Source organism: Vicia villosa, unplaced genomic scaffold (assembly GCF_029867415.1).
Source record: "Vicia villosa cultivar HV-30 ecotype Madison, WI unplaced genomic scaffold, Vvil1.0 ctg.000888F_1_1, whole genome shotgun sequence".
In the NCBI taxonomy this organism is placed as follows: Eukaryota; Viridiplantae; Streptophyta; class Magnoliopsida; order Fabales; family Fabaceae; genus Vicia; species Vicia villosa.
Window position 1 is genome coordinate 43,933 of NW_026705399.1, and position 72,089 is coordinate 116,021.

A 72,089-nucleotide genomic window follows, 5' to 3' on the forward strand; every position below is an offset into this window, starting at 1 on the left:
GTAATTCTCCCTTTATAACTAATGTTCTTTTAGTAGATGGATTAGCCCATAACTTATTGTCCATAAGTCAATTAAGTGACAATGGTTATGACATAATATTTAATCAAAAGTCTTGTAAAGCTATTAGTCAGAAGGATGGCTCAATCCTATTTACAGGCAAGAGAAAGAACAACATTTATAAGATTGATCTTTCAGATCTTAAGAACCGACAGGTTACTTGCCTTTTATCTGTTAACGAAGAGCAGTGGGTCTGGCACAGAAGATTGGGTCATGCTAGTTTGAGAAAGATCTCTCAGATTAACAAACTCAATCTGGTCAGAGGACTCCCTAATCTGAAATTCAAATCAGATGCTCTTTGTGAAGCATGTCAGAAAGGGAAGTTTTCAAAACCTGCGTTTAAATCTAAGAATGTTGTCTCTTCCTCTAGGCCTTTAGAACTTCTGCACATTGATCTTTTTGGCCCAGTCAAAACAGCATCAATCAGAGGCAAAAAATATGGATTGGTCATTGTAGACGACTATAGCAGACAGACTTTGGTAAAGTTCTTAAAACACAAGGATGAGTCACATTCTGTGTTCTTTGACTTCTGTAATCAGATTCAATCTGAAAAGGAATGTAAAATCATAAAAATCAGAAGTGATCATGGTGGTGAATTTGAGAACAGATTCTTTGAAATTTATTTCAAAGAAAATGGTATTGCCCATGATTTCTCTTGTCCTAGAACTCCACAACAAAATGGAGTTGTAGAACGAAAGAATAGGACTCTACAAGAAATGGCCAGAACCATGATCAATGAGACAAATATGGCTAAGCATTTCTGGGCAGAAGCAATTAACACACCTTGTTATATTCAGAATAGAATCTCCATAAGACCTATTCTAAATAAGACTCCTTATGAATTGTGCAAGAACAGAAAGCCCAACATTTCTTATTTCCATCCATTTGGATGTGTATGCTATATTCTGAATACTAAAGATCATCTGAACAAGTTTGATTCCAAAGCTCAGAAGTGTTTCCTTCTTGGATATTCTGAACGCTTTAAGGGCTACAGAGTATACAATACTGAAACTCTGATAGTTGAGGAATCAATCAATATCAAATTTGATGATAAGCTTGGCATTGAAAAGCCAAAGCAGTTTGAGAATTTTGCAGATATAGATATCTCTAACTCAGATCATGAAGAACCCAAGGGAAAAGATGTTTTAGAAGATCAAGTTGCAGCGTCTTTAGAGAATCTCAGAATATCTGAAGAGCTAACACTCAGAAGATCCTCTAGAATCAACTCTGCCCATCCAGAAGATGTTATCATTGGAAAGAAAGATGATCCCATCAGAACAAGAGCATTCCTAAAGAACAATGCAGAATGTCAATTTGGTTTAGTATCTTTGATTGAGGCAACTTCTGTTGATCAAGCTCTGGAAGATGCTGATTGAATAATTGCTATGCAAGAAGAGTTAAATCAGTTTACAAGGAATTATGTTTGGGATTTGGTTCCAAGACCTAAAGGATTCAATATCATTGGAACAAAATGGGTCTTCAGAAACAAGCTTAGTGAGAAAGGTGAAGTCATCAGAAACAAAGCCTGACTAGTTGCTCAGGGCTATAGTCAGCAAGAAGGTATTGACTATACTGAAACCTTTGCACCAGTGGTCAGGTTAGAATCTATTAGATTATTAATTTCTTTTGCCACTCAGAATAACATCACTCTGTATCAGATGGATGTTAAGAGTGCCTTTTTAAATGGTTATATAGATGAAGAAGTATATGTCCATCAACCTCCTGGTTTTGAAGACTCTAAGTCTCCAGAACATGTTTTTAAACTAAAGAAATCATTATACGGATTGAAGCAAGCTCCCAGAGCTTGGTATGAAAGATTAAGTTCTTTCCTTCTGGATAATGGTTTCACAAGAGGAAAAGTAGACACAACTCTCTTCTGTAAAACCTTTAAAAAGGATATTTTAATTTGTCAAATTTATGTTGATGATATTATTTTTGGAACATCTAATGCTACACTTGGAAAGGAGTTTGCTAAGTCTATGCAGGAAGAATTTGAGATGAGCATGATGGGAGAACTCAAATATTTCCTAGGCATTCAGATTAATCAAACTTCTGAAGGAACTTATGTTCATCAGACTAAGTATGTCAAAGAACTTCTGAAGAAGTTCAATCTGTCTGAAAGCAAAGAAGCAAAGACTTCAATGCATCCAACGTGTGTATTAGGTAAGGATGAGGTAAGCAAGAAGGTAGATCAGAAGATCTACAGAGGTGTGAAAAGCATTTTGAATATTTTTGAGTTGAGCAAGCAATTAGGAGTTACCTACCCTAAGTTCGTAAGGTCTTTCTTATACTTTAAGGCTTTCCTTGAGTGATAGTATTATCCATACCATTTGTGGGTAGGTAGTCATATGCATTGGATTTGAAGGGTCATCGTATGGTCATTGAAGGCAACATTGTAAGGATGTCTTAGCATTCGAAGGGACTATCATCATTTTCGTAGGCAACTCGAGGGACAAGATCATTTCATCGTAGGCAACTCGAGGGACAAGATCATCAACATCGAAGGATCATCGAGGGACTATGATTTTTTTTATCGAAGGGACTATGATGATATTAATCGGAGGCAACCTTGCTAAGACATCCCTACGTTCGACAGACTTGACCATTTAATCGAAGGCAACAAGAGAGGGTTACCCTAAAGGTGAGTGTGTGAAGAGAAATGTGTTAATTCAAATTTTATCTTGAAAATTAAGGTTATTCTATGTTCAGTTTTATCTTGCCATACAAGCCTATTAACATACATCTAAGCAGTTATAAGGTGCAGAAAGTAAAAGCAGAAAGATAAATCCTAACTATTACAAGGCTCCGGGGAGGGGGTTACATAATAAGGAGGTGCGGAAAAATAAAGCCCTAATTGTTATTACAACCCATGAGCAGTTACATAATATTGGAAAATTGCGGGAAAATAAATCCTAATTAAACTATTACAAACTCGAAGCAATTACATGATAATTGTAAAAATATGCGGGAAATTTAAATTATAAATGTACAAAGAAATTATTAATTAAAATTAAATCTTATATCTAAGTATTAAACCTAAAATTAATCTAAATCCTGATTATTAAGTTAATTACAAAAAATTAAAAAAAAATAATTAGTTAAAAAAATCTAAATTCTAACTATTTTTTATGATTCAGGGTAATTAAATTAACCTAATAAAATGTTAGAAGGAAAATTAATTAATTGATGAAAAAACTAAATCCTAATTAAAATATATTTTTTCCCCAAATAAGTTAATGGTGAAACTAATCTTATTTGATTTTTGGAGTTTGTCATGAGTAATTATAAGGAAAAAGGAATAAAAAGAAAACAAATAAAATGAATATTAGGGAAAATGGCAAAAAAATATGGTTTGTGGTCAAGGGGGTTTGAAGTAATGGAGTGAACAGATAAGTGTAAGGAATGGAAGATAGAATTTATACATGTTCCCCTTTGGCCAAAGAAAGTACCTGCAAAAATAGTATAATAATAATAATAATAATAATAATAATAATAATAATAATAATAATAATAATAATAATAATAATAATAATAATAATAATTATAATAAAAAAAGTTAGTAATATTAATAAATATAATAAAAAAAAGTTAGTAATGATAATAATAATAATAAAATTGTTAGTTTTTTTTTAAAGAAATATTATAAAAAGGTTTTGGCCTCATATAATCTGAGCTTTAGTCATTGGTCAAAAAGGGCAAAAATCTCTAAGGGTTTAGAATATCAAATTATGATCGTAAAAACATAAATTTAAATTAAAATGTAGTAACAATGACATAAATTTAAATTAAAATGTAGCAACAATGGCCAAAACAATGATTTTAAAAAAAACAGACCTCAGGTATCATCATTGGCCAAAAATATTATAATTCTAGTTACAGGATTTGGAAAAAGGTTTTTAAAAGGAGGAGGCCTCATATGAAAGCATTGGCCAAGAACCAAGAGAAAAATAACAAAAGATATTGAAGAGACTCTTGAAACAAAAGAGATCGAAGAAAAGTGTGTAAAAAAAATGTTAGTATAGTGTAGAAATTATGGTGAATTGTTTTGTACGTGTAGAAATTAGGAATGGAGAATGGGGTTCAAGGTGTTAAAAAAAGGTTTAGTTGTGAGAGAGTGAATTGAAAAGTTGGTAATTGTTAGTTCTCTAAAAGTGTACATAGTGACTCAATTTATAGTATAAAGTTAGGTTAAAATAAAAAAGGAAAAAATAAATTAACATTAATACTATTGACATAACAAAATTATTTGTTTTAATTTTATCTAAAATTAGAGAGAATCAAATCAAATTTTAATGTCAATTGACTTGGACCAAAAGCTAAGCAAAAAGTACTATTTTTATTAAGTGAAAATTGACTATTTTAGAAAATACCTATTTAATTAGTGCAAAAATTAAATTAAAATAATAAAAAAATGTAATTTTTATTATTTTTGAATAAATAGAAATAACGTTAGAATTAAAATTAGAAAACAAATAAAAAAGGAGGATTGTTAGAAGTGAGATTCGAGCCCGAGACTTCTCACTCCTGTACCTTTTGACCTCAAATCCTTACCAACTGTGCTACGTCACTTATTCAAAATAAAATGACATTTGCAAATGTATCACGGCAAATTATGGGGTACAACAGACTAGAGTGTTAGAAATATCAATATAGGAGGACTAAAAGTGCATTTAAGTCAAAATAATAATATTTTAATAAAAAAAACATTGTTCACCATATTTATACGATGTAATATTTGGTGTCATATTTTAGTGTCAATGTAGCGTTACTGTAACAAAAATTAGTAGCTTATTTATCTATCTTTTAAATGTATCATTTATATGATCTCAGCACTGTACTATACTAACATGCAATTTACAATAAATTCTCATGCCAATTGAAAAATATCGAAAAAATAATTGTAATTAGTTTTTTTTTTTTTTTTTGATGGGGAATTGTAATTAGTTACTACAGATGTTAACATGGAAGTAAGAAACAACACACCTAGCTCGATTCCTAAAGCTGCAAAGAATGCAAATTTCAGGAAAGGGAATGGTGTTACCCTTTCTATTAGGAAGATCCTAAAGTCCCACATTGGCTAGAGATAGAGCTTTCAAAGAATATATATAGAGGGACACTCCTCACCTTACCAACCGGTTTTGTAAGGTTGAGTTAGGTCAAACTCTAATATGGTATCAGAGCCTATCGATCGGACCATGGGCCGCCCACCATTAATATCCACGCACCAAGCCCAAAAAGAGTGCTGGGCGTGAGGGGGTGTATTAGGAAGATCCTAAAGTCCCACATTGGCTAGAGATAGAGCTTTCAAAGAATATATATAGAGGGACACTCCTCACCTTACCAACCGGTTTTGTAAGGTTGAGTTAGGTCAAACTCTAATACTTTCAGCCTCTGTCACTTGTTTTTGAAAATGTGAGTAATCATATCGATATGTCAAATATAAATTCTTATTCTCCCTCCCGTATCATATCCAATCATTTTATTATTAGCATTTTTTTTAGTTGTGACAAATATTTGGGTTGACCTTATCTATTTTTTTTAGGAGGATTTCTTAATCCACCTTATGTTTTTCTTACTTATCACGTAAAATTCTAAAAATGCTCCTCAAAACCGGAAATACATCTCTAGGATGCACCAAAACCTTAGAAACCTGGATTTTTATGGAAGAGACTTTACGTAACAACTTTAAAATAACCAGAATTACACCTACAGATAGGAACCAGAGATGCATCTCCGGAAATATCTCACATTCATATGAATTTTAAAGACTTATTGACGTTTACACGCAGAAACAAATCAGGAATGCACTTACAGGATAGAACCGGAGATGCATCTCCGGTTTGTATTGGAACATAAACACGCGTTGTCTCTTCCCCTCCCATGGTTTCAGAAATATATTCAAAACCACAAAACACACTCAAACTCTCTCAACCCCATTGTGTCAAAATCATCTCATTTTGCAAAAAGTTCATCAAGAATCATCAATCATCAGACAAAGTTCAGTGTTCAACGAGATTGAAGTAAGATAAATCATCCCTTGTAAGTTATTTTTGAGATTTTTAGAGTTAATGTAATTTCACCTACAAATTGTATTTTAGGGTCTAAAAAATTCAATTTTTTATAGTATTTGCAAGCTTAGAAGTCATAATAGACGTTTTAGAAATGTTGTTTTTACGATTAATGACCATTTTTTGAGGTCTTGGTGTCTGAGCTTCTCCATTGACAAAGCTGTAAAGTTGCAAGCCGTACCGGAGATGCATTTCTAATTTTGTTCAACGTTTCATCAAAAACCAAAACTGCATTTCCGGTTTTATCTTGTCTGCATTTTTCAATTTGTACTGAGCTTGATTCTTATTATTGACGTTTGTTTCGTTATTCTACAAGAGTAATGGCTTATGAGAGAGCTTCTAGACTGAGACATGGTAGGCTTGCACATCACGCTTCTGTGCATAGGGAAAGGAGTCAAGCGTCCCAAGCTTCTGCATCTGGACAAGCTGTGTCAGATGCATTTACATCTTAGGATGATCCTATTTTTACACCCACTACATCTACCTCTCGTAGCATGAGAGGTTATCCGCTTCACTCCCCGCCTCCGTCCTCCCGTAGACACACGTCGTCACCTAGTGTGTTTGAGGCAGGAGAGACATCTGGCTCTCATCCGATATCGGATGTGACACAACTGAGGCATAGCTAGAGACACAGACTGAGGCTCCTGAGACACAGCCTGAGGCTCCTGAGACACATCTAAGGTGTTTCGGAGATGCACCTCCAAAATGATGCTTGAGTTGTTAATTTTTAAAAAAAAAATTATTTGCTCTTCTAATTCCTTCCCTTAGAGTACTAATATTTTTTTCTAAAGAACATGGATGACAACCCGAACAGAGTTAGAATCGGCAGGCCAACCTAAACTGTTTTCGCTCGGCGTGAGAAAGTTGTTGAGCAGGCTGAGAGGGTCGCGAACATCGTCGAGTACCGCGCGAGGAAGTGGAGGGACCATCCACTTCTGCTCCCATGAGTCGTCTATCCTGTGCGTCCTCATCTAGGGATAATTAGGAGAAACTAGAGGAGGGACATGTTCCTACACACGAGGAGATCCGTGTTCCTGCACCCGTGCATGTTACCCTGGTTTACCCAGGAGGACCCTCTGACACCTCCTTCTTGATCATGTCGTCTGATATGTTTTCAGTGGAGAGGTATATTTTTGTATTACACCTCCATCTGGATATTAATTTTTATTTTACAGGAACGGACGATACTAAAGTCTGTGAACCACGCTCGTAAAATATTCACTATGCATCATCCTATTATGAATTGGTTCAAGGATGTCATTATTTCCTCTGGACTTTCAGGACTTTGTTGTTCCGGTTACAAAATCATTAGCCACGGAATGCATGGGACACTCTTAGAGAGATGGCATAAGGAGACGTCGTATTTCCACTTTTCAGTTGGAGAGATGGCGATCACTCCGAATGATGTTGCCTGCCTGCTACACCTTTCTATCTGAGGGAGACTCCTTAACCACTCCCGCATCACTCATGATGTTTACATTGAGTGAATGGTTGAGTATTTGGGTGCTCAACTGGAAATATTAGTTGAGCAGTGTTCCTCGACTAATGGGGCACATGCGAAAGTCTCGATCCTGAAGGATCTTTATCACGACCACCTTGTTGTGAAAGTTGATTCCAAGAATGAGGGTGATGACTTATTTGTTCAGTATCACCGTCAGTGTGCTTTGTGGTGTTACCTCATGTACTTGGTTGGCACGTCTCTTTTTATGGACAAAAGTGCTAACTACGTGGATGTAACATACTTCCGATACTTCATGGATTTGGATGTGGTGAGGGAGTGGAACTGGGGGGGCGACTGTTTGGTTTACCTATACCAAAAGTTGAATGAAGCCTCTAACTAGAGGACAAGGCAGCTCACAGGATCTTGCACACCGCTAACGGTACCTTTCATTCTCAATATTAAATTTATTTTACTAATAATAATTTTTTGTTACATGTCTCTTATCTGTTTTTCAGGGATGGATCATTTCTCACTTCCACCGCATTCGTGGATATGCTCTTGATCTTAACTATATGGAGGAGATACCAAGAGTTTTCATGCATCTCCCCCACAGAGGGAATCAGGTTGTGTTGTCGTTTTGGATGTATCTTGATTGGACTATTCATGATGACATCCTATGGACGTCGTTTCGAGGATCACAGAGAGATTATCCCATTCGACTCCATCTCTTTGTACTCTGGGTGGCTGACATATGGGACTGGCACTATGGTCAAGTATTTGCCGGAGCGGATCCATGCTTCAGTTTGGCTATGTTCAGATGATACTCAGATCTCCATCTCATACTGCTCCCGACACCATTGTCCGTCGGAACCTCGATGACATCTTTGAGTATTGGGAGCATCATATGGTGCCACATGACTATCGGTTGATATAGGCATCCAGTAGTTGGCATTATGTAGAGGGATATGTGACATGGTTCTACATAATGTCACACTCTATCATGACACCAGATGCTCCTGGACGTCCACCTAGGTCAGCTCATGAAAAGAATTTGAAGAACCAGCAAGCCCAAGTTGATCATGCCACTAATGTCTTATCGATCTGTCAGTGAATACAGACGATTGGGCATGAAGCTTTGGACTTAGGGATCATTAAGAGGGGCAGATCTGAGGCGGTGGACATCATGGAGAGGGTGGTTAGCGAGGCAGCGAGTGTGTTGGAATACAGGAGACAGGGGGGCCATGGGGGTGAGGATTAGGCATACACAGTAGGCTATGTTTTTTTACCAGAACAATTTATGTATTATATTTTACTATTTTCAGAACAACATTTTGTGCTTATTATCGTTTGATATTTCTTATCATTTTCTGTTCGCATTTTTATTATCGCAGTAGACTTTGATTAATTTTTAAAAAAATCACCTCTTTTGATGAATTTTTAAATAAATAAAAAATCACTGTTAGAGGTGATTTCAGATATGCATCTTCAAAATACCTTTCAAACGCATAAAGTGTATTTTCAGAGATGCATCTCTGAAAACACATCTTTTATGGTGTGTTCGGAGATGCATCTCCGAATGACATTTTGAGGTTTTTAAAATTTTTTTCACCACTACAAGATGGAAAAAGAAATTCTCTTTTGAAAATGTGTTACACTATTACAATGTAACTTAAGCAGTTTGTTATCACGAAATGAAGGAATCGAAGAGAATATACTCCAACTATTAAGAGACACAAGTGATGTTTTTAGGCCTAGAATTTTAACAGCATTAGTTGGTGTAAGTGGTGCTAGAAAAAGTAAAGAATTTCCATAAATATGCTTGCGAATTTATTTTAGAAGTATATTTTCAAACTTTTTTTTTTTAAATGAGTGTGTGGCTCAGTTAAGCATGTACATTGCCAAACAATTTTTTTACGAAAGAAGGGTGTGGCTTACTTACGCATATATTTGGTGTATTTGACATTCCAGATTTATTCTGGAAATACATTTCCAAACATATTTTTTACAAAAGAAGGGTGTGACTTGCTTAAGCATATATTTGGTGTATTTGAGGTGTCCGGAAGTACATTTCCGGATTCTATGGGCAATTTTGATTTTTCACTAGGGTGAGGAAACGATACTTAGTGTGCCTTAAGAAAATGGGCCTTACCAAATAGCACCATACCATTGGGCCTGTTATAAATTTGGGAGACATCAGGGTGCTGCTAACTGTTAAGAATCCACATAAAAACTTAAAGTAACATGTTGAAATTAAGGCACCTAAAATTGAAGACTAAAAAAAGTTTTTTAAAGTATAATTCTAGCAGATTCACTTTAAATCCTATAATCTACTGTCATCAGTTCTGTAATGTTTCCTACTATACATTTAGAAGGAACTCCTAACCCATAATAAATGGTTAGAAACTAGACAAATTTGACCCTTATTTGGTCATAAAATGCCATCCACCTTTTCTTGTATAGCAGGCTATTGAGCTATTTAACAGACCAAAAAAAACTTCCCATCCAAAACTACCGGCTCAGCCGGTGTCTGTACACCGTAAAAGTATCAACATCAACTATATGGACTATCAACAGATTGTTCATTCGATCACGAGAGAATCGCAATTCACGATGCCATCTTTGATTGAAGAGTCCTTGACAGTCTCGTCGCATTCGGTTGCATCACCAGCAGATGAAGAAGAAGATTCTGTGATACCATCAGGCTTGATTGAACTGTGTAGTTCTGTTACAAGCAACTTGTGGATTTTCGCTCTCAAACCGGATGCCTCTTCAGGTTTGAACCATTTCTTGCTAAACTGTAAATTGACAAGTCTCAATCAATAAAATACATCATTTGAACTGATATTGAGCTCTATTGTTTCAGCTTTTTTAAAATAATTTTCATAGTATTACATAATGTTAAAAAATTTACGAAGAATTTTAATAAATCATTTTTGTTATAACTTTTTTTAAAAAATTTGAAATAATGTGTATTATTACCATTGCTAAATTTTTCTTTTTCAGTCGTTCGGGTGCTTCTTCCATGAAACGCTCGATGAAGTACAGTACAAAAAGACCACAGTCATACTCATTCTTCTGTTGGGGAACCTGGAGCAAAAACACAAAATGTGACATTCTGTAGTGGAAGAATGTTGAAGTGTAGGAATCTGTTGCATATACTAAAAGGTCATTCATTTTAAGAACAAATGGTGAAATTGGATACATCATCTTCAAACAAGAAACGTGAGTAGGAATTAATCTATCAACAGTACATGAATCTAGATTTACAATCCAGAAACTTACCCTCATGACTTCAGTTTCAATTCTACGAGAAAGAGACTTCCATATTCTGTCTGCAATTGGAACATCGGAAGACACGCATTCCTTACTCAAATAGTTCCTTTCTTCTATCAAATAGCTACATCACATTATTTGACATCATTAATTTATATGTTTAAATCAAATATAAATGTCTATAAACAGTCACCAGAACATGACAAGATAAATGAACTAACAAAGCAAAGTTGTAAAGAATTAGACTGGGGATCAACCTAGTCAAATGTCTGGGCTACAGACCAAGTGGTCCAGCTCAAAGTCAATCAGTTAAAACAAACTGACATATTAAAATATGGGTTTTACCAGGTCCAAATCATGTCTTTACCGGGCTAATCAGGTTTAATTGAAAAATTGTCAAACACTTCAGATATATTGAATATGTTTAATAGAAATCATATTTTAGTATCTTAGTTTGTCTCCTAGGATAAGTTTCTGTTGGTTTCGATATTACTTGATTATTATCGTGAATTGTTTTTAGATTTCCCTTTATGTTTAGATTAGGAGGACTTGTATCCTTATAAATTACAAGGGTTAGAGTTTAGTCTATTGTATCAAGTTTGTATCAAATTAATTCATATATCTAAATCTCATAACTTCAGCATTATATCGAGAGCCTGGTTAGATCCTCTGTGATGAACAACTGTTGAGTTCATCTACATCATCCCAATACCTCCAACGAAAACATGTCATGCGATCTCTAAGTCTCCCGCACATTGACAGAGAGAGACAATTTCAAAAATCAGTCACGGTCTTTGCCATGTGAGATGACATCCGGTAATCTTTCCGGCGCCATTTTCACTTGCGGGTTACACCACTGCAGTCTGGATCTATTTCCAATCTTGCTTTGTGATTTTGAGACACAGAAAGCCACTCGGTTGCATCAACAACCCTTTTCCAACGTGTGTCTCTCATCCATTGACCCATAACGGCTTCCTCTAACACTACAAATTCTCCCAGGGCCTCTCCAGCTTATTTTAGGGTTTATCTAATGGCTTCTATTCCCACCGATAATCATTCCTTTGGTGAACTTTTGTCACAAATAAATCAAATTAGCAGTGACGTCTTTTGCCGCTGATAATTATTCGGCGTGTAACTTTTGTTGATTTGACTCACTAGCCAACACTTTCAAACAATGACAGACTTTGTGAGGCCCTATTTAAGTATGGTTTAACCGTGATAAATGTTACACCTGTGTGGTAGTTCACTTTGTCCGCCCTCAAAGACGGCTCTGTGTTTTGCATTAGTTAATTAGTCCATACAGTTACAAACAAAAGAGAATTTTAGGGATGTATTTGCAATTTAGATACATTAAGGAACTATAATGACAGGAACCTCACACATTCAGGAACCAAAATGATTGTTTACCCAAAAAGAAAAATAGTAGTTCTCAAGCAGAACTTTGCAGCATCACTTCAAAATGAAAAATTTAAAAATTAAAAAAAAAAAAAAAAACTGATAACTATGACAAACAATTACTTTCAAGTTTCAAAAATAGTTTTAAAGATGTATAGATTACTTTAAATGACAAATAATTTGTAGTAGAGGGAGTAGCAAACAATTCTCTAGTCTCACCTTTTAATGTTTTCAAAAACTATTCGACTAGAGTGAAGCCCCAAAGAGTCCAAATGAAGTATTATTGGTCCAGATTCATCTTCTTTGTCCGGAAAACAAATAATGCTCAAGCTCCAATGAAGACTGGCCATGCGAAACAACACAAGAAATAATTCCATATATCAGTAGAGGTTGTGAGCATTTAATTTATATATAAAAAACAATGATCCTTCTGTCGAATGCAAATATTGGGCAGGAAGTATATAGTAGAAATAAAAGCACACGCAACTAAGTATAAGAGTTTATATCTAAACAACCAATATGCTTAATTTATTCGTCTAGCCAGCTTTTCTGTACCCAATATTCTTCGAAGAGTAAAATTAAAAACAAAAGTATATGCACCAACAAGGATAAAAGAAATATCCAAAGATAAATAAAAACAAAACAATAAAGCATTTCAATCGTTATAGCATCCACAAGAAGCCCCCTTTGTGATGCTTGGGGCTGAAGAGAGTGGGTACTGATTACTGGTGAAAAAGATGAAGGACAGAGAAGCCCCTGCAGGCTTGTAGGAGGAGGTATACCCAATTGAACCAATTCACTCTGGAACAAGAGAAATTCAAGATTAGGCGTGCATGTAAATGTAAAGTTGAGGAAAACTTAAGGATTTGTATGGGAGAGGGGTTCTAGAAGGGAATGGAATGGAAGGGTACGTGATATTTTGAAAACCCTCCAAACCCCTTCTAATGTCTTTTCAGTTTCCAAATGGGAAGGTTTACACCCTACCTTCTAAACAAGGTGAGAGATAATCCTCCTTCCCCCTCCTTCTTCTCTTCCTTTCCTTCCTTCCCATCCTAACTTCCAAACACATTCTAAAAGAACTGATTGGAACTACTATACCAAAAAGATGCACCTAATTTTAAAGAGCTCGTGGCTTAAAAACTCTAAAGTTAAGCATGTATGACTTGGAGAGATAACCCTTCTTCCCCCTCCCTTTTCCCGTCCTCTACTTCCTTCCCAGCCTAACTTCCAAATACAATCTTATTAGAAAAGAGGGTTTACTATTCTATTTTATTCTTCAGCAATAACTTCCTTCCCAGCCTAACTTCCAAATACATTCTTATTAGAAAAGAGGGTTTACTATTCTATTTTATTCTTCAACAATATATATATAGCAGAATTACAACTTTAACTCTCTTTAATTTTAGGAGAATATCATTTTAATAGAAAATAGGATAAAAATTAAAATAATTATAACAGTAACCACACAGTTACTCCAATACCCCCCTCAAGTTGCTGCATAGGTATCTATCATGTCCAACTTGCCTACAAGATGCTCAAATGTAGGCTTAACCAAGCTTTTGGTAAGAATGTCTGCAATTTGTTGGCTAGAGGTGATGAATGGTAGACATATGAGACCGGCATCCAATTTCTCCTTTATGAAATGAAGATCTATCTCAATGTGTTTGGTCTTGTCATCAAGTGGATTATGAGCTATGATAATGGTTGTTTTACAGTGTCAGAGTATAATTCCAGCGGAAATTCAATTTTACTTTAACTTCTTCAAGGACTCTGTGGATTCATAATCCTTCTCAAGTACCTTGAGTCATACCTCTAAATTAGTTTTCCTGATATTGATAAAGCAAAATATTTTTCAACCTTCAAGATCACGGATATTCTGACTGTCAGAAAGTTTGTGATCTTGAAAGTACATTCAATATATTGATATATTGATGTGTATGGATTTTATACCTTATTCATTTTGGGTTGTTAGTGAAAATGTTTGTGATCTTGAAGGCTCAAAAAGCTTTTGCATGTCAATATCAAGAAAGCTAATTGCTTGTGCATGCAATAATGAAACAGTCCTATTATATATCTCATGTCTCTGGAATACGCTTGCAGTTTAAAATATTCAAAGGCCAAGAATTTCTATGAAGAAATCTCTCTCAAACAACCTTTAGCACAACCTTTTCCGGTGCATGCAAGAGATGAATCATGCATGCTTTTACAACATAGATTCTTGATATCCCATACACGAGGAATGTGAAACTAGCACATCACACTGTGGCCTGATTCACATCATGGATGTCCCAGATGTAGAGTCTACAAGCACTGTAAATGTACACCAGCTTTTTTGAGGTTGAAAACTCACATGCAACTGCATCATGCAGTACAGGTAACTGTTGGAAATTTTGTTCAGGAAATATGGCATGGAAAAACGGTGTTATTTTCTTCATAAAAAAATTTGGCCTCTGTGAATATAGTACGCTGCCATCATATATGTGGATATATAATAAAATTATTCCATTATTGCATGCACATGCAATTAGCTAATATTGATAATGCAAAAGCTTTTTCAAACTTCAAGATCACGAACTTACGAACTTTCTGACTGACAACCCAAAATGAATAGGGTATAAAATGCCTTTGGCACTCGTCAATATATTGAATGTACCTTCAAGATCACGGACTTTCAAGATCACTAACAGTCAGAAAGTATGTGATCTTGAAAGTTAAAAATGCTTTTGCATTTACCAATATTTGGAAAACTAATTTAGAGTTATGACTCAAGGTATTTGTGAAGAATAGTGGATCCATGCATCCATACAGTCCTAGAAGAACTTAACAGTAAAATTTGAACTTCCGCAAAATTATAATCTGACAGCAGCTATCAGCATAACTCATAATCCAGTTCATCACGACATGACCAAGCATATTGAAATTGATCGTCACTCATGGTTACTCCAACAATTCTAAAAGAATTGATTAGACCTACTATACCATCAAGATGCACCTACTTTTAGAGAACCTGTGACTTATGAACTCCAAAGTTAAGAAGACATGTGATGGTTTATAGGGACATTCTTCGATTCTAAAGGAATCATGGTCTACAACTAGTGTCTAAGAGGTACCTCACCCATGAAAACATGGTTCAAGGACAAATCTCATTTCGACGCTAATAAACATCAGACATATGGGGTAGAAAAAGGTGACAGGTGCTCATTGTTGTAAAATATGAAACACAATTAAGGAACGGCTTCTGGAGGACTTAGGAACACACATAAGTGAAATGATTTCATATTAGAAAGAGAAAGATTCTAAAGCTATATGAAAAAGATACATCTTTTCAAGAGTCCATAAGTAACGAACGAGATACATCTTTTCAAGACCTCCTTAGAATATTTTGGTTTGTGAGGATAGTAATCACTTTAGAAAGGAATCTGTTTATTATACCTCCAACAATGAACTAAAACACCACAAATAATATACAAAACGAACATAGAAAATGATATATTTTTTTCCAACCTCTAATTCTAGTAAATCATATTTTGCCATCCACATCCCAATTCATTTTCTACTTCTCTAGCTAGTCTAAGTTGGGTCATACTAACATGTATGACCTAAGGGCATTCTTTAAGGATTCCAATTAAAGAAAAAATAATTCTTGGAAATATAGCTTAAGGAGGTGAAACTATAGCTTAAGTATTAACACATGAATAAATGTTACTTCAAATGGTGATCCTTTTCTAAAATGTGATACTATTTTTTCCTTCAGATGATAACCGAATTTAAAATAAAAACACAAAAATAACTTCCCACCATTTACAAAAATTAACATCTACAACAGAAGCTTCAGTGCTACCAAGAAAACTTACTCCTGGTGTATTGGAATCAAAACATATGCCTTCTGAAAAATATTTACACCCTTCCACCACCTTCTGAACTTTGCAAATAATGTATCTCGGTTACTTTCCTAGATATTGCAATGGGAAGTGAATTAGATATAATATAAAATAAAGTACAAAGAGAAGAAAATGTGAGAGGCACAAGAATTAGGTCAGTTTGTTTTTAACTTTAAAACAAATAGATTTTTTCTTTGTATTTTTAAAAATGATTTTTATAAAAATATTTTTTAAAATATTAAAAAAAAAATTATTTTTCATAAATTGAAAGACTATTTTTGACATTCTAACATATATAAACATAGTCAACTCCACTTAATGGGGATAAGGCTTAATTGTTGTAGTATAGCATAAATATACATTAAGATTAAAACATAATCCAAAACACAATTTTTTTCAAAAAGATGTATGTCAAAAATAATTTTTATGAAAAACTATTTTAAATAGCTTCAAATTTAAGAAATTTTTTGAAATTTTGATATCCAAAATTTTTTTTAGTAAAATGCTAAAATACCTAAAATAATATTTTAAGAATAATTATTTAAACAAATTTTTTATTTAGTAGTTTGTTAAAAAAAATTTGTAAATTTTTTTTAAACAAAAATATGTAACACTAAAAATCATTTTTAAAAATTATAAAAAAAAAAAAAAAACAAACGGGGCTTTAACTCCAACAACGCATTTTTAAACTGAATCAAAAACACATCGTAGTTCATAAACTGCACTAAATCAAACTACATTAAAGGTTTACAATATCTACTTCAATAAAAATAGATGGTTTCAACTCAATTTAAAACCAATTTAGAACCCGTTTGCATTTATAAACTGGTTTATAATCAATTTGCCTTTATAAAATAGTTTATAACCAATTTGCATTTATAAACCAGTTTTATATTTAAATTCTTTTACAACCAATTTTTTTAAACTTTTTTTTACTTAAGAAATAAAATAATTTGTATTTTAAAAAAATACATATTTTAGAAGAAAAAAAACTTCTGGAAAAAAAATTATATTTTCAGAAAAATACATAATTTTTCAGAATAAAAATTTGTTTTCAAAGTTTTTTTTTAACTTCCAGGAAAAAATATTTCATTAATTTTCAGAATTCTTTTTTTTTTAATTTCTGGAAAAATACAATTTCTATTTTAAATTTTTTAAGTAATATTTTTCAAAACAATTAGTTAACTGTTTAAACTAGTTTTTAATTTAACTAAATTGTTTATAATATGTGGTTCAGTGGAATTCAATTAGGATATAAGGTTCAGATAACCATATTTTAGCAGATCTTAGACCTAAATACCTATACACTGCACAAGAAAAAACATCTTTTATCGCACTTTTATTTAGATTTGGTATGCACGAATATTTTAACTACTTTTATTTGAACCTCATCATCAAATTTCTAAGTACTAAATCTGTTCACATAACATCTTTTATCACACTTTTTTTAGATTCGTTATGCACTGTTACACGGGCCTTATATTCTGTAAAGCAGAAAGGGCAGTAGTCCTAAATACCTACATACAGCACAAAAAACAACAAATGGAAAATTCCAAAAATATTATACATATATATAAATAAATACTACTCCCTCCGTCCCAAATTATAAAACACATTGGAGAAAAACTTCATCTTAAATTATAAGTCACTTTACAATTCCAATGCAACACTAATATAATTTTTTCCAATATACCCTCTATAATTTATTACTCTTTCTTTTTCATACTCTTTAATTTTTAATTTTGCTTTACAATGTAAATATTGAAGAACATTTTGTAAAGTTATAGTACATCATTTCACTTTTCCATAAAGTAATAATTAAATTTATTAATTCGTGTAAAATGCCCAAAACATCTTATAATTTGGGACGGACGTAGTACTATTATAAGACCAGATATGTTGATTGTTCAATGATTCTAACAAGTAAATTGTCTCTTATAAATAAGAGCAGAAGGAGTAGTTTCTAGTGCAAAAGGAGAAGTTTTAGGGTAAATTTTAATCTCAAAATAAACCTCCAAATTACCAAACAAAATACACATTTAGTAACACAAAGAAAGGCAGAACAATCAACAGCTCGTTAAATAATAATGGTCAAGAGCTTGCTTCCTCAGAAAACAATCTACATCATGCACAATTATGATTAGAGCTATGAACTCGTAGGAATATGATTAAGTACCTTGCAGGAAACAGCTTCTTTAAGTTTCTTGTAGAAATACGTGTTGAAAAAATGGTAGTCTGATATTGTCGGAGATACATGCTTTAAATATCTAGGCAATACAAAATATCATAAATAAAGAGCTCAAGAACTAAGCAGGCAAAACATGTCCAAGTGTGATTAATATTCTGCAGAATCATTAAAATTTTCAGCATCACTGGCCCCCCAAAAGGGACTAAAGAAGTGATAAATGAATAGTTCAGTAGATAATAACAGTAAATGGAAGTGCATGGTTAAATATTGAAGTTCAATTCAGAAAAGGATCAAAGATACACATTTACAAGACCCTTCCAAATTACAAGATGTATTAACTAAGTTTTCACAAACATACTCCTTATTAAATGGAGGGAATTAAAAGACCAGTCATTCGTCCTTTCTATCTTGAATAATTGAATGATGATTTTGAAAAGAGAATGTACATTGTCGACAAATTAAATGTAAAAACAAATTTTCTTAATTCTTGTGTTATTGTATATAGAGCAAGGTTGTTAAAATCTCGATTTAAAACCTAAACTATATATATTTCACGTTTCTAAGTCACCATTTTGTGTTAAATCACAAGTAAAAAACTTTATATGTAAAATCGTATTCCGGAACGATTTTAAGTGATTTAAATCATTCTTAAATCGGTGAAATCGTGTAAAATCATGTAAAATCATTGGATTTTACTTTGTTTTTGTCAAAATTTATAAATCACATTTTATATTTTTCTCTATGGATTTTTAATTTTATTCACATTCATATTTTGGTTATAATATTAAAGAATCTTTAACATTTGGAGATGGATTTAATCAAGTCGAATATGAATGTTCTAATGAAGATGATGTTGCAAAAGGATTGAACTTTTGATTAAGTTGAAGATGAAAGGATTTGATTTTTTGAACTTGAAAAACTTATGAAACTATTGTTTTTTTATAATCTTTTGGATGTTATTTTTTATAATTTAGTGGATAATTTATGTAATTTGATACAATTTTGTGAATATTACACTTTATTATGATGATATAGTATATTTTTGCTTTATAATTAAGTTAAAATTTTAAATAATTAATGCATTTAGAATATTATATAAGCATATATATATATATATATATATATATATATATATATATATATATATATATATATATATATATATATATATATATATATAATTTTAATATGAGATAAACTCTATGATTTTACGTTTCGATTTAACCTAGGTAAAAACTCGATTTTAACAACCTTGGTGGTGGCACCAAAACATGTTATGAGTTTGAGGGTAACAAGAGAAGAAAGCAAAATATTGTGTTTCTCTCTTCATTGCAAAATAAAAATACTCAAAGGAACCTGCAAGGGGAAGGCAGAGAAAGGGCCATTAGACTTACCGAATGTAAAAGTTCATGATAGTTGATGTCAAGTAACCTTCAGGAGCAAGGCATTCCATATCGTTGTAACAAACTTCAACACACTCAGGATCATCTCTGAGCATCGCAAAGCAAAGTTAAAAGGACAAGCAATGCAGACTATGCACAGAAAACTATGGTTGAAAGACAATGTTCTAATATTTAATCTTGTGAAGTACCTTGACGGAAAATAGATCTTAGCATCTTTCAAACTGAAAAGGAACACACAAATCAAATAACACTAAAAACTTCATTGGCAGATCCATAAACCCTAAATAGATGCACAAGTCAAATCATATTCCCTTACTATTCAGGAGCTTTGTTTTCTGTTTTCTCCGGAATATGAGGATCGTCACTGTCGTCGCTGTCGTCATCATCAAGCACAATGGGTTGACCCTGTTTAGAACATGTAATATATAACATATCACTTGTAAGTAAATAAGGATGCTAGAAAGATGTGTCATATCATATTATCATCATAAAACTGCTAATCTGCTTGGGACTTGTATAACTAACAGCTACCAAAGTCTATAAGCTATGCAAACAAACACACCTTCCTGGACCTTGAATCATCTGACTGAACTGCCTGAAATGCACCCTTACTACCAGAGAGGAAAAAGAAAACAAGAACACAACATTATCAACAATGTAATCAATAATCTAAACATTATCCTTCCTACTTAGTTAGAGCTAAAATTAACAGTAAACTCTGTCTGTCACCATCTTCAGCTTAAGAAGAGAAGGGTGAAAAAAAGGAATTTTATAAATGATTTATTATTGCAAATTATGGTGAAGCGAGAATACCTTTGAACACAACCATAGTAGAATAGGAGTGAGAACAGAATTGTAATACATAATACATTAATACTTCACATCTGATTGAGAAAATCGTAGATGCACTGATTCAAAGATAAATAATCACTCATGACTAAATGAGGTAAATATTTCAATGACAAAATCACACAATAATGCTATTCAAAACGAGGGGAATGAAAAACCATAAATTTTATATGAAAATCATACATTGGCAAACACCCATTAATTTTATGAAAAGGAAATAAGCAAGATATTATATGTAAAAGCTAATAGAAAAATTGAAAGGATGAAGAATGCTTCATCATTGATTCAAAAGAGAGAAAATCTGTTACTGATATTTTGGTAAAGTTAGTTACCATAGGTGAATTGAACCTATTTATAGAAAGCTGTGTGAGTATGCACTGAGTATAACAAACTCAGTGCCAGCTCAGCCAAGTGTAACTAACTTACACACATTCAAACAACCTTACTAAACCTGCTGCAACTCACTTTATATTCCTATAAAGCAGAGTTGCTTTATGCTACTGCTAGTATTCTCTAATAAAAGTCAATTAGCAATTAGAAATTAGCAATGGCACATGAAACAAATAAAGTACATAAATAACCAATACCTAAATCAATCAAAAGGAATGAACCAAAAACCATAAAAAGATACATTTTTCTCTTACTCTTTTGAGAAGTGTCTTGATAGGTTCCTTGTAATTGTCCGTACCGATAAGGTAGAATTGCCTCGGCACCTTTTATCATTATCACTAAAAGTACCACGTTTGGAATGTTTGCTCGAGAATTGAAATGGCAGCGGTTTTAAAGATGATCGATGTCTCTTTCTTTTTTTAGGTTCTCTATTGTGCCGTACTTCCTGGCTGCTGCAATGCTGGAAATGCGGCTTCTCGTTGCTAAATGCATCAACAGTTGTACAATTAGTCTGCTTTATAAACTTAAGTCAGATACATTATATCAGGCAAGATAGAAAGTAAAACACAGTATTTTACGAATGATGCAAAGGACCTTACATTATCTTCCATTTTCTTTAAAAAACAGGAAGCAAAAGAGGGTTTTGACTGTTGACGAGATGGCAAATTCTCTTCTCTCGATTTATTAGACACACCTACAAAAGCGTTAAGCTTCTTATTATACAACAAACAAGTAATTAAATCACACATTGCAGCCTTCTTTACAGATATATCACACAAAAACTCAGGTTTCCGATGTTGAGATTCGCAACCTAGAAGTTAAAAAGCTAAATTCCTCTTTTTTCCAAGAACGAACAAAAATTATGTGGTAAGCTGTGTCCAAGATACTTTCACTTTTGTTACCAAAGAGCCGCTAATAGATAAAAATGAGATGAATCAACTATTTCAAAAGCTAATTCATAGGTGAAGACGCATGAGTGGATTTTATCTCATGAGCTAGCTTGGATAAACCTTTTCCAGAAACATTAAAGGAAAAATATAATTTGAAATTATCTTGCAATGTTTGTAAATCTTATAATAGATAAGGGAAGGATAGTCTCTCAACTTGAATGAGGGAGGGTGTACTTTTTCTCATAATACAAAATCTCCGTCCCTTTCCCTCAAAACTCCCAAACAAAGCTAAGTGTTTGCCACATAAACACTCAGTTGATAAGCACTTAGGCTCTATTTGGTTGTGGGGAAGGAAAAGGAGGACTTTGAAGATAAAGGATTGAGGAGAGGAAAGGGAAAGTGGTCCCCCATCTTACATAGATGTTACTCTTTCTTCTTTAGATCAAAACTATCCCATTCGGAGGAGCTCAAAAATTGTATAGAAGAAGGGTTTTGAATCAATTTTCAAATCCTTCTCTTCTCTTTATAATACTCTCAAACCAAAGAAAATATTACTCACAAGTATTATTCTTCCATCCTCTATCAAAACACTCTTCCAAATGAAGTGTAATATTTGCCTTCCTCTTGTCCCCTTTAAATCCCTCTCGGTCTTTTCCATCCTAACTCTCAAAGAAAGTCTTAGTGTTTATTGAATTTTTTATTTAAAAGCACCAAGTGTGACTTTCAGGTGGTGTTTTCAAATAACGGCTTTGGCAGCACTATAACGCCATAGCATAGCGGTGTTCAAACAAATCGCTATTGTTCTACAATACATAGGTTAGTATGAGTGTGAACTGTTATACTGTTGCCAAATAGTGGTTATAACATTGCACTACATATAATACTATCATTATCAAGTCTAACAAAAGAAATCACATACCCCTAGGGTCACTATCATAAGCAAATTTGACTTTTTTTTATTCAATTGACAATTGATGTATCTATCCATATATAATTCAGATACATTAGTTATTGAATGAATAAAAAAAAGTGAAATTTGCGTATAATAGTGATCTGAGGGTGTATACTCTAAAGTCAAGCCATTATAGGTAGCACTACATAATTTCATGCTTTTTAATTTTAATCTTTAAGTACTAAACTCTCACCAACAGAACTTGAGCTCCCAGTAGCTTGTCCTTGCTTCTGCTCCTCTTGAACTTTCTGTTCTAGATAGAAAACCAAATGACAAACAAACATGACATTAGCAACCAAACAAGTCCTGCAAAATCAATCATCACAGAAAAGCACCAACAGAATCTAATTATGAAAACAAGAAACGAAAAAAAGCAATGTAGATTACCAGAAATACAAATTTTCTAAAATCAATCAATGCGAGTAAAAATAAAACTAAAACTTAGAATTCGCATACGAATAAGCAGAACCTGCGGACGAGGGTTCATTTTCCGTTTCTGAAACTCTTCTTCATAAAACTCAATAGCAGCGCGGAGTTTGCTCCCGCCGTCCGGCAATTTCTTACCGGTGGTTTCGAGAAGCTGCTTCTTCCTCTTAATATTTTCCTCGAGCTCATAATCTTGGAGACTATCCAGGTCAACATACGGCGGAGGTTTCTGATCGGGAGCCTTAGGCTTCACCACGAGTTCCGCCGCCGGCGTATCATGGAGCGTGTCCCAGTCAAGCGAGAGAGGGAGTTTCTGCTGCTGTTGTTTCTCCATGCCCTCGGATTGAGAAAACGGTTAGGAGTATGAGAATGATCACGTGCGTGTGCGTGCGTGTGAGTGTAAGAGAGAGTTTGGTTCAGAATTCACAAGCCCTAGAAAGTGAATGTGAGTAAATTGGAGAAACGGAAATCAAAATGGAGGCAGTGCCGCACAATCTGCGCGGTAATTGCGATTTGTGTGCTGCACTGCGTCAAAGAGTCATTCTCTGCCTCCACCTAAGGTTTCATCTCTGCTTACATTTTACAATTTTATGGAGTAAGTTAGGGATGACAATGGTATTCACCCTTTAATTAAAGTTTTTTTCTTTTGATAAATATGACTTACTCTTATTAAAAAAAAATTAAAGGCCTAAATAACTTTTTCTTTTTAGAAGTAGTTGTAACGTTTAAAATAATTTATATAATATTATATATTTTTATAATTATTTTTTTTAATACAAACTTTTTATAAGTGGGTTTTTTAACCTATGCCCTAGAGCACAAGTTAGTATTATTATCCCGATTTTAAAAGAATGTGTTATAGAATATTCACATTTGTTCATGTCTTCAATTCTTACCCGTCCTAGAATTTGGGGTGTTTATTGTCCAATTCATACAACATTAGATTGATTTCTTCCTTTACAATTTGTTTAAATTGTTTTTAATTTTTTCCTTTTATGTTTCAACCAAATCAAATCAAATTGATTTGTTTAGATTTTTTAGATTTGTACCATGATGTTATATTATATTCAATTAATGAATATATATTAATATTTACTCAAGTTGATTTGGTTGAGAAGGGACACATGCGGAACACAATATTCCAACATGTGTGCAACATTTGGCTTTTATTCGGCAAGTCAATGTTGTAGCATTTTTGGAGCAAAATTCTGGTTGGGATTAAATATGATTTGTTGCTATTGTTTAGCAATACATTTGTGTGATTTGTTTGACAACTGTTTGAAGAACAAATCAATTTAAATGGGAATTTAAATTTAAATTTGATTTAAAAACAAATTATATCTTTTGTTGGAGACTTTTTTTGGAGCAAATCAAATCTATTTGTATCAACTATAATTCTGGACGAAATCAAATCAAATATTCAAAGGAGAAAAAACCTAGAATAAGCAATGATATTTAAGAAGACTCAAACCTAATGTTTGAGTGTGTCAAAGTATTAAAGATTCATTGTGTTAGGATTTATCTTTTGAGCATTTGTTTGTGTTATTGTTTGTGCACAACTATAGCGCCTGCATTCATATCTTAAAGCATAGAGTTTGGTTTGTTAGTTGAGTATTAATACTTTGTTCTTATAAACTAATTCTATATACTTGGGAACAAAGTATTTGTAGGAGTTTTAGATTGGTTCATCTTATCAATTATATTGTTATTTTCTAAACACTTGGGAGAGTGTTTGAGTGAAAGATGGAGGATTCTCATATTTATGGGGAGTTTAGAACGAAGCTTCACATGTAGTATTAGGAAAGTGGTCCTAAACTGGGAGTGTTCAGAGTAATCATATTTGGCCTTCTGACTATTGAGAGTGGAATAGTTATCTTGGGAGTCCTAAATAGAAAGATACTAGGGTATAATTAAGAAGAGGGGTGTTGGACAGGGGGCTTATTCATCTAAGACACTTTGTACTAATTATATTGAATAACGGATTTCCTTTCTTGGGTTGGAAGTCCCTCAGACATAAGTGAGGTTGCATCAAACTGGGTTACCAATTCTTTGTATTCTTTTATTGCTTTAATTGTTATTTGTTATCTTCTTGCAAACTGGTTTTTCTGGTATACAATATTCTAAACATTGTGTATGACATATGTCCCTAGAATCTATCATCTATTATAAACCAAGTGTACACGTTGTCTCAGGCATCTGGTCCAACATCTGTCCTCTTGAGAACAGAATTTCAGTTTATATAATGAGTCAATATCAATGGATTCCAACCTCAATAATTTCTTAGAATTCAATCACCACTTAAGCTCGATTAGGCACCAATTCTAACAAACATAAGCTTACGTATTAAATCGCTACCAATTGAATAAATAATAAACTACGCTAAGAATTGAAAATCTAAAGATGCAATATGCTATGAAAAATCAAATCTAAATATGAGTGAGAGAGAGAGTATATTGGGATATATAGTAGTTTGGTGTTAGTCCTTGCTTTGTCAAGAGTCATCCTCTGTCTCCACCTAAAGTTTCATCTCTGCTTACATTTTACAATTTTAAGGAGTAAATTAGGGATGACAATGATATTCACCCTTTAATAAAAGTTTTTTTCTTTTAATAAATATGACTTATTAAAAAAATTTAAAGGCCCAAATAAAAAAAAATAAAGTAGTTGTAAGATAGTTTGGCGTTTAAAATAATTTTTGCAGTGTTCCGTATTTTTGTAAAAAAGATTAAATAAAATTATGAATTAAATAAACTTTCATAACATATTACTTTAGATCATTTTTTCTTTTTTTTCAATATCAAATTTAAAAAAAAAATCAAAAAAATGTTAATTTGAAATTACTTTGAATAAATAAATCTATAATATAAGAAAGTAATATTGTGAAATATTCACATTTGTTCATGTCTTCAATTTTTACCCATCTTAAAATTGGAGGCTTTTATTGTCTAATTCATACAACACATGATTGATTTTTTCATTTACAATTTGTTTAAATTGTTTTTACTTTTTTTTCTTTTATGTTTCAACCAAATCCATCCAAATCTAATCAGATTGATTTGTTCAGATCTTCTAGATTTGAATCATGATGTCATATTCAATTAATGAATATATATATTAATATTTACTCAAATTATCTTTTTATTTCCTTTTTTTGTTTTTTTCATTTTCACTTTCATAATGTAAAGCAAAATTTACTCTTTTCTTTTTATTTTTGGTTTCAATTGCATATAATATTCTTCTTCTCTATTAATATTCACTTCTAACTTCATCTTCTTTATTTCTTAACTCATTTTGTATCTATATTATGTTGGGTGAGAATATGGAGTAATTTTAAAATTCAACTGATTCTTCAAAATGGATTATTAAAGATTTTTCAAACATTCGCGCAGAAAGTTTAAAGCGAAACACGTGAGGATTATACTTTATTGGAACTTAATCACATTAGCACTTAATCAATTCACAAATATCAAATATGGCTTATTGATGATACACAAAAGGTAATCAATTGATTCAGTTGTATATTTCACGAGATGTGTTTATGTTGTTCCTTTTGAATTTGTTGCATTATGCAAAACAACATGGAGTGCTCAAGTTGTTTTGGTGGAGAAGGGACGCATGTGAGACATAATGTTCCAGCATTTGTGCAACATCTGGCCCTTATTCACCAGGTTAATGTTGTTGCATTTTTGGAGCGAAAATCTGGTTAGGATTCAATTCGATTTGTTGCTATTATTTAGAAGTGCATTTTTATGATTTGTTTGACAGCTGTTTGAAGATCAGATCACTTTAAATAGATATTTAAAATTGAATTTGATTTAAAAAAACCATATCTTTTTTTATTTTTTTGTGGAACAAATCAAATCCATTTGTATCAGCTATAATTCTAGACGAAATCAAATTAAACATTCAAAGGAGAAAAAGCCCAGAATAAGAAATGATATTTAAGAAGACTCAAACCTAACGTTTGAGTGAGTGCAAATATTAAAGATTCATTGTGTTAGGATTTATCTTTTGAGTATTTGTTTATGTTATTGTCTGTGCACCACTATAGCGCCTGCATTCATATCTTAAGGTGTAGAGTTTGGTTTGTTAGTTGAGTTGTAACACTTTATTCCTAAATACTAATTCAATAAGCTTGAGAACAAAGTATTTATGTGAGTTTTAGATTGGTTCATCTTATCAATCATATTGTTATTTTCTAAACACTTGGGAGAGTGTTTGAGTGAAAGATGGAGGGTTCTCATATTTATGGGGAGTTTAAAACGAAGCCTCACATGTAGTATTAGAAAAGTGGTCATAAACTGGGAGAGTTCAAAGTAATCATATTTGGCCTTCTGACTATTGATAATGGAATAGTTATCTTAGGAGTTTTAAATAGAAAGACACTAGGGTACAATTAAGAAGAGGGGCGTTGGACAGAGGGCTTATTCATCTAAGACACTTTGTACTGATTATATTGAATAACGGATTTCCTTTATTGGGTTGGAAGTCCCTCATACTGACATAGGTGAGGTTGTATCAAACTGGATTAACAATTCTTTTATGCTTTAATTGTTATTGTTATCTTCTTGCAAGCTGGTTTTTCTGGTATACAATATTCTAAACATCGCGTCTGACATCTATCCCTAGAATCTATCATCCATTATAAACCAAGTGTACATGTTGTCTCAGGAATCTGGTCTAACATCTGTCCTCCTGAGAACAGAATTTCAGTTTATACAATGAGTCAATATCAATGAATTCTAACCTCAATAATTTCTTAGAATTTAATCACCACTAAAGCTCGATTAGGCACCAATTCTAACAAACATAACCTTATGTATTAAATCGCTACCAATTGAATAAACGATAAACTAATTTAAGAATTGAAAATCTAAACATTCAATATCCTATGAAATATTAAATCTAAATATGAGAGAGAGAGAGAGAGTACTATAAAGATGTTTGGCGTTAGTCCTCGCTTTGCCTACTCCACTCTTAAGTGGTTTCCCACTGGAACCTGTTTTGTTTCTTTTTTATTTTTACAAAAATTGTAAGAGTTCATACAATCTCTAATCCAGAAAAATGCTACGAAAAAATAAATCTTATATATGGATCTTGACTTGTATACAATGTAATGCCAAAATCTTATGTGTAATCTTTACTCGTTTCACGCTTCTTGAATCTTCCAGCTTCATCATTCTGCTCACAGTCTTTGTGTGTGGCAATCACCCTTTGCTCCCGCCGATTTCTCGAGCAATTAACTTTTTAAAGATTTGAAAAGAACTCTACCTTGTACTTAGCCTTCCACGCAGTTACTACCAAGTTCATTTGGAGAAAGGAACCTCTTTTTTTTCACTATAACTTTTTTGCACCAATGACAGCAACCTCAATCTTACAAGCTTCCTAAAAATCTCAACCAAATCTTCAAGAACGATTATTTTCAAGACGACGTCTCCATTAGTAATTACGATTCTCTCATGATCAAGATCTGAAATCAAAACAAAAGGTTGAAGGAGTAATAAATTTATTTCCAAGGGTTTTTGAACTTTCAAAAGTGAGAGGGAATTAATTTCACAAAATCAAAATGTAGATAATGAAAATGTTTCAAAGTTGTGTTTTGAAAAATGATGACAAAATGAATTTATATGTGCTTGAGATTAAAAACAAAAATGGATAGAAAAGGTTTGTTGAGTCAAATGAGCAAGTAGTGTGAAATAAGATCTCATAAAGAAAAGTGACCAATTTTCCTGTGATTCGATTCAAGTTAAAATTGTGAATCGAATCACACAGGTTCATGATTTGAGTCATGGGTTAAGTCTAATTGGAATCAAACAAGTAAGTGGCTGACAACAGGTTTGTGATTCGAGTCATGTACAACTTTTGATTCGAGTCATATAGTTGCATGATTCAAACCAGGTGTATATTGCGATTTGAATCACAGACACAAAAAATTTCACATTCTCCTCTGTTCGGTTTGATTCGAGTCATGGATTATAAGTGACTCAACTCACACCAAAAAATCTCAATTTTCAAGTTTTTCAAAATACTTAGAGATTCCATTTCTCACATGACTTGAATTGATATCACTTGTGGTTTTTGTTTCATTAACTTATGCAATTGACTTAAACCATCATGATCAAATCTCAAACATAATAATTTATTTATGCATGCTTAAAACGAATTGATTCAAACTTGATTTAGAGATGTGGAATTATAAAGGAGACTCAATAAACAATAATAAATGAACCACAAAAGCAATAAGACAAGAAACAAAACAACCGGATTGGGGTTTTCCCCTGAATGTGTTAGGGACATGCAACTTCATACTCCCTTACCTATCTCTTTCCAAGAAAAAAATTATTCTCCTTAAATGCAACTCAAACCATAACAACAAAGATCCATATCACAAATTTCTTCTCTACATTTTTCAACTACAGACCTTTGAGATCTAAGAAATTTGTAGATAAGGTCTCTCTTTCACTTTTCAGTTTTATTTTCACAGATGTATTTGTAGTCTCAAAACCACAATCATTTGGTTATGTTTATTTATTTTTTTAATTTTTATTGTTATTTATATTATTTCTTATATTTTGAATCGCTTCAATAATTAGTCACGTCAATGTGATCACTATTTTCATACTTTATCACCAATTTTTGCTTATATTATTTTATTTTGATCATAATATTCAAGTGTTAACCAAAATCTTGATCACAATATTCAATTGATACACAAAATATTAATTGATTTCACATTTATCTTCTCTTTCATTTTTATTTACATGACCATTTATTTCTCCTTCCTTTACATTTTTTGTTTTTACCGTTTTATCATACTTCTTCTTCTTCATCTCAATTTCATCTTCTTCCTCCATTATTTTAGTTAGATCATCCCTAATTCTCTATGTCATGTTCTAACTATTATTAATAACTTTGTCTCATATTAATGTCCTGCCCCATTTTTTCAAGTAATATTTTCAACCAAAGTGTCATATGGCTAACTTGTCACAACTATAACGACTATTCACGTCTTTTTCATTTTCTTTTCTTCTTAAACTCAATAATAACTTCTAAAAATATTTAAATCTTATTGATTTGACTACTCACTCATTTCCATCAACCACTTTAAATCTCATTCATTTTGATTTGACTACTCTCTCTCTCTCTCTCTCTCTCTCACACACACACACACACACACACACACACACACTCTTAATATTATTTGTCTAATATTTTTATTTTGAATTGCTTCCATAATTAGCCACGTCAATATGATCATTATTTTCATGCTTTATCATCAAGCTTTGTTTATATTAATTTTATTTTAATCATAATATTCTACTAATACATTAAATCTTGATCACAATACCTAATTGATACACAAAATCTTCACTAATTTGGCATTTATTTCTCTTTCAATTTTCTTTACATCTCCATTTATTTATCTTTCTTTTATATTTTTTTTTGTTTTTAACGTTCTATCATACTTCTTCTTCATCTCAATTTCTTCTTCTTTCGCCATTTTTTTTTCAATTAGATAATCTCTATGTCATGTTGTAACTATTATTAATAACTTCATCTCACATTAATATTTTCCCCCTTTTTCTAGGTAATATCTTCAACCAAAGTGCCATGTCGCTGCCTTGTCACAACTATAATACCATTCACTTCTTTTTTCTTTTTCAACTTAATAATAACTTTTAAAAACATTTAAATCTCATTGGTTCGACTAATCACTCATTTTTATTAACCACTTTAAATCTCGTTCATTTTAATTTGACTATTCTATTTCTCTCTCTTAATATTATTTGTATAATCTCTTCTATTTTGAAGTGCTTCCACAATTAGCCATGTCATCTTCATTGTGATCACTATTTTCATGCTTTATCAACAAGTTTTGCTTATATTATTTTATTCTGATCATAATATTTAGCCGATGCACAAAATCTTGATCATAAAATCTTGATCACAATATCCAATTAATACACAAAATCTTCATTGATTTAACATTTTTTGCTCTTTCATTTTTCTTTTCATTTCCATATATTTATCTTTCCTTTGATTTGTTTTTATTGTTCTATCATACTTCTTTTGTTTAAATATACAAATCCCCCTCTAATATTAGCAAGTTTTGTTTTTAGCCGCTGTAAAAGTTTTTTTTAATCCCCCTTATCTTATCTAGATTCCGTCAGTAACCCCCAAACGCCCCATGTCTTTAAAGATTCACCTATTTTCTTTATTTCTGTCTACGCAGAGTGTCCATATTAACATATGGAATTTTGATTTTTTTTATTTCTTTCTGACGATATATACCATTTCAATTACCCCGTAGTAAAATTTAGTGTTAGTTTTCAGAAGAGGTTCCACGGTGATTCCTGCGAAGACGACGATTCTTATGAAGGCGAAGGTGCTCAGGTAAGGGAGGAAGTTGAAGACGAATCTTATGGATGAATGCATATTTGAAGACATCGAAGCTTATAATGTTTGAGGTATGTGATTTCTAACCTTCTTCATCCTCCACTGTTAATTGAAAATCTCATGGTAACTGGAAATCTCTACAAGACTGATTATTTTTGTTATCTGAAACTTTATATATTCATAGGATATGAAACTTTTTAATGTTAGTTTTCACCATGGGGTGAAATTATAATGATAAACCAAAATGAGATCATTTATAGAGGAGGGGTTGATTCGAATGTCTCTAGGGTACACATTGGGAGTTGGACAATGGCTAGCATTGGCAAGTTGGTGAATAAGTGGTGGTATAAGGACGGAAGTTATAGGTTATTGAAAAAAAATTGGAAATTAATAATGGTTTTATTCAGATAAGAAAAGATGACGATGCATACAATTTTGCATCATATTGTGTAATGGTTATTGATGGAGATATCTTTGTGGAACATGATGTTGAAAACATAGAGCTTGGAGTAAGGGAACCTAAGTGTATTAATGGGGTGATTGATATGGAAGGATTAGAAGATGAGGTGGCTGAAGTGTTAGAAGATAGCAAAGATGATAGAGTTACTGCTCCTTTAGGTGGGTTTGAAGAAATTGATGTAACATTACCTATAAATGAAGAGAGGAAAGTTGTTGGACTTTTGTGTAGGCCCAATAAGAAAATGGAACAAGATGATTATTATAATGATGAATTGGATAGCTCAGATCCAGATGACTCTTGTGATGATGAAAGGCCCAAGTATGAGAGATTTAGGAAAGAGCATCTCAACAAGGACTATAAATTTAAGTGGGGTATGAAATTTAATTCTCTTATTGACTTTAGGGAGGCAATTCGTGAGTGGTCAATATTAAATGGTAGGGAAATTAGATTTGTGAAAAATGAAGAGTTAGAGGGTAAAGGTAGAGTGCAAGGCTAAATGTGGATTTTTAGTCTTATGCTCTAAAGTTGGCTGCAAGCACAAATTTGCTATAAAAAAACAATAGTAGATACCGATACATGTGCTAGGGTTTTGAATAACATATATGCAAGCTCAAAGTATGTGGCCAAGTCTGTGGTAAAGAGAAGGCAAACATCTGAAACAGTTAGAATTCGAGATATCATACAAGATATTATGCAAAAAAAAAATATGTGGGTATTATTGTTGCAAGATCATAGAGGGCTAAGTTGATAGCAAAGAAGATTATTGAAGGCGATGTTGGCTGAGTTAAGAAAGGCTAATCCTGGCAATACTATGAACATAAATTTTGAAAGACCATATCAATCCATACAACCAAGGTTTGGCTCTTATTTTTATTTTGATGGTTGCAAGAAATGTTTTATAAATGGATGTAGACCATTTGTTGGGGTTGACCGATGTCACCTGAAGACCAAATATGGTGGGTAACTACTAATTGTTGTGGGTTGGGATCCCAATGATCAATACTTCCCTTTGGTATTTGATGTGGTTCAAACTAAAACACATGAGTGTTGGAGATGGTTTGTAGAACTATTGATGGAAGATATTGGACAGGTGGGAAGATATGTATTTATCTCTAATCAATAGAAGGTATGGCATTAACATCAAGTATTTTGGATTCATAGCATTAAATATATATGTTGGTTCTATGATTATTAATTCACTTTTTACATTTTTGTTTCAGGGATTAGTGGTTGTGTTTAAGGAAATGTTTGACAGGATTGAGCATAGGTTAGGTTGTGTCTCAGACACTTGTATGCTAATTTCAAGAAAAGGTTTGGGGGTGGAACCCTTATAAGGGATTTGATGGTGGGAGCTGCTAAGGCCACATACTATCAAGGATGGGTCCAAAAAATGAATGAATTGAAGAAGTTAGATATGAATGCTTGAAATTGGTTAATGGAAGTTCCTACCGAATGTTGGTGTAAGTATGCCTTTAGTTTTTATCCTAAATGCGATGTTTTGACGAATAATATTTTTGAGTCTTTTAATGCTACAATTATAGTTGTTGTGGGCAAACCTATTCTTACTATGTGTAAGTGGATTAGAATATATCTTATGAATAGGTTAGCAACATCTTCCACCAAACTTGAAAAGAGGCAACATAGAGTTATGTTAATACCTAGGAAGAGGTTAGATAATGAAGTTTTCAACAGTGGTCATTGGCTGCCAACTTGGTCCATGGATGAGCAGTTTTAGGTTACACATCATTCATTATATTCATCATATTCATCATCACATGCTTCATAATGCACATATCATTATAACATCATAAAAGAATCATAGAACACAAACCAAGTAACAACAATATATGGTTAATTCAATTTTCATAATAGAAGGCATACTTACTCTTATTTCATTGCAAAACATCATCATCTCATCATAAATCAAGTACTAGAAAACTATATTCTACAACTCATTTTATTCAACCAGAGTATCGATTATTTTATTAGCTCTCATATGCTTTGAACGGTGCGTCAAACAGTGTCCGGAAACTTAAGTTACGGCCTTTACAAAATTCCAGGTTCATGTACCCTTCGTCCGACGAGACCCCTCGTTTGCCCGACGACTGAAGATAGTAGCCAACATCTCAATTTTCCCAAGCCTCTTGCTTGGCAAGTGTCTTCACTCTCTCGGTGAGTCAAGTCAGTAGCCAACACCTACCCTCACCTGCACCATTCGCACGATGCATCCTGGATTAATCGCCTCACCAGACGACTCGTTCGATTCGCCCGAAAAATATGCGCGAACAGAGAAATCCTGTTGTGATTTCTGCACAAACCAAACCCAAACCTTTGCGATTTCCTTCACTATATGGGTCCTATAACACTATCTAATTACCAGTCTTTATCATGTAACAACAATCCAATGCATTCTACACTATGAGTATCATTCCATTGTAAATCAAATATTTCTAAATCATCAATATCCATCACCATCATCATTTATTCATCATAACCCCAAAACCAATCCTACAATTATCTAACACTTAGGCTAAAAATAATAATCAGGATAGACTCCTCTTACCTTAGATTGAAGCTTGATCCTAATTCCTCTTTGCATTTCACAAAGCCTTCAGAGTTCTCCCAAGCCCTAGCTCTTCTCTCTTTCACGCTCCTCCCAACTTTCATGATCGAATAAATATTTCCCTTCTCTCTATTCTCTTTTGTTTCGCCTAACCCCCTTGAATTGACTATCTTGCCCTTATCATCCCTAACTTCAATATAATTCTATTTTACTAATTAAAATAATCTCAACTAATTATTCTAATTATTCTAAAATACACCTAATTTCTAATAATCCTCATAACACACATGAACATCACATAAATCACCAAAACATCACATATCATCATTAAAACATCAAAACTTCATAACGACTCACATATTCACGCTAAATTAATTAAATAACTAATTAAATAATTAATCTAGATTTTTGGGGTGTTACAAATATTCTGAGAAATATTTCTTGAGACGTGAGACCTTCAGAAGCGAGAAGGAAGATTGACTCATAAACTATCTAGAAGATCTGAACATAAGGAAAAAATGTCCCATTTCAACATTGTATCAGCAATTCACCGCATCAACATCTATCAACTAAAACGTAACATCAATCTCTGAGCTTGGACATGTGTTCAAATTCTGGTTGGTCAAAACGTTTGAGTTGATACATTGAGGCACGAGTCAGATTGTTAATTGTTTTGAATACTTTCACGCCTCTCCCTTGTCATAAATCATTAATTGCTTATAATTATTATGTTTATTTCATTAATTGCAATTAAACGTATGTGTTTCTCTTTGCTTATTTATATGTTTTCTCACAAACACTTCACACTTCATCTTTACCTTCATACTCATTTTCTCTGGAATTTGTTTTTCTCTCCTCTCAAACCCTGAAACTTGTGTGTGTGAACAATGACTTCCTCCTCACAATAACAAGCTACACAATATCTCTCTTATACAAACACCATCCCAAATGAAGAAAACTATATTGAACCAGAAATAACTCTCCTTACACCGGTCAAGAATCTTGAAGTCCTCTGTGAACTCATGGTAGATTTCAAGAGTCTTCAAGAAAATGGTCAAGATCTTATCCCTGATGTTGAGTTTCAAGGATGGACTAATTTCTTTGATAGGTTGGTCCAGCTTTTCCCAAATTGTTTAAGGAATTTTGGATTAATGTAAAAGTGTCAAAGCTCCAAGTTACTTCATTTGTAATGGGGAAGAATATCGTCATTACTGAGAAACTTATTGCAACTCTTCTTGGACATGATGGAACTGGAGCCAAGTGTCGTGAGATGGCTGAAAGAATATCTGATCTCAACAAAGTCTCTCAAGATATATTTGTTTCTAGACTGTACTCAAACACAACTAAAGATGTGAAAGACTACCTCAGAATCTGAGCAAGAATTATTCTGGGGTGTATCCATAACAGAAAACCAACAAGTTCTCCAAACTACATCAATATTGATCAACAATACATTTTGTACTACATTGCTACCAAAGTCATAATCAACTTTCCATACCTTCTGATCCGCTATTTGAAGAGTCAGGTCAAGGAAACAAGGGAAAAAGAAAAATCCAAGAGAAATTGAATTTCTCTCGGAAGGCTGATCTTAGATATTCTAATAGAAAATAAACTGATAGAACATTTGAGTAAAGCTCAGCAATTAAGTGAGCTGAAAACGGGTGTTGGTAACACTCTCAATGCCAAGAACCTCGAGAAGATGAAGATAATAGATCGCATCCAAAAGGATCCAACTGAAATGGTTAGGTAACATCTCTACCAGAAGAATTCCTCTAGATGACTTTCCTCTCTTCACTCAAGAAGATCCTCCAGAAGTCATCATCAGATATTGGATCAATGCAAGAGAGATGGAACTGTTCCAAAAGTTGATATTCACAATCTTCCTCCTGCACCAGATGTGGATCTCAGAAATTCAAAGAAAAAGAAAGCTGCTAAGAAACAAGGTACTTCTTCTTTCATTTCTGTCGTTGAATCTATTATGTTATCAACATCTGAACCAACTCCCTCCTCACAACCTTCTGAACACCATTCACCCCAAACTTTTGATAAATTTGAAACTGAAACAAACACCTCCACAACCACTAATCAAGCTCTAATTAATCCCACCGCTACCTCTACTATTCAAAATCAGCCAGAACTTTCCTAAGTTCTTTCTGACATTGATTACTATGAACCATCAACTAATGCTCCCCAACTAGATAATCCAAATATTGTTGTAAACTCTGAACAAAAAATTCCTGACACCATCCTAGAAATTCCAAGCATAACATTTCCTCTCAATACTCCTAAACCACAAAACATTATCATTCTAGAATCTCACACCATCCATATCATCCCTGATACTTCCTCTCCAATCACATCAGCACCAAACTCACCTCTCTTCATTCCAAACTCTTTAGTATTTCAAACTCCCATAAAACAACCAGGAGATCATCTACGAATCTATAGTTGATCAGCAAGCCTGGGACAATCTCATTACCTCCTCTTAGAAAATTGCCATTCCAAAACCTAAATCAACACCAACCAAACTAGATGTTAGCAACTTAATGTTGAGATTTGAGAGAGAAATGCAGGAATGGGTCAATATTTTGAAGCAGGTTTGCATTGATAACCTCAACCCAGCTGCCTCTAATTTCCTCTGGATCGGGTTCAGAAAATGGATTAATTGTGAGTTCATCAAGCTGAAGGAACTTAATTACGAGCTTGCACAGCAGAACTTCTTTGATCAGCTTAACGTCTTCAAAGAGAAAGTTCTGAAGCTTTTGGAAAATAAGCATCTTCTCCTTCTGGAAAATGCTCCCTGGGAATCTCCAAAGAAACCATAAGTTCGAGAACCTTATCCAGAACCTCAACCTCTAATCACTTTCAAAGACAAAGGAAAATCGATTGAAGAATCTTCAAAAGAGATGACAGTTGAAGAAACGACTCCAACTTCTTTTGTGGTGAAAACTCTGGACGAGTTGAAAAAGGAAAATGAAGTTGTTAGGGAAAGGTTGGATAAGCAAGATGAAAGAAACAAAGAGATTAAGGGAATGATGAACAAACAATAAGAAACAAACACTCAGATCAAAGGACTTTTAGAAGCATTACTCATACGACTTCCACCCTCTTAGAATCTTAAATCTAGATGTTTTTTTGTGTTGTACTGATGTTTTGCTTATATGACGTATGTCTATTTATTTCTAATGAATTTTTTTGTTGCTCTAATATTATGTTTTTCTCTTTATTCTTTATGTTGTTACCTTTTCGATTTATGACAATAAGGGGGAGAAGTGCAAATATTTTGATATAGTAGTTTTGGACTAAGCCTCAAACATTTTGATATAATGTATCTTATGATTCTGATAGTTACAGAAAAAGTATATTATCACTATGAATTTGTGGTAAGCATTATTAGCCTTCAACATAAGCTTCATAGTTCTTCCACCATCAGTCTTCACTCTAAACTTGTGGTATGCATTACCACCCTTCAACATAAGCTTCTCAAATCTTCCATCACATGCTCTGATCAAATTCATGCTCTGATCAACATCTAACAAGTGAACATCTTCAGGGAAGTTTCTATCATGATCTACTTGTTTTTATATGAGTATATAACTCAGGGGGAGACTCTAATAATATCGTTTTTATTGAACTTATATCTTCTAAGTTACCAAAGTGTTCATCAAAATATATAAGTTTTGTCATCATAAAAAAGGAGGAGATTGTTAGAACATAGTTTGGTTCTACATCTAATTCATAGTTTTGATGATAACAAATACATAATAATTGTGAAGAACAATTATGTACTCTAATCGGTTGATTAAATGTGCAGAGACTCGTTAGAAGTTCTGATAAAAACTTAGAAGACAAACAACGTGAATAGTCAGATACAGAGCTTTGAAGGGAACATTCATATAAGAAGTTCAAAAGCAAAATTAATTATAACATGCTAAGTAAAGAAGTTCTGATGTTGGAAATCTAACTTCTGAAGCACCAAGCTACAAGTTATACTCTGATAAGAAAGTCTAAAAGAATAAATATACTTCAACATAATTATTAAGTGAAGTTCTGAGACTGCTCATTTAAAGGATGCATTACTCTGATGATCAGAAGATCCAACATCTCTTAAGCTATAATTTTGTGTCTACATCACAGTTGTGATACAACTTATCAGAAGCATTTGTAAACTCTAAGAAACTAATTTTAACTTGTCTATTCCTTGAGAAACCGAGTTGTGGTTCAATCTCAAAAAGACTTTGACGGTTGTCTTCGTGTTTTGTAACTGATATTTGATTGGTGAATTAAGACTTCGATTGAGAGATGCGAAATCACCTCGATAGGGTGGACTGGAGTAGCTTTGAGTTCAAGCAAACCAGGATAACCAAACGTGTTATATTGTTTTATTTTTGAAAACCCCAATTCAAACCCCCTTTCTTGTATTTTTCTATCCTTCATTGTGCACTATATGTGCCTATTGTTTCAATTTGTGCTTGTATCAAGGCTATGTTTTATTTTGTTAATGTAATGATGTATCAGACCTATGAACTAAATGTGCTTCTTATAATTGAATGAATGATGTTTCTTGTCAATGAAATGGGTTTGCAACTATGCTTTCCTGACAATGAATGATGCACCAATCTGTAATTGAATTAATATGTATCAGTCTAACACGTAGCAGTCACACATTTGGTACTAAATCTATTTGTAGGCCATTATGTATCATTTTATCATAAAGCCACAACATATATAGAACATACTTATACCACTACAACAACAACATTTTTATTTAAACTTAAAAACCTTTCCATTGATAAATATTTGATACAAAATGATGATACATCAACTATTATAATAAATTACCTTTACGTTAACTAAAACACTATTGAAAACAACTATTGAAAACTTAACAACAGCTTGATTCAAACTTTTAAACCTTTCCATTACATTAACTTAAACACTATTAAAAACATCCATGACAAAACAAGTGCAAGCACCAGCCAATAGTTTATTCTATTCTCCATTACAAGCTTTTACTTAAATTCTTCAATCTTCTTTGGACTGCCTTCATTACTCCTAATTCTTGGCAACTTCACATTCAATCTCCTTAACAATCTCCTTCGCAAATTCTCTCAGATAATCCTTTGTCATTTCACATTCACAACATTTTGTGGGAATTATTTCATTCCTTTTAACCTCACAAACCTCATCGTCTCACATAAACAATCCACATCTACTCTGCAAATAGAAATGCGATTAACACGTAGATATGAGTTACTGAAAATCAAATTACGATTACAAACTTGTACAAACACTTATCAATGAATTTCTACATTTCTAGAATTTTTGATTTGGGTTGTCAATGGTGTTGGATACCCGCACCTTCCTTGTTTCGTTACAGCCACATGTTGGCAAGCACCGTCTACAAGAATTACCAACAAATAATGTTTTGCTTCCACCCATGATTGAGAAGATGAACACGGAAGAGAAGATGAATAGTTGCTTCGTTGGTATGATGAAGAGAGAAAGTTGGTCTGATGAAGAGAGAAAAAGGGAACAAACCCTGGACTCACCAAACTGAAGAAATGAATTTATGCCACATTGTCAGTACAATTTGTCCTCGAATGTGAAAAAATTAAAAATAAAATCCACATTGGAAAACATATGTGAATCTTTGAAGACATGTGGCATCTGGGGGTGGGGGTTAGTGACAGAATCTAGATAAGATAATTGGGGGATTAAAAAAATATTTTACATGGGTTAAAAACAAAACTCACTAATATTACATGAGAGTTGTATACTTAACCATTCTCCCATTTTTTTCTAGTTAGATCATCTCTATGTCATGTTCTAACTATTATTAATTACTTAATCTCATACTATTACTTTTTCCTCCTTTTTTTCTTGCAATATTTTCAACCAAAGTGCCATGTGGCTACCTTATCACAACTACATTATTGTTCACTTCTTTTTCATTTTTTTTCTTCTTCAACTCAATAATAACTTTTAAAATATTTGAATCTCCATGATTTAACTAATCGATCATTTCCATCAACCACTTTAAATCTCATTCATTTTGGTTGGACTTATCTCTCTCTCTCTCTCTCTCTCAAACTTATTTGTCTAATCTATTTTATTTTGAATTGCTTCTACAGTTAGCCACATCAATGCGATCAATATTTGTATGCTTTATCATCAAGTTTAGTTTATGTTATTTTATTTTGATCACTGTCGCGGTGCAAAAAATACCTGAGTCACTGAAGTTTGTTTTTAAAAGGGAAAACATCGATAAAACCCTAAAAGAACAAAAATAAGGTCATCGCAATCAAATTTAGGTTTGAGATTCGATTATGCGCAGGGAGATATTAGCACCCCGCAACATCTATTGTATCCAACATAAATCATTTAATTAGTTTTATGAGTAAGAGTGTTAGCCTAAGACATTTTTTATTTTCATCTAATTATTACGACATATTTACAAAAAGAAATAAAAGGGAAAAATAGGTTTTTTTATTAGGGTCCTTGACGAGACGTTGAATTTCACTTCTACATATCCCCATGTGCGATGGGAAACTCAAAGCTACGTAGTTCTAGGTAGCAAAAGTTTGTTTGTTGGTTGATTTTAGAGAAAGATGTTTATAAAGTGTTAAAGTAACTCATAATTTATTAAGGCAACTCTCAAACACTCACTAAACGTTTTTCAGAACCCTATCATTTTGATAAATTCATCAGAAAATGTTGTACGCAAGTAATTAGTTAGTTACTGGCCCAAATAATCTCTTATAGGTGAAAATTAAACATAATAATCTATTTAAAATTGAGGATATCCTTTAATTTTATTTGTAATGCCTAATTATCGATTATTATGGCTTCTAATCGATTATCAATAATGCAATTGGAAAAGTTTCCATATTTACAATATATAATGGATTATCCCTATGGCATAATCGATTATAAGCATAAAAAACATCATGGATCATTTCCCTTTTTGAGAAATATTTTCTTCTATTAAATGAGGGAACCTCCTCACTTTTATTCACACCTGAATTCGAAATTCAATTGCTCTTTTTTCATTCTAACATCTCTCTCTCTCTCTCTCTCTCTCTCTCTCTCTGTGTGTGTGTGCCTCTCTCTCTCTCTGTCTTTTTCATTAAAAGTTACCTTAACACCTCATAATCTTGGTGCAGTCTCTCTAAACTTTCTTCTTTTATTTTTCAGTCATTTACTTTCCTTTACATTTTTTCTTTCCCTTTTCAGTTACTGTTATATATATATATATATATATATATATATATATATATATATATATATATATATATATCTGTGTGTGTGTGTTAAGTGGCAAAATGTAGTTATTTTGTGTTTGTAAATAATGGCACTTATCGATACTTTTTGTTAATACCGTTCGAATAATACCCCAATTTGTGTATAAATACGTATACTTTGTGAATAGATGTATTTTCATATACTTTTATACTTTTTGATAGTTTTCTATTCATTTTGTAGGTATTGAGGCGTATTTGGAGCATGAGCAATAACGTGGCGAAGACACGGCTTCAAACGCGCGATTTTGAGCGGCGGAATCAATTCATTCGGCGAATAAAGCTCAAAACCAAAGAATAATAAATCACTAATTTGGTTTATATGTTGTCATTTTTAGATGGGAAATTGAATAAGCTTTCCAACGCTTCGAACCGGGCGCAAATCGGAGTTACGGTTCTCAAGTTACGCCCTTTTTTCTAAATGCTGTTTTTTCTTGACAGCAGGTTGCGCGCGACGCGCGCTGTACCAGAGTAAAAATTGTATAAATAGGGGGAAAATAGATTTTTGAGGGATGGTTGGATATTTTAGAGCTCCAATCCATCCAATAGCATTTTTTGAGTGGAAAGATGCTAGAAAACACATTGGAGCTGTCAAATGGATGATCTGGGGTTGAATCCTTCATCAGTCGGAGCCGACAAACCGTGAGATTTTTGGGTTTTTCTTCTTTTCTTCTCTTTGTGGTTTCATTTGTGGGTTTTGTATATATATACTTTGATCTCATGTATATTTGTTGACTATTATGTTATATAAAGCCTGCTTTCATGTTTTTATGGATTATTGTCTTAGATTGTTGCTTTGTGGCTATGTGTTTGAGTTGCTATAGAGATGTAGGGCTCTAATGCTTATCTAGGATGAATTTCTATTAACTTAATTGCAGAGATGGATTAGGTTGATAATCACTTAGTGTCAGTGCTTAATGCGTCTGAGTGGTCGTGTTTGTCTGAGAGATCGACATTTACGGGAAGCTCGGATTTCTCATGTGTTGTTTAGGTGTCTGAGAGATCGTCACTTACATAATGTTGTGGGTTATGTTGTTGACATGTGGTAATATTGATAGGTTACAAGTTGAGTATATTTGGTCAATAAGTTTAAGTTTGTGAAGAGTAGATTATATGCATTACTTGATAGTTTCTTCTATTTGAAGAATGAATTATTTTTATGTTCATAGTTACTTTTCAGTTTTTACCGTCTAAACCCATTGAACCCAAACTCAAGAACTAAGAATCCGTCGAACGGCAGTTCAATAGCACTAATCTCTGTGGACACGATAATTTCCCGGATAAATATTTCCAAAACTTTTGTTGCTTGCCGCGTTACCGCTTCAACAAAATGGCACCGTTGTCGGGGATTGGTGTTTTTATGGAATTCGCATTGCGATAGTTTCTTTGTTTTTGAGTTTTGTGAATATCGTATATTTTGTGCATATTCTCATACTTGTATATTTTTGTATATTGATACATGTTTATATTTTCATACTCATACATGTTTGTGTGTTTGATTTTGTTGATATTCACTTTTGCTATTTAGCAAGGTGAAGTTGGCTAAACAAATTGAACTCGGATAGTTTGTAAATTCTAAATCTTCACTTTTCAATTTGTTTAGCCAATTAAGGATTTTGTAAATGTTGCCTTTTATGTATATTTGTGTTTTTACACATACTTGTGTATACTTTTGCTTTTGATTCGTTTGTTAAGTGTTTGGGCAGGTCGCTTTCTTTAGGTTGTGTTTGAGGCGAAAGCATTGGCGAAAGCATTGGCGTACCACGGGGAAGTTACTTACCATTCGCGAAACAATAAAGGCGTCGAGCTAACGACGTTAAACGAGCGCTTGTTGGGAGGCACCCCAATGGTTTTATTTTTCTGTTTTAGTTTTCTGTAAATGAGTAGTGTGGGTGTTAAGTGGTGGCACACTGAAATTCTGTTTTTCTGAGTTGGTTCTGTTTTTCTGGTGTAGCGCGCGTCGCGTGCTCATCCGCGCGTCGCGCGGCCTGGGAGCTGAAGAGCTTGGTTAGGCAGAACTGCGCTCGCGTCGCGCGGTCTTAAGGGCGCGTCGCGCGCTGTGTTGCTTTTGGCTAGTGAATTATTTTTAATTGTTCGCTTGGCCCGCCTTTTTCTCACTTACACCAAGGCTTTATAGTATAGTATTTTATAGTTTTATTTTTAATTCTTTTATTTGTGTTTAGATTCAAATTTCGGCCCGATCGCTTGGAGTTTCATTTGGTAATTATCCAATTGTGATAGATTCAACATGCCGGTTGTGCGATAATGATTGTTCAAATTTGTACATAGCAAGATACTCGTTTATCGCTTTCTATAGCCTAACATATTTATGAGACTTTTCATTTGTACAATTTTCATATTACTCATTCTTTTTGCATAACTTGCTCATGACTTGAATCACAATTAGTTCCCCTTTTTATTATAAATGTGAGGTAGCTTTACATTGTATATATATGCGAGAGACCGACATTTCTTGTTTTAACTGGATATTATTATGTTTAATCTTTCATTTGTATTGATTTTGTGAATGCACGAAAGTGATCAAGGCACTTGTTTGATTTTGAGCACAACTACCATAGCCAAATATTTAATTCACCTTGTGAGTGTGTGATCATTAGTATCCCTTTTGAGCCTTTTTGTCAATGTCCATGTTGTTTTTGCTAAATGCTTTTTTATGAGTGTTTGGTTCTCATTTTTGTATAGGAACCTTTCTAGGTAATTTTGTTTAAAACATATCATGCCCTTTATAGGAATCTTTCTAGATAGTTTTGTTTAAAACACATCGTTCCTTTTATAGGAATCTTTCTAGATAGTTTTGTTTAAAACGTATCGCTCCCTTTATAGGAACCTCTCTAGGTAAGTCTTGTTTAAGATATCCCGTATCCTATCTAAGAGCCTTTCCAAGTGAGTCCTGTTTAAGACGTACCATAACCTGTCTAGGTAGTCCTGTTTAAGACGTTTCATATCTTTTTTAGGAACCTTTCTAGGTGAGTCTTATTTAAGACATATCATGCCTTTCTAGGTAGCCTTCTTAAAATATTTATCCAATCTTTTCTAAGACATACCTTATTCTTTTAAAGAACTCCTCAGTTAGTCTTCTCCAAGACATTCTTCCTAGTCATTGTTTAAAGCCTAAGCTTCTTCGCATCAACTTTCGATATACCCTATTCAGGAACCTCTTCAGGTGTCTTCTATAAGACATTACTTTATATCTCTTCAGATACAATCAATATGAGCCTGGTATGAAGAGCATATGCTCTGGACAAGCATCTTGTCAAACAAATAAGTGGCATCTATAAGCGCATCTCCCACAGAACTCCTTCCCTACGCAGGCAAATTTCAGGGCATTTCAGTGTCCAATCATCTTCTACCTCTTCAGGTTCAAGAAGATTGAACAGGGGCAGCTGTCATACCCCAAAATTTGCCTTTCTCTGTTCATCTTCAATGACTCAAGGCTCAATGGTTAAACTCAAGTCACTCTCTCCTAATCAAAGGCTCAAACTAGGGTTTTTTAACTAATGGGTCAAGAATTTGTATTTCAAACACATCCATGACATATATAAAGGGCCATAAAATCATCCTCATAATTTTGGTATTTTTTATTCATATTTATTTGAATTTAAAAGCAAATAAATGGAATAAAAATATAAAATTATTGAATCACTTCATATGGTTTTGATTTTAATCATTGGATGACCCAAATAAAGAGCCCTAAATCCATTCTTCTATTCTCTATTATTTTTTATTTCTTTTATATTGAATTTTATTCAATTAATTTCAATTTAAATTAAATAAATGATGGAGATATTCTAAAGAATGAACAAGGATAATTTTTCACTCAAGTCATTATCATAATATCATTGAGATTAGTTTGGTTTGATGATAGAAAAATATGGAATAAAAATAGAGGAAAATCATGAGATTTTAATCAATTTTCTTTCTCTTTTGATAACTTAATATCCAAGCCCAAAAAGAAACCCTAAGAGAGCCATATATATTCTAAAAATATTGAGGGATGAGGGGAGGACGAAAAAGAGGAGAGGCTAGGGTTTCATGAAGACAAAATCATCAAAGAACTAGGGCACGAAGAATCTCTTGGAGCAGCCACTATCAACTCGAACTAACCACTGCATTCACGTCCTAGAAGGGTAAAAGGTCAGGTTTGAGTCATAACTGAAGCTCCATGATGCATAGGATGGTTATATCACGTTTTGTACACTCATGCATATTTAATTTCGTTCATCGTGTTTTAACGTATTTAAATGGTATCTAATCATGTATTTGAGTTTGTGGTGTGTTTTAAAGGAGATATGGACCGGTGTAACAGAGCCATGGTGCGTGGAATAGGAAGCACCATTGTTAGGGCATGTTAGAACTCGGCGTCGGGTTCCGATTTACAAGGGCTTTTAGGCTAAACTAATACCATATTCATGATCAGGAGGAAAAATTAAGGCGATCTGGGTTTTCTCTTTTTTTGTTTGGCTCGATTTCGCAGGTTATGCATGAAGGCCGAATTTTGCTATGAAACTTATGCAGGAAACAGTAGCAATCGCGTGGCCATTTTCGTAGCAAATATTCTGGTCATTTGGAGAAGATGAATGCAGTCCCGCTGGGCCACGCGGACGAAGGCCATAGGCTAGTCAAAGGTCTTCTCCTCTTTCCACGCGCGCCATGCTCCAATTGGTCAGTCAAACGGCCACTGACTCTCTCTCTTTCCTTGAGTGGCTGCGCGTGAACACCAAGGGACCCACTCAGCATCTGTTTGACTTTCCCTTTCTATTTACTATGATATAATATATTTAGTTTATTTTGATTGATGAATGAACAACAAAAAACGCATAGCATGGCTGGTGGTGAACAAGGATAGCAAGTGCTAAGTCCTGGGTTCGAACCCTGGATGATATCAAAAATTTTTTTCAATAGATCTCCTGTATACAATCCCATGCAGCGCCCCAGATATGATTACAGTGCATCTTCAGGCAGCTACCCTCGGATCTCACCAGCGCAAATCCAATGGATCAGGGGCTGAAGGAGCACCATGCACCTTCAAGGATTATTCACACAGGATTAGGCCCAGGTTCTTCTATATATCATTTTAATTTCTATATACTATTTTAATTATTTAGATTAAGTATTAATTAGTCATATTTAATTTGATTAATCTATTTAATTAGAATTAGGATTAGAATAAATTAGGATTAGGGCTATAATTAGGGTTTGCCCCATCCCATTTGACCAAAGTATCAAAATATTAGGATTTAAATTATTATTCGTTTCGACCAAATTTATTGGTCGCGATGATTAATAATCGGTTAATTTAATTAATCAAATCCTATAAATTAAAATAATATTTATTTTGCTAAACGGTTTTAACCAAAGCTATTGGTTACGATGATTAGCATTTCCCCGTTATCAAATTCGTCACTATTTGTAATCGTATCAATCGATTACGAGGGGTAACGATACAAACCAATTATTAAAAATTATTAAAAAATACTATTATTCGTTATTAGTGATAATCAAATCAATTGATTAAAATTGGTAACGATACAACTTCAAATCTGTTAACTATGGTAATTGAATCAATCGATTATCGCGGTTAATAGTGCATACTAAAATCAGGGTTGTACGCCCAAAACATTCCAAACACTTCAAATCAAACTACGGATTTTCATCCTTATTCAAAACTACGATAAGCCATTCAAAAAGCCTTCAAGCACCTCCATAATCAATTCTAAAGGCGTACAACCCTGCCCCGAACTACGTTGACTCTGATTCTCCATAAGGAGATACGTAGGCACTTGGCAACAAGGCGAGTCTCCCTTCCTCCAAATCTTAATCATGTCTTTAACCCTATTAACTATTTGTTACCTTTCTTTATGTTTTGCCATAACCCTTATCTTTGCAATGTTAACCTTTAGGAAAGGGTTGAGGGTGCCTAACACCTTCCCTCGACCTGAATATAGTATCTTACCCCGATCTCTATACTGCGTAGGGTTTCCTATTCGCCTTTCAGAATAGGTGGCGACTCTAAATCTTTAATTTTTAGGGCAGGTTGCTACAGCGTGATTCGTGATTGAGCTTGTTTTGTTTTAGAATATTTTGTATGAATTTTGTATTTAGGATTCGTTTCATTTTCATGTTCGTTGTAGGATTGTGGTAAGTGTTTACTTTATTTGTGCGTTTTTCTTTGAACCGTGCAATTGTTTCATTTTTCTAAACTGTGTTGATTCTTGATTCTTTGGATTTTTACATTTGCGATTTGAGTGTTTGGCCTTGTTTGAGGACAAACAAATTCAAGTTGGGGAGAGTTGTTAAGTGCCAAAATGTAGTTATTTTGTGTTTGTAAATAGTGGCACTTATCGATACTTTTTGTTAACACCGTTCGAATAATACCCCGTTTTGTGTATAAATACGTATACTTTGTGAATAGATGTATTTTCATATACTTTTATACTTTTTGATAGTTTTCTATTCATTTTGTAGGTATTGAGGCGTATTTGGAGCATGAGCAATAACGTGGCGAAGACACGGCTTCAAACGCGCGATTTTGAGCGGCGGAATCAATTCATTTGGCGAATAAAGCTCAAAACCAAAGAATAATAAATCACCAATTTGGTTGATATGTTGTCATTTTTAGATGGGAAATTGAGTAAGCTTTCCAACGCTTCGAACCGGGCGCAAATCGGAGTTACGGTTCTCAAGTTACGCCATTTTTTCTAAATGCTGTTTTTTCTTGACAGCAGGTTGCGCGCGACGCGCGCTCCTGCGCGCGACGCCCGCTGTACCAGAGTAAAAATTGTATAAATAGGGGGAAAATAGATTTTTTAGGTCATGGTTGGATATTTTAGAGCTTCAATCCATCCAATAGCATTTTTTGATTGGAAAGATGCTAGAAAACACATTGGAGCTGTCAAATGGATGATCCGGGGTTGAATCCTTCATCAATCGGAGCCGACAAACCGTGAGATTTTTGGGTTTTTCTTCTTTTCTTCTCTTTGTGGTTTCATTTGTGGGTTTTTTATATATATACTTTGATCTCATGTATATTTGTTGACTATTATGTTATATAAAGCTTGCTTTCATATTTTTATGGATTATTGTCTTAGATTGTTGCTTTGTGGCTATGTGTTTGAGTTGCTATAGAGATGTAGGGCTCTAATGCTTATCTAGGATGATTTTCTATTAACTTAATTGCAGAGATGGATTAGGTTGATAATCACTTAGTGTCAGTGCTTAATGCGTCTGAGTGGTAGTGTTTGTCTGAGAGATCGACATTTACGGGAAGCTCGGATTTCTCATGTGTTGTTTAGGTGTCTGAGAGATCGTCACTTACATAATGTTGTGGGTTGTGTTGTTGACATGTGGTAATATTGATAGGTTACAAGTTGAGTATATTCGGTCAATAAGTTTAAGTTTGTGAAGAGTAGATTATATGCAATACTTGATAGTTTCTTCTATTTGAAGAATGAATTCTTTTTATGTTCATAGTTACTTTTCAGTTTTTACCGTCTAAACCCATTGAACCCAAACTCTAGAACTAAGAATCCGTCGAACGACAGTTCAATAGCACTAATCTTTGTGGACACGATAATTTCTCGGATAAATACTTCCAAAACTTTTGTTGCTTGCCGCTTTACCGCCACAACAGTGTGTGTGTGTGTGCTATTTTAACTATACTAACTCAAATTATTGTTTACGAAAATAAATTTAAATTATCACGACTTTTTATTACCACAATTCACCCTTTATACCTCTTGTGCCTAGAGCTATTTATTCAATAAATGGTTTCAGTGCCTAACTCATATTAAAGATTAATTGTCCCAAGAGGAAGGAAATGACTTCAGGTGATTCACTAAACAAATCCCCATCCTTTAACGGATAAGGGTATAGTTTATGGAAAGATAAGATAAGAATCTTCCTTGAGGGGATGAATCGTGGTATTTGGAAGGCTGTGAAAAAAGGTCTATTTGTTCTCACCCATGTAGTTTAAAGCGAAAACAATCACTATCACTCTTGGTATTAATGAGTTCTTGCGTGTTTCTCACTACAAAACTGCAAAAGAGACGTGGGATACCCTCCAAGTTACCCATGGAGGTACTGATGAGGTAAAAAGAAAGAGGTTGAACATGTTAATCCATGAGTATGAGATCTTCAAAATGAAACTTGTAGAGAAGAATTATGACATGCAAAAGCGATTTACTCATGTCATTAGTATCATGAGAACTCTTGGAAAAACTTTTTTAAAATGAGGAGTTGGTTGTAAAATTACTTTGATTCCTAAACTGTAGCTGGAAACCAAAAGTCACTGCCATTTCCAAATCTAGAGATTTATTAACCATGGACATGCAAATTTATTTAAAAAATTGCAAGAACATGATATGGAACTAAAAAGACTTGATGATGAGGAAGAAAGAGACAATAAGATTAAAAGTCTAGATCTCAAGGCCGAAGAAGAAAATGAATTTTACTTAGATAAAGAGATGACACTGATAGTTTAGAACCTCAAGAGATTCATGAAGCGTGAAAGAAAAATAAAAGAACAAAGCAAAAACAAAGGAAAGTCGACATTCACTCACATATGCTTTCAATATGGGGATAAAAGGCATATAAAACCAAATCGCCTCCAAAAGCAGAAGGAAAATCAAAATCATAAAAAGGAGAAAAGACCCCATAAGGAAGAAAATAAAGCTTACATTTATAGGGATAACAATGATATGGACTACTCAAAGAAGAAGCCAATATATGTTTCATGGCAGACTATAAGAAAATGAGGCAACTTCGAACTTTTCTTATCTTGACTTGTTTCATATTTAGAAGAAGTTAAATAAAGAAACAAGTAAGTTGAAACAAATTGTCTCAAATTATAAAGAGATCATCTCCTTACTTAAAATTTAAAATCAAAATCTTACGGAAGAAGTGGAAACTCTTAGGAGAAAGACAAAGTGTTTCAACTCAATACTCTTTCCTTCTCACAAAGTTTTAATTGAATCTAACAGGTGTAATTATTGCAACATTTTGAAAAATGAAAATAAATATTTACAAAACACACTTGAAAGATTGACTAAAGGGAGAGGCAACTTGAATCCACTTCTTAGAAATCAAAGAGTATCATACAATAAAGGCAACTTAGGTTATGAACTTGCTAATAATGTTAAGAAATTAGATAAAACTTGCCATGATCATAAAACTCCCAAATGCAAAACACTTAAATGCAACTATTTTAATAAAAATGTCCACGTTTCTCTTTTTTGGTTTATCAAGAAAATTCATGAAAGTAAAGATTATCATCCTCCCTCGATTTTTATAGAAAGCATCATGAATGCAAATTGAAAAGCATGTTTAATAGATATTTATGCAAATATAAATCTCATAAAAACCTAAAGGGAATACTTGTTAAGCTAATATTGAAAGACCCGAAATGACTTAGAAACCTAAAGTTAAGATCTGAGTTTTTGTGTAAGAGTGCTTTACAGTATCTAACACTAAATGGTATATCAATAGGGACTACTCAAAGCATATGTCCGATGACAAGACTATGTTCTCTTCTTTCTATCCTAGGAAAATATGATTTGTCTCATATGGTGACAGCAACAAAGGTAGGATCATGATATTGGTACCATTTGAAATTTTGTTCCTCAAGGGACAGATGTTGGACCATATGTCAGGACAACTTGCCCAACTTATTAAACCAGTTTTAACACAATATAATAGCAACGGTGAATCAAGGTAAAATTAGTAAAGAACATAATAGAGTTGATAACCTAGCTCGGTGCAGCCTATCCTATGTCTGGGGGTCTTCCAACCTAAGAAAGGAAACCCACTCTCCAACAAAATTAGTACAAAGTGCCTTAGATGAACAAGCCCCTATGCCATTCTTCTTAACTTCAGTACCACCTTCATTAACTGGTTCAGACTTATTTGAGATAAACAAGCCAACTTATAAAATTAAAGTCGACCCAAAGAATGAAAGACCACAAAGGACCATCCAATTCAGAATGTTGTTGGAGATATTTCTAAGGGAGTTACAACTTGACACTCCCTTAGCAAGGTATGTAACATAAGTAATCATATGGCCCCTGTTTTCCAAATAGAGGCAAAGGAAGTTGATGATGCCCCCATCGACAAACTTTAGTATCTTTATATGTAAGAAAAGTTAAATCAATTTGAAAGAATTAATATTTAGGAACTTGTTCCTAAAACCTCGGCTAATCAAGTGATTGAGACCCGTTGAGTCTTTCGCAACAAGCTTGATGAAGATGTAAAAGTTTTTAGAAATAAAGAAAGACTTGTTAATCAACAAAATGGTATATATTTTGATGAAAGATATGCTAATGTAGCTCTATTAGAGGCCATAAGAATTCTTTTAGCTTTTTCTTGCATCATAAATTTTCAAACTCTTCCAAATGAATGTAAAAAGTGCATTCTTGAACGACTACATTGAGGAGGAAGTGTTTGTTGATCAACCTTTATGTTTCATCAACCTAACCTCTTAGGATCTTGTCTAGCTTCAAGTTTAAAAAGGCTTTATACGATATTAAACAAGCTCTTAAAGCATGGTACAATCGTCTAAGAATTTTTTTTTGCTTCAGAACAAGTTTAAGAAAAGGCAGGTTGCTAAAAATTATTTTATCAAAAAGTTAGGGGATAACGTTTTATTTATTCAAATTTATGTAGATGATATTATATTTGGTGATACTAATAAATCCTTGTGCAATGATTTTTCATATGTGATGCATAATGAGTTTGAGATATGAATAATAAGGGAGCTTCGGTACTTCCTAGGATTGCACATCCATCAATCAAAAGAAGAGACATTAATATATTAAGACAACTACTGAAAGAAACTTTTAAAGAGATTCAATATGGAGAAGTAAAAAGCAATATATACTCCAATAGTTACAACATGCAATTTGGACAAGGATGAAGAAGGAAAACTAGTTGAGAAAAGCAGATACCAAGGTATGACCGACTTTCTCCTTTATATCATCCTGATATTATGTTTGTTGTTTGTTTGTGTCCATGTTTTCAAGCATCCACAAAATAATCACATATTTGCGGTAAAAATTCATTATGAGGTATATCATTAGCACACCACAAATGGATTTATGGTACCCAAAAGGGACAAATTTAGTCTTAGTTGAATACTCTGACTCTGATTTTGCTTGGTGAAAATTAGATCAAAAGAGTACCAGTAGTATGTGTCCCTTACTTGGTAACTCACATGTATCCTAGCATATCAAGTAACAAGAAAGTGTAGCATTATCCGTAACTGAGGCATAATACATTGTCGTGGGCATATGTTGCACGTAAATTATCAGGACGAAACATTAGCTACGTGATTATGGAGTTAATCTTGGTGCTATCCCAATCAAATGCGACAACATTGGCACTGAAAACCTCACGAAAAATTTGACACTTTACTATCAAACGAAACACATTAAAGTTAGGCACCCTTTCATTAGAGATTATATTGAAAAAGGGGATTGTATAATTGAGCATGTGTCTTCACATAATCAACTCGTACATATTTTTACCAAGCCTCTTCCTAAAGAAAAATTCTTTATTATAAAACTGAGTTAGGAATATTAAAATAATCATGCAGGGCTTATTGGCTTAATATCTATAAAGTGATTATTCTCCTTCTTTTTCTTCCATTTCTCTATTTGGCATACATTATCAATGTGTTTGGTTGTGTTTATTTTTCTTCTTATTTCACAATTCCAAAGAGGGAGAAGTATACTCTCAAAGGGAGTACGATATACTCTGTATATTTGTCAAGGGGAGTTTAAACACTCCAATTTATCACCTATGTTTTCTTGTTTTGTCCACCTCTTTAAGGGATGTGTTATAATATTAAAAAAATGGGGAGAATGTGGTTCTTTGTACTTAAAGGTACATAGGACTTTTGTCGATATTGATCATATGTTGATCATGGTGGTTTCGGTGATGACTTTAATGTTTAGTGGAATCCTGGTGCTTGATCATGTTGATCTCTGATGTTATCTTCCCAATTGTCTTTAATGATGATTTTCATCCTAAAGTTATCTCAAATCTAATTGGCGAAAATATTCAAGATTCTCGTGAAGTGCTAAAGTCAAAGATAATGTAACAAGGAATCAGAAGCTTCAAGTTGTGAAAGAATGGAAGTGAGAAATTTCTCTTGGTCTGCTGTGCACTTAGCACAACGTCTTATTGACTAGAGTATTATGAAATTATTAGAGTAATTTATAAGTTACTAAGGCAACTATCACACACTTACTAAACATTTTTTAGGACCCTTTCATTTTGATAAATTTACCATAAAGTGTATAATGCAAGTAGTTAGTTGGTTACTAGCCCAAATAATCCCTGATGAGTGAAAATACACTTAGGCTTTGTCTGGGAGTTTGGAGAGGAAGGGAATATCGAAAAGAATAGAAAGATTTAGAGGGGGGGTTAGGGATTTATTTTTATTCAAAAATCAAAATCTCTCTAGTTTGGGAGAACTAAATAATTATATTGAAGGATGAGTTTTGAGGTTTTGGAGGGGTTAGACAAATTGTTCAAATTATGTTGTTATAATATTCCAAAAATTAAAAAACATGTTAACGACAAGCACTCTTTTATCATTCAATACAAAATTGTTTTTCAAAAAAATGTTAAAAATTTCTCTATATATTTTTTTAAAAAATTGTTTTTCGAAACCCTTCCTTCTCCTCCCCTCCAAACTCTGACACAAAACTTAATAATTGATTAGCATCTAGGTAATAAACCCGTGCGTTGCAAGGGTTTGATTATAATTTTTTTAAATAATTTTTTTATGAGAGATAAATAAATTATTTTGGTTTGTTTAATTTTCTACAATTTAGTTTTTTTTATATAAATGGTTGTATATGGTTCGAATATGATTTTATTTTAAAAATAAAATGTTGATTTTGATACGTATAATTATTAAAATTTACTTTATGTTAAAATAAAAATTATGGCTTGAAAAAATATACATACTTTTTATGATTAAATTAATTTTATATTTATACATTGAAGGGTTTGATTGTTGCTAAAATAAAAGAGGAAAAAATAATTGTATATGGTATTAAAATAGTGAAGACAAATGACACCAAAAATGGTCTAAGACACGCGGAAACAAAAACAATATTGTTCAAAAATGTATTAGGGGTCCAAGGGGCAAGTTTGACATAAAAGAAATAATGATTGAGAGAACGTATTATTTTAGAATGATTGTAAAAGTGAGAAGACGCTTGGAGGGGGCTAGGGCATAGAGAATCAAAAGGAGATTCTCGTAGAATTTGACAGAAAGCGAGAAAGAGAACCAATTGCTAGTTATAACCTAAGGTAAGGGGAGTTATCTTGATTTTTATAATTGGTTTAAGGTTTAGATAGTTGTGGGTTTGTGTTGGGTTTTGATTTTGAGGATAATCATGTTGAATGTGAATGAATTGATGTAATTAGTGCTTTGTTATGTGTGATTTTGATGTATGATGATGGTACTGTTAATTTGAGGTTTTATCCCACAATGATTTATAAAAATTAGGTTTTTAGGATTGGAATAAAAAGGTTTTCGCACTGCTAATTTTCTGAAATTGTAAAACTATTTTTTACAGGGTGCAATCGATTGCACTATCAAATTTTGGTGAATATTTTCTTCTATTTCAGTAAGCACTCGATTGCACTCAAACAGAAATCAATTAAACATTGTGAAAATTGTGAAATTTGGCCTCTGGTACAGGGTGTAATCGATTGTTGTCTGAGTGCAACTGATTTCTCACTATTTGACAACATTTTTGTAAACTTTGAAAATTCATAACTTTTGACTCGGATGTCCGTTTGACGCGTCGTTCGAACCTACATAAATCTAAAAAATTGCTATAATATACAAATAATTTTGAACTCAGTGAATGATTATTTGATGGAGGCGTATGCCTTTTGTATGGAATAAATCTTGTACATTTGTATTGCGTTGTGCTATGAAGTGTTTGGCATTACTATGATGATATTATGTTGTATTATGATGTGTTTGATTTTGTACGAAGTGTTTGATGTTGTTATGATAGAATATGAGGTATTGTGAAGTATGTGATGATATTATAGTGAGTATATGAATGATGATGCATTTTGACTAGCCGTGGTCATGTGTTATTATGTTGTTGCGTGTCATACCCCAAAATTTGCCCACTATATTTCAAGATAGTTGGGCTCAGATAGTCTCCACAGGCTCATGCAATCTCTGACTGAAAGCATGATCACTCTCCTCCTAAGCAATAAAGACCAAAACTAGGGTTTGAATTCTCTCAAGGTTAAATCAAATTCTAAGATATCAAATGGGCTCCATGGCCTCTCATATTCCTCAAAGGACCCTCATGCCAAATTTCAAGCCTTGATTCACAGGATTGCTCATTCAATTGCTCAAATGATCAACAATCGACTAGTTTGACCTAAAAGTCAATTATGGGCAAAACACAGTCAAAACTCCTGATTTTTGGTCAACATCAATATTTTTATGTTATATTAATCATTTGATCAAGGTTTGATCATGATTCATCAGTAAAAGCTCAAAAATCATCAAAAGGAAGAGTTTCTAAATTAGGGTTTTAAGGAGAAAAGTCAACCCAACTTTGACCAGCCATAACTTTCACATGGAACTTCAGAAATTTCCCAACCAAAGCCTATTTTGAAGAAAATTAAATACTCTAAAACTTTTCCTCTCTAAAGACAAGGCCAAAAAAGCTTCATTTGGGAGATATGAGCCAAAACATTACAAGTCATTTCAAAAGTCAACCAAAAGTCATCTTTTTCAAATGAAGCATACATGAACATGGAAGATTCTATTGAGATGAAACCAAAAGGGTCATTTAGAGGACTCTTTGAGCTTTCTAAAAAGTATAAGAATACCTCCATATGATTAAAAATGAGAGAGATACAAATTGCATAAGTTAGGCATTTTTGAAGAGGTGCACAAAAGAAAATATTTGTCAAAACCAATTTTTTTTCCAAATGGGCCTATAATTTCATGATCCAAACTTGTTCTTAACATTATCCATGGCCTCTATACTCCTTTCCACGCCTCCTTTATTTTTATCTTAATTATTTTTGAATTAAATAAGCCAAAATTCAATTTTAATTAAATAAAATATAAAAGTTATTGGCAAGATGATTTGGGCTTGATATTTACATGACTTGAGGTCCAAGATAGCCCATCACAAGCTACCAAATTCATGCAAGATGCATTAAGACAAGAAAAATCCAATTTTGGAAAGATTTGATCAAAATTTTCAATGAAATATTTCTCACATCAATGCAATATATCTTGCCAAGTTTGTTGACCTAATTTGGTGTCATATATATACTCTACATGTTCAGACCACAAGGCCACGAAACCCTAGCCTCTCAAGCATATCTCAGAGTTCCAAAAATCTCAAAAAAAAAGCAATTTTCGTGTTCGGATTTGCAGCCACTTTCAGGAGGTTTCAAACATTCCATCGTACTCCTTCAGTTCCCAGGGAATAATTCAGAGCATCATACAAGGCCAAAGCATCCCGGATCGTGCCATCTAAGTGTCACCAGTGAGGTAAGGTTTCTTGATTTCGAACTTGGCAATTGACGCATTATTGGCATGTTTGATGTTTGTATTTGTGTTCAGGACATCCATTAGGACAGACTAGACGTCTTACATGAAAGCTTTAGGACCCATAGCAAGATATGCCATTGTTAGGGCAAGGAAGGACTCATCCTTCGTTTTCACCTATACGCGCATTTTTAGACTAAAAGGACACGTCCATTGAATTCGTAGCACTCGACTTAGTCGATCTGGACTATTCGTTCGTGCAATTTGGTTCGTTTTGCAGGTCTTGATATGGATGCTCGTTGGAAAGGGTAACCGGAGTTACTGTTCCGGTATTCAAGCATCTCCTGGTTTGTTTGGACTCTTGCGTGGCACTTTCAGGGAATTGGGTTGGTCAGTCAAAACCAGCGCTTCCTCTCTCCTCTTTTGGTTGGCTGATCGTGACATAAGGGGACCCACGTTTGACTAGTGCTGATAGTTTGAAACTTATTAACCACGTTTACTATTTATTGTATTGTTTCCGTTCACTAACGACTAACAGATCATAGCTCAATTGGTAATGCAGCGCGTTCGGGGACTTTGATATGCAAGGATGTGAGTTCGAATCCTGCCAAAGTCAATATTTTTTTAACTATTATTTGACGTCCTTTGTATTCAGATTCAGCGCATACATACTCACAGTGCACCATCACAACGTGAACCAATAGATTCACACCAAAGCCAGATCTGGAAAGCCAAGGAGCACACCCATGATACACCTTCAGGAGGCCACTGTACCAGATCCCAATCTCTTTCTCCATGTTTTATTAAGTTATTTCTATCTTAGTTTTTAATTGCTTTTACTAACCATTAATTTTCTTTTTTTATACAAATTAAAAACTAATTCTAATTAAACATTAAAATTAACATGACAATTAGTATTAGGTTTTTTTTTACTTAACATTTTTTTTTAACTTAAGTTAAATATGCTTTATTTAGTTTAATCACCATCTAAATTATTAATTTAATTAAAAATCACAAAAATACAAAAATATTTATTTCTCCTTTAATTTGGTTATCACTTAACATAATTTTAATAAATTAGGATTAGCTTAATGTTAGGCTAAAAATAATTAAGAATAGGTTAATTAATTTTATTTTGTACATATGTTAATTAAATATTTAATTAGGATTAATTTTAATTAATTAAGTTAAAAATAGGATTTAACCCTAATCTCTTCTAACTTCAAACTCAAATGTTTTTTTACTAATTTTCTTCCGATTCTTCTCTTCTCATCTCAATTTCTCCATGATTGTCGCATGAATGCTATTTTACAGCTTTATATTTAAAATTTTAGAAATCGATGTATAGGTTGCAAAAGGGTATTTTTTGTAATAGCGTAGATTTATTTTCTGCCTTTTACTTTCCGCACATTATAACTGCTATTAATATCTATTTAGATGTATGCTTAGGATTGTATGGCAAGACTAATAAATCAAACGCTAGCTAACCTAACTCAAGATAAATAAAATATCTGAACATAACACACTCTCTTTTACTGTTCACACACTCACCTCTAGGGTTTCCCTTCTTGGTTGCCTTTCGGAAAGTAATAGTCAAGTCCCTCGGAGCGTAGGGATACCTTATCACATGTTGCCTACGATTCAAAATCATCATTGACCCTTCGGAATAAAGATCATAGTCCATTCGAGTTGCCTACGATGAAACGATCTCGTCCCTCGAGTTGCCTTCGATAAATGATGATAGTCCCTTCGGATTGCTAAGGTATCTCTACTGGTTGCCTTTATGACTATTCACATCTCATAGGACTTCCTACCCTCTTTATGGTATGGACAGCCCCTATGACAATTCGATGACCCTTCGATGACCCGCACATCCAATGTATAGGACTACCTACCCTCATATGGTATGAATAATACTATCGCCCAAGGAAAGCCTTAATGAATAGGAAAGACCTTACGAACTTAGGGTAGGTAACTCTTAAGTGCTTGCTCACAACAAATCAAAATGCTTTTCACACACCTGTTTTCTAACATTGTCTTTTCAGACATTTTCAAAATCAAACTGTTTTTCTAAACACACACGACACTTTTCAAACATTTCAAACAAACAAAGTGAGCTACACCTTCCCTTTGCATAACCATGGATGCAAAGGGTGCTTACACCTTCCCTTTGCATAACCTACCCCCCGAACTCAAATCTTTTCAAAGAAGGTCTTTCCTGTTCTTTTATGCCTTTCCTGATTGGATAAAATAAAAGTCGGTGGTGACTCTTGCTATCCGCAACATTTTAAAAAGTCAGTTCACCGTGTTACATTGCGCATCATGCATTCACATCATATGTTGATAGGACTTTTGTCCAGTGATGTTTATAGGATTTTGGTCAAGTGATGGCTCAATCCCATAGTGTGGATTGAGTGTATTCTGTGAAGTACTTCGGTTCCAAGTGGGAATCGATCCTATTGGTGGGAATCTTTGGAGAAAGATGACTAAGTCATCATTGAAGTTTTAGTACCATATGCATGAGTCTATGTTGACACATTTCATCCTATGTGACATTGCATATTTAATGTAATGAGTGATGGATTGATGAAGTTTTGATTTAAATGATGTTGTGTTTGTGTTATGAAGTGAATGTTGTTTTATTTGTGATGTACGATCTAATAATATAACGATGAGGTAATTGAGACGTGTAACCGGTTTTTTGGGAAACGGCACGCACAACCCTTCACATGAAATTTGGAAGGAGGAAGGCAGCCTTGGGGGGATGTTTCCTATGTTACACGAACTTTTAATTTTTTCTAACGAGGAGGAAGGGGAAAAAATCTCAATCTACCCTTGGGTGCTTAGGTGTGGGGATATCACCTAATAGAGATCTGGGGTCCAAGAGGTTGGTTATACATAGAAAAGGTATTAGCACCCTACGTATCCGTAGTACTCTACGGGAGCCCTGTGCTGTTTGTGTTTGACTTTGGTTTGTTTGCTGCTTGATTACTGGAAAGTTTCTCCTTTGTGATAGGAGAGAGAATGAATTGAAGAAAGAGAGATGAACTGACTGCTTTTGGTGTTTTGCTTGCTCGCAAAGATTCCTTGTGAATCTCATGCCTACATATCCCTAGTGGAAGTTAAAGCCTTTGTAGTTCGGGGAACTAATAGGTAAATGGATTGAATTTTACGTGCCTTGTTCAAAGCTCAAGGTTGAAGCTGAAAAAGTGATCTTTGTTTATAGAAAAGAGACAAGTCATCATCTTAACAGAGAGATATCTCTAGTATTCCACCACAAACATTTTTTGAAGTGACAGAAAGGAGGCTCTTTTCAAAAGAGATGGACCTTACTTGGATGAAGCAAGTATGCTACTCACAATCTCTTGAATGAAAGAACAGTTTTCCAACCATCAGGGAAGGACAACAAGTCTGGATTTGAAATCAACAGAACATGCCACTTACATCACCTAAATGGGAAAATGATTTGAAAATGACTGATAATGTTTATTTGTTTGAATGTAGTGTAGTAGAAGAAATGTCTCTTCTGTAGAGATGAATCATGTCTCACTTCTGTAAGAGAGATCTGAACTTGACTGGCTTGTACAAGGCCCAAGCTTGAGGCTTAATTGGCAGTTTGAAACTGACTCTATTGTAGATGACTCCATTGGGGATTGTTTTGACTGAAGGAATTTGTATGTGTTGATTATTTCTGTCCTGTGTGATTGAAGTTGACTCTTTTAAGGAATAACTGCTTCTTATTTAAAGCCCAATATTGGAACTGACTCTATTGGGGAGTACATTTGGAAGATTGTATGACAATTTGTGTCTTGTAAAAAGTCCAAGATTGACGCTAACTCTGCTTGGAGAGACAAATTTCTAGAGATTTATGAATGACTCTATTTTCTGTCTTGTACAAAGCCCAAGATTAAGGTTAACCCTACTGGGGAAAGATCCAAGGGTTTGAATCTTTTGACTATTGGAAGATACTGCTTTTCTGCCTTCAACAAGCCCAAGGTTGAGGCTGGATTTTTCTGAGGAATAATCCAGAGGTTGACACAACTAGGGAAACAGATTTAGAGATTTGAATCTTTTTGACTGTTGAAAGAATGTTTTTTTGTCTTGTACAACGCCCAAGATTGAGGCTGACTCAACTGAGGAAAGATGGGTGACTGAGATTTTCCATATCTCTTAGTCCTAAAGGTTGACACAGTGAGAGGGTTTTGAATACTTGAATGATTGTGATTGTGTATGTGAAGAATTTGGATTCTCACAGGGGTAAAGGTGACTAAAGACCTGTCCCATGCTTTTAAGAAGCCTGATGGGTCCTTGTATACAAGCTCAAGAGGAAGCTGAAGGGAAATGCTTATAAGAAGCCTGTATGTCATTTCGTTGTGAGCCCAAGAGAAGGCTAATCGAGGTTCCTTGTTGTAACACAAGATAAAGCTATGTTGGCTTTCCTAATTTGGCTCTAAGCAAAAGGGATAAAAGGTTTCACCAGGAATAATTCCTCTTGGATGGATGTGCCCTATTTTAGATCTAAGGGTTTTCAAGATGTTTCACCGGGAATAATTCATTTTGTGGCAAGAATCTATGTTTTCTAATTAAGAGAGGTTTCGCCAGGAAGTAATCCTCAATCCCATGTCATAGTCCTATAATATATATACAATTTATTTTTCTTAAGGTTTTCCTCTGACGGAGATCTCAATAGTATATATTCACAGTTTATATTTGACAAGGTATTTAAAGCAGTAAATGAAAGCTATAAAAACTCACAGTTTGAAGAGGAGGCCCATGATTAATGTATATACATATCCTTATTAAACAGTTGAATGTTTTGAAAACAGTTGAGTTTTATTGAAAAGAAAAGAAAAGAAAAGATGTTGGGTCTTATAACTCAAGGAGAAGCCCCAAAAGATTATTTACTGTATGTACAAAAGGTGTTGGGTCTTATACTATAATAGAGGCCCAAGAATTTGAGTTGAAAACATATGAGAAGTTTATTTTGAAAACAGTTGAAAGTTTGAATTGAAAACAGTTTGAAGTTTGAATGAAAAATAATTTGAAGTTTGAATTGAAAACAAAAGTTGTTTGAAAAAGAAGAAGAGAAGTTTGGGGCTTATACCTCAAAAGAGGGGCCCAAAGGTCTAAGAGAAGTTTGACCGGGAATAATGCCCATTTTAATACCAGAGTTTTGTTTCGAAAAACAAATGAAGAATAGAAGAGAAGGTTTGGGACTTATACCTTAGAAGAGGGGCCCAAAGTCTAAAACCAGTTCCGTCGGGAATAATGTTCCTCTTAGTACTAGAGATTAAAAGAGATGAGAAAGTTTTACAGAAAACAAAGCTCTTTAAAAATAGACAAAAGAATAAAGGATGGGGCTTCTACTCAAAGAGATACCCAACTATATTTTGAAAATTGAATTGTATGTATTTGAAAATTCAAGATAAAAAAAGAAAAAAGGTTGGGTCTTACACTATTTAAAAATCAAGAGGCCCAAAAGATTTTGATTTGAAAGAAATTGATTTAAGAAAGAGAGAAGGGATTTGTTGAAGAAACCCTAATGGCTCGATCGATCGATCCAGAGAAATAGTTTGATTTGAAGTGCAAAGACTATTTGAATCAAAGTGAACATGATATATACATCAAAACATTGTTCAAAACAAAGGTATTTAATCACATAGAGTTTTGAAAATAATTAGATGAGAAAAGAAATCAAAATTATGATTTTTGTAAGTATTAAAAATACTTTAAAATATGGCTTTTTCAACTAATTAAAAATACATCAAATAAATATTTTTTTGTGACTTTTTTGGATATTTATATATATATATATATATATATATATATATATATATATATATATATATATATATATATATATATATTAAATGAGGAGTGTGCAAAAAATCAATTAAAAATGATAAATTTTGATAGGTTAAATAAATGTGTGAAGTTGTGAAGAAAAACGAAAGAAAATAGTGATAAAAAGAAGGTTTTGGTCTTGTAAGGGCTTGAACCCACGCCCTTGTACTCACCATCCAAAATTAATACCAACTGAGCTACGCGTTTGGTTTGTTTAACACACGCGTTCATTTAATAATATTTTAAACTTTCCTAGGAATTCAAAAATGGCGCCACCATCTTTGTCTTCAACCTCAAGCTCTTAGATTTTTGAATTTCTAACTAGCTCGTTTCTTAACCAATTGAGATGAGGAATCTAATGGTGATCTCATAGTTTATTTATTTTAAATGATGATCATGATGAATAAATGAATGATAATAGAGGGCTTTTGATCCTTTCATGATGCTGAACAAGATGGTATCGAGTTTTATCAAAAATGATACAAGAATTATGGAGCTTGAGTTTGAGTTTCTTACCTATGAAAATGGAGGTAGAAGTCTATGGTAAAGAGCTCCCAACAATGCTTTGATGATTGGAATAAATTCCTGGGACCTCAAGGATGCTAAAGGAATGCTTACTTCACCTTGAATGCCCCTGAGTTACTCTATTTGACTCCTCTTGCAAGAGCTTGAAGTGAGAATGGAAGATGATGATCCAACTGCTACAGAAGTGTTGCAGGCATCTGGATAGCTTCCTTAGACCTCAAGGAAGATGTTGATGTGCTCTAATTGGTTTGACACCCTCAGAATCCTTCTACCTGACTCCACTTGCTCAAGCTCCAAATTGAAAGTGGATATGGTGATCCTACACTTACAGAGCTGGAAAAGGGACTTGGATCACTTCTAAGTAGCACATATAAAGTGTTAGAATTCTCACTTTCAAGGGAGAAGCTCTGATTTGAAGAATCCACTTCTTCTTGCCAAAAGATCTTTTAAAAATATGAGAAAAAAAGGATAAGTGAGAAAGCAATGATTGAAGTTTCTTTGGTGTCATTTTGAATGAGAAAGAGCCTCCTATTTATAGGCAATTGGACTTAGGTAGTAGAAGAGTGATGCAGGCATAGTGAGGTCACTTGAAGAGAAACTTAGTGATGAAGAAAAATGGAATATCTTGAAAATGCAATGATGATTTTTTTATTCCAATTGATCAAAGCCCCTAGCCATTGATTCAATATGATCTTAAAGATTATTTATAATGTTTAGATGCATCTAATTGTATTTGAAAATATTCCTTTGATGATTCACCAATTTTGCCATAAATTCCATTTTGTAATCATTACATAGTCACACGGTTTTTGAAAATTCTTGCAATTGGCCAAAATGATTTAATGATGTATTTGATTCCCCTTGATCCATTCTGATATTACATGAATGAAGATGCATCATTTGTTAAAGGAATTTTCACAAAATTGGCAAAATGCAAAGTTGGTCATGCCTTGAAATCCAACTTCAAATGCCTTACTTTGAACATGCATAACTTCTTGTTCAAATTGATTTAAGAGATGATCTAATACTTTTTGGAAAGCTTAGATGATGTAATTCAGTTCATTTGTTTGGTGTTTCTTCAAAATTATTTGGGAACTTGGTGAAAATAGCCATAAAGTTGAGGAAAAAACTAGGGTTAAACACGTAAGTGTTCTTTGGCAGGAACTTTATGAACCCATATCTCTCAAATGGTTATTTTTTGAGGAAATGTTGTATTTGACAAAGTTGTTTATTGGATCAAGATCTACAACTTTAATGTTGGGAGTTTTTTTCCAGTTTGTACTTGAAAATTGAAGTTACTTGCCCATGAAGTTATGACAAAAACACTTGAAAACACTTAGAATTTTTCTAAGTCTTTGAAATTTCCAACTTTGACTTTTGTTGACTTTTTTATTCTTGATTGATTTTCTTGAATTTCTTTGATCAAATGACTTCAATAATCATATGTTGATGATTTTGATCCTTAAAAGTCCATAGTTGACCAAATTTCTAAAAAGTCAAAGGTGATTTCAAACAGTTGACTTTTCCAAATGAATTGCATTTGTGGAGATTTCAAATGAATCAAGCTCTACTCTTTAAATGAATGATTTAAGTGGATTATATTTCGGAATTATAGGTCTTTGAGCTATGATTTGAGCCATGGGATCTTGTCCTGGTCAAAAAGTTAACTTTCCATGTGAATTAGGTCAAAAACCCTAATTGTGGGCCATATGAAATTGGAAGTTGTTGAACTGGAATTGAAGTATATCTTGCATTTGATATTAATGTAGGAATCATTTGAGGATGTTTGAGATCTTTGAATCATGTCTTGAAGCTTTGTGAGTCTTCCTAAATGAAAACCCTGATTTTAGTCCCGGATAGACTAAAACCCTAATTTGGGGCCTTTGATGGATCTGAGGCTCGATGCCTTGAGATTTGGGATCAAGAGGCATTTTGAGTCCCATGATTGTTTTGAGGATCAATTTCAACCATTGATTGATCCTTTGCCTGAATTTTCCTAACATGAACCCCTAACCTGAGTACTTGGTGAACAAGTGACTGCTCTGGGTATCTGTTTTGAGTTGATGGAGTAGTTGAGATGTGGCATCATAGGGGGGTACAAGATTAGGATATGACAAGATGATATTAAAGTGATATGTGATATATGATGTTATGTGAATTACATGAATACTATTGTACCTACTATATTTATCCATTACATCTTTTATAATGATTGTGATTTCTCACCCTTTCTGCTTGGAAATGTTGCCTCTGTAATACCCGGAAATTCGATTATTCGCTTAATCTAGACGTTCGGAGCGATTAGTGAAGTTTTTGTATTTTGAGACGATTTAGTCGGTATTAGTTCAGGATAGCCGATTGATATTTAATAGTGAGTTTTGATATTTTCAGTATTAGAAATATTATTGGAATAATATTTGAAGTTTTGGGAATTTTCTGAGTAATTAAGATTAGACCGAAAATATGATATATTGGTCGAATTTGGATTGTCGGTGTTATTTTAAGAAGCGTATTTGAATTTATTAAGTTAAAGTCAGATTATAGTCGGACGGTCGAAGAATAATATTAAGAATAATATTATTTACAAGTCGAAATTTATTATATCGACGAAATATTATTTAAAGTGATATATTGATTATTTTGAGTTATTAGTCTTCTTGGGCCTAAATTGGTTGTGAAGAAGAGGTGTTAAAATCTAAGCCCAAATAGAATAATAAAAGTAGGGTTTTAGAGATTGAGAAGTGGAGTGTATCATTTTGGGAGAGAACAAAATTTGAAGAGAAAGAGGCAAGCCTTGGAGAAGAGGAATGAGCTTGGAGATTTCCATCCATAGTGCTCAATCGGAAGTGCAATCGGAGACTTCACATTGAATAAGGTAAGGGTGAGGTTCTCTTCCTATAATGGGGTTTATGAACAATTGTATGTTGGGGAGTAGGGATTTAGGTTATTATTGTTGTTGTGTTAAATTGTTACCGTGAATTGATAACTGAGTTTCTGCCATTGCTGTTTGTGTTGATGAATTTATGATGTTGGGAATACTGGGCGTATGTTATTGAACCCCAAACTACAATTAAATGTATGTATTGAAGTTAGGAGTATCAAAATAAGAAATAAATAAGAAAAGGTAGTTACGGCGCCTTGAATTGACGGTCGACAAATGTGTTTCTTCATATGCTATAAACATGTACTATGTGCTTACTATGTGCTTACTATGGAATTGAGAAGTTTAGTCTGATCTATCTAATATCTATACAAATATTATTAATGAAACAATTATGTGCTATGTATGAATTAATAGAAATGAAATATGATTAAAAATATTATTAATAAACCAATTATCAATTATGTGGTATGTATGTTTTTGATAAAAATGAAACATGATTATGAAATGTTATATAATTAGAAACAGTTATGGAACTACTAAAATGCGAAACAGTCCCGTTTGATCGAAATAGCCGAATTTAGCGGTATATTTAGTTGTCCGGAATTTGATGAAAATTGACGGGGTAGCTAAGTTTAATTAGCACATTAACGTGGTGGTGTTCTTTTGTCGAAATAGTGATATTAATCGGTTGATTAAATTAATAGTTGAATTAATTTTTAATAAGCCTATTTAATTAGAATAAATGTGAACTTAGATTAACTATTCGGTTTATCGGTAAATTACGATATCTTGAGAATTTAACCGAACGAATCGAATAACCGGTAAAGAATAGAATTGTATCCGAATTAACCGGTTGAGCTGTGTTTTTAGTGACTTTGGAAGTGTAACCCAAAGACTCATAAAGTCGTGAATATTAAGAATATAACCGAAAATTAGATAACCGGTAGCGACGCAGAATTTGCATAACTAATTGAAGTATGCTTTGTGATTAATTTTGGTTAGTTGATAGTGAATTAGTGAGTTAATTAGAAGACTAATTTATAGAGGATTATGAGACTAATGTGAATTGACTCAATGTGTTGATTTGTTGTGATATACCGAAATATGATGATGTTGTGATGATTTTGTTAATGTTTGAAATTATATATTTGTCGTGATGTGTCGAAACATGACGATGGTTGTGATGATTGGTGATACGTGATGTTGTATATATATATATATATATATATATATATATATATATATATATATATATATATATATATATATATATATATATATATATATATATTCGTGACAATAATTTTGAGACTAAATGAAGGTGAAATATTATGGTGACGTGAATTACCTCGAATAAATGGTAATATGATTGTGATATAGGCTTATGCCTCGTGACGATATGTGATTGTGATGAGTATGATGTGTTGTCTTGTTTGTCGAGTCACATTCCATATGCATACTCTGTGACGGCCTGAAAACTATGGCAAACATGACGGCCTGAAAACTATGGCAAACATGACGGCCTAAATGGCAATTGGTGACGGGGGTTGAAGCTCTGATTGGTACCACATGCATATACATGAGTCATGTCCCATGTGTCATATGTGATTCATAGTTGTGACGTTTTGTGACTATGTCGTGATTGTATTTCGTGACTTGTTAAATGATGGATGTATGTGAAAATGTGAATTGATGATTTTGTGAATAGTATAAGGATATTAGTACTTGGGAATGCGCTTAACTGAACATGTCTTAAGTGATTTATATGTGATGTTTTGTGACTAGGTGCGTGACTTATATGTAATGTTTTGTGACTACATGTATGACTTATATGCGGTGATGTTTTAGGACTAGAATTGTGATTCATACATGTGATGTATCGTGAGTTGGCTTGCAAAGTAAATGAATGAGATATATTTATAATTGATGTGAATATGACGTGTTGTGACTTGTAGTAAGATGAAAAGTATGTGAGATTTGTGAGTTAGTGAAGGTATGAGGAGTATGGCAATATTAATACTTGCGATGTGATAACTATATATGCCTGAATCCTAATATACAGTTTATCATGCGCTCACTTATATGATTTGATATCTCACCCTTTTCTTTTGTTCGCCGTTGCCTTTATATTGGTAACGTGCAGGTGTTCGAGTATGAAGATTTAGTTGCCGTTAATCGAGTCGGTTGTCGCTCTGATACGTAGCACTCGGGGGGACGATTTATAATGTTTAGGATGTTGTTGCTTATTGTGACTATTCTGGTTTATTAGGATGATATGTTAAGTGAAGTTGCTTTATTAATATGATGTTGTTTATGTGGTTAAGATGTTACTTGATTCAGAAATTGAGAATCATGACTCCGCTGTTTTATTAATAAAAGAAGTTATTCTGTTTTAGAAAGTGCTATGTATCCGCTAAATGTGATGAAGTGATTTGTTTTGAAATGAATATGTGACGCCTCATTTGTTTGTCGAGAAATTTTGAAACTATGATTCTTGAATATTTGCCGGGTAGAAATGAGGTGTTACATTAGTGGTATCAGAGCAGGTCGGTCTGTCCGGCCAAGTTGTCGAGTCAGTTGAGTTGTGTGACAATTGAATGTTGTCAGTGTTTTATTCCTTAGTACGCGACATGTGTGTGAAACACTGTCGGTACTTGTTTGCTTTGTTGCAGGGATTGGTTTTATTCCAAGTGGGGGAGAAGTTTTACTTCTCAAAGATGTTTCTGTTGTAAGGGATGGTCAGGTATGCTGTCAATAAGCGACGATGCAAGTGTTGTTGAGAGTTTTGGATGTTACCCAGAGTCGAAGACGATGTGAAGTTAAGGATAATTTTGGGAGACACAAGTTAGAGAGTGGCGATGTTCAGCATGGTTGAGGACTGAGAACTTGTCGGTGTGTTTAACCTTTGCGTCTGATGCCGGTGTTTGACAAGTATTAAAATGATAAAGTTGCGGTAGACTTTATGTTAGACTCGCATAAGTGATTAACGGACTTAGTCAATGTGTGAAGTGTTGTGAATCGCAAACCCGAGTTAGAACTCGAGAATGCGCGTAGCTTGAGTTTCGGATATTTGATTTGAACTTCGTCTAAAGCGTCAGAAAGATAACGAGATGAAGTGTATTATAAGAATGATTGCCGCAGCCGTAATAGATTTGATTTTGACGTGATGATGTTGGGATGGGGTGCAGTTTGTCGTCTAAGTTATTTGAGGAGTTTGGGAGATAACATAAAAATTGTCGATGCTTGACATCGATGTTTACAATTCGAATAACGTCAGATATTTGTATCTTGGGTTTCGAGTATCAGTTGGACGTACAGTTTGAGCCTACAAAGAGGTGAAGTTGTGGGAATTGTAAAAACCCAAAGTGAATTATTGGATTATGACGTGTTATTGGATTTGAGCGAGAATTCGGAGATGACGCTATTACGAAGTAACGACGGTTTATACTCCACTATGGTTGTCGAATACTAATTGACAAATTGGGGAACTGATCACCCTCAATCCATTGTTAATGGTAGACGGAAATCGTGTTGGATGTTATAGCTTTGTCTTGCTACCTTAATAGTGTGGAAAGAGTATTTATATTTTATCGTGAAGACGGTCGCACATCAGTTTGTTTAGCTTGATGAGAGGAGTGGTTGAGTAAGAGTTTAACGAAGTGAACAATCTGGGGTAGTGAGTTTTGTGCAAGCGAATGTCGCAAAAAGGGAAAGATTAGAAGTACCAAGTGAGCAATGGTGTGCTGATGAGAATTAAAGCAAGTCTGCAGTGGATTGGAAATTTGTAAACTATACAATTGACGAAATTTTAACAAGGACAGTGACTTAAAGAAGAATTATCAGAGTGGCGCAGCGAAAGCATTATGTGGCACTGTTGATTATACGACTTGTAGAAATTTATATCAGAAGTTTGGGAGTAGGAGTTATCTTGAGGTTTGGACTAATAGACTGTAGGAATAAGTGCGATGAGCCAGGATGCTGCATTGGGTCGTAGATTATTGTGAATCTGGTAAGAATAGTAATGTGTTTGTGTTCTTGTGGAATCGTTGTTGTGCCGAAGAAGTAGGGATTGAAGTGTTACCAAACGCGATTTGGATATTTGAGAATTGGATACGAGATTTGGTTGCTATGGTGTTGTTAAGTAGATTTTCGAGGACGAAAATATTCTAAGTGGAGGAGAGTTGTAACGCCCGGAAATTCGATTATTCGCTTAATCTAGACGTTCGGAGCGATTAGTGAAGTTTTCGTATTTTGAGACGATTTAGTCGGTATTAGATCAGGATAGCCGATTGATATTTAATAGTGAGTTTTGATATTTTCAGTATTAGAAATATTATTGGAATAATATTTGAAGTTTTGGGAATTTTCTGAGTAATTAAGATTAGACCGAAAATATGATATATTGGTCGAATTTGGATTGTCGGTGTTATTTTAAGAAGCGTATTTGAATTTATTAAGTTAAAGTCAGATTTTAGTCGGACGGTCGAAGAATAATAGCACACATAATATTATTTACAAGTCGAAATTTATTATATCGACAAAATATTATTTAAAGTGATATATTGATTATTTTGAGTTATTAGTCTTCTTGGGCCTAAATTGGTTGTGAAGAAGAGGTGTTAAAATCTAAGCCCAAATAGAATAATAAAAGTAGGGTTTTAGAGATTGAGAAGTGGAGTGTATCATTTTGGGAGAGAACAAAATTTGAAGAGAAAGAGGCAAGCCTTGGAGAAGAGGAATGAGCTTGGAGATTTCCATCCATGGTGCTCAATCGGAAGTGCAATCGGAGACTTCACATTGAATAAGGTAAGGGTGGGGTTCTCTTCCTATAATGGGGCTTATGAACAATTGTATGTTGGGGAGTAGGGATTTAGGTTATTATTGTTGTTGTGTTAAATTGTTACCGTTAATTGATAACTGAGTTTCTGCCATTGCTGTTTGTGTTGATGAATTTATGATGCTGGGAATACTGGGCGTATGTTATTGAACCCCAAACTACAATTAAATGTATGTATTGAAGTTAGGAGTATCAAAATAAGAAATAAATAAGAAAAGGTAGTTACGGCGCCTTGAATTGACGGTCGACAAATGTGTTTCTTCATATGCTATAAACATGTACTATGTGCTTACTATGTGCTTACGATGGAATTGAAAAGTTTGGTCTGATCTATCTAATATCTATACAAATATTATTAATGAAACAATTATGTGCTATGTATGAATTAATAGAAATGAAATATGATTAAAAATATTATTAATAAACCAATTATCAATTATGTGGTGTGAGATATTGGATCGAACTCTAGTATGGCCGAAGGGTAGCTTCTTGGTTCGACA

General features: G+C 33.5%; 1 protein-coding gene across 2 annotated transcripts; it reads right to left on the minus strand.

Annotated features, from left to right (window-relative positions):
* Positions 1-9,831: 9,831 nt before the first annotated feature.
* Positions 9,832-23,823, minus strand: LOC131631953 (ubiquitin-like-specific protease 1D). Of its 2 annotated transcripts, none has more exons than XM_058902716.1 (14): positions 23,257-23,823; positions 22,981-23,035; positions 21,545-21,639; positions 21,200-21,456; positions 20,269-20,317; positions 20,023-20,111; positions 19,895-19,927; positions 19,698-19,793; positions 18,292-18,382; positions 16,089-16,186; positions 12,454-12,576; positions 10,849-10,963; positions 10,546-10,653; positions 9,832-10,361 (listed from the first exon to the last, which is right to left on the minus strand). In XM_058902716.1, the coding sequence occupies exons 1-14, from the start codon at positions 23,545-23,547 to the stop codon at positions 10,146-10,148; spliced, it is 1,716 nt and encodes a 571-aa protein (XP_058758699.1). In that variant the 5' UTR covers positions 23,548-23,823; the 3' UTR covers positions 9,832-10,145. The 2 variants fall into 2 exon arrangements, with proteins under 2 accessions (XP_058758699.1, XP_058758698.1); XM_058902715.1 differs by having other exon boundaries at positions 21,200-21,459.
* Positions 23,824-72,089: the final 48,266 nt, after the last annotated feature.

Bases quoted from the DNA above. Each gene is read 5' to 3' on its own strand.
- LOC131631953 (XM_058902715.1), bottom strand. From the start codon at position 23,547: ATGGAGAAACAACAGCAGCAGAAACTCCCTCTCTCGCTTGACTGGGAC. The intron at 19,794-19,894 runs GTACTTCACAAG...TGCGATGCTCAG, and splicing joins AAGATCTATTTTCCGTCAAG to AGATGATCCTGAGTGTGTTG. The intron at 10,362-10,545 runs GTAATAATACAC...GTCAATTTACAG, and splicing joins AAAAGAAAAATTTAGCAATG to TTTAGCAAGAAATGGTTCAA.